The 61,640-nt window shown below is 33.1% G+C and overlaps 6 protein-coding genes across 7 annotated transcripts; 2 read left to right on the top strand and 4 right to left on the bottom strand.

Annotated features, from left to right (window-relative positions):
* The first annotated feature begins 24,798 nt into the window (after window positions 1-24,798).
* Window positions 24,799-26,063, top strand: LOC116129313 (pseudo histidine-containing phosphotransfer protein 6). Its single transcript, XM_031415067.1, has 5 exons — window positions 24,799-24,961; window positions 25,080-25,210; window positions 25,350-25,493; window positions 25,743-25,815; window positions 25,939-26,063. Exons 1-5 carry the CDS (start codon window positions 24,893-24,895, stop codon window positions 25,990-25,992), a joined length of 471 nt encoding a protein of 156 aa, XP_031270927.1. The 5' UTR covers window positions 24,799-24,892; the 3' UTR covers window positions 25,993-26,063.
* A 4,765-nt stretch (window positions 26,064-30,828) lies between these two features.
* LOC116129461 (palmitoyl-monogalactosyldiacylglycerol delta-7 desaturase, chloroplastic-like) lies at window positions 30,829-33,579 on the bottom strand. Its single transcript, XM_031415203.1, has 5 exons — window positions 33,016-33,579; window positions 32,784-32,924; window positions 32,568-32,708; window positions 31,349-31,455; window positions 30,829-31,276 (listed from the first exon to the last, which is right to left on the bottom strand). The coding sequence occupies exons 1-5, from the start codon at window positions 33,577-33,579 to the stop codon at window positions 31,078-31,080; spliced, it is 1,152 nt and encodes a 383-aa protein (XP_031271063.1). The 3' UTR covers window positions 30,829-31,077.
* Window positions 33,580-33,945: 366 nt separating this feature from the next.
* LOC116129369 lies at window positions 33,946-38,841 on the top strand. 2 transcript variants are annotated; one of them, XM_031415123.1, is made up of 8 exons: window positions 33,946-34,149; window positions 34,840-34,963; window positions 35,115-35,199; window positions 37,167-37,245; window positions 37,978-38,091; window positions 38,175-38,287; window positions 38,403-38,513; window positions 38,588-38,841. In XM_031415123.1, the coding sequence occupies exons 1-8, from the start codon at window positions 34,041-34,043 to the stop codon at window positions 38,705-38,707; spliced, it is 855 nt and encodes a 284-aa protein (XP_031270983.1). In that variant the 5' UTR covers window positions 33,946-34,040; the 3' UTR covers window positions 38,708-38,841. The 2 variants fall into 2 exon arrangements, with proteins under 2 accessions (XP_031270983.1, XP_031270976.1); XM_031415116.1 differs by lacking the exons at window positions 33,946-34,149; window positions 34,840-34,963; window positions 35,115-35,199 and adding exons at window positions 35,802-36,029; window positions 36,720-36,843; window positions 36,995-37,079.
* Window positions 38,842-39,897: 1,056 nt separating this feature from the next.
* Window positions 39,898-41,799, bottom strand: LOC116130330 (phosphatidylcholine:diacylglycerol cholinephosphotransferase 1-like). Its single transcript, XM_031416080.1, has 2 exons — window positions 41,663-41,799; window positions 39,898-40,274 (listed from the first exon to the last, which is right to left on the bottom strand). Exons 1-2 carry the CDS (start codon window positions 41,786-41,788, stop codon window positions 39,966-39,968), a joined length of 435 nt encoding a protein of 144 aa, XP_031271940.1. The 5' UTR covers window positions 41,789-41,799; the 3' UTR covers window positions 39,898-39,965.
* An 810-nt stretch (window positions 41,800-42,609) lies between these two features.
* LOC116130066 (phosphatidylcholine:diacylglycerol cholinephosphotransferase 1-like) lies at window positions 42,610-47,174 on the bottom strand. Its single transcript, XM_031415816.1, has 4 exons — window positions 46,683-47,174; window positions 45,685-45,799; window positions 44,363-44,385; window positions 42,610-42,975 (listed from the first exon to the last, which is right to left on the bottom strand). Exons 1-4 carry the CDS (start codon window positions 47,091-47,093, stop codon window positions 42,667-42,669), a joined length of 858 nt encoding a protein of 285 aa, XP_031271676.1. The 5' UTR covers window positions 47,094-47,174; the 3' UTR covers window positions 42,610-42,666.
* A 2,092-nt stretch (window positions 47,175-49,266) lies between these two features.
* On the bottom strand, window positions 49,267-60,611 carry LOC116129469 (topless-related protein 4-like). The gene is made up of 17 exons (XM_031415215.1): window positions 60,526-60,611; window positions 59,742-59,921; window positions 59,543-59,653; window positions 58,636-58,770; window positions 58,402-58,543; window positions 58,213-58,308; window positions 57,982-58,125; window positions 56,861-56,983; window positions 56,582-56,773; window positions 56,393-56,509; window positions 56,193-56,288; window positions 55,257-55,445; window positions 54,841-55,006; window positions 54,639-54,745; window positions 52,466-52,899; window positions 51,964-52,321; window positions 49,267-49,739 (listed from the first exon to the last, which is right to left on the bottom strand). The coding sequence occupies exons 1-17, from the start codon at window positions 60,609-60,611 to the stop codon at window positions 49,404-49,406; spliced, it is 3,012 nt and encodes a 1,003-aa protein (XP_031271075.1). The 3' UTR covers window positions 49,267-49,403.
* Between the last annotated feature and the right edge of the window lie 1,029 nt (window positions 60,612-61,640).

Raw genomic sequence — 61,640 nt, forward strand, 5'->3', positions numbered from 1 at the left:
ATTGAAAAAGATTCCCATGATTAGATTAGAGGGTTTATATAGATTTGTGTTGATATAGACCCTCTAATCTAACCAATAACTCTTAATTGAAGTTTTCTTGAATGTTTTTTTTTTTTTTGTAAGTTCTGAGAAGGCTTCACGTTCTTTTTCATATTTAGTATTTGACCTAGCATCTTTTTCTAAATTCCTAATTTATTGACCATATTCTAAATTAGATGCCGGAGTTTTACACTAATCAAACCTATCGTCTACTCCATCAGGTTTTGTATGTTTTCTAAGATTATGACCATATTGATATATACTATCCATTATTAATTCATTATTCACCTTCGAGTGAACGGGCTAAAATCTTTTAATAGGGATAAATTAAAATTAATAACTCCCATATAGAGTATTAAATCGGAAAAGTTCATTAAAACATGAACTATTGGTTCTAACGCATCTTTCAAGTAAATCAAAAATCAAAAATGTTTCTTGCGTATTCTGGATGAACCAAGTCTAAAAATGTTTTTTTTTTTTTTTTTTTAATAATCCCAATGAACTACATTTAGGTATATATATAGATATATATCTAAGTTCTGTCATTATCTTTCAATGTATAATTTAAGTCTTATCAAAGAATAAGCGATTAGCTAAGGCGCTTGTACCCATCCCCCTCTTTTGTTTGGAATCTGCATACTCTCTTTTGAGCAGTTGATCCATTCTTTGTTTTGTGTGTCTAAAAGATGGACACATTTGTTTGTCTCTTTTTTTTTAGGACCTCCTCTTGGGGTATGTCCCTTATTAGTTTCCTATATATCTCTATTCTTTTATAAAATTTACCTTATAAAAAGAATAATGATTAGTGAACATGAATATATTAATTAAGGTTACTGATCAACCTTAATTATAATATTATTCTTAAGTAGATATTTAACAAGCATATAATTACGTGTAAACAAAAGTATATTACAGAATTTGAAAAACGCCTTCAACCACGCTATATATGTAAGATCCTATGCTATTAGAGGTAAACATGATGGAAACAAGGTAAAATTTGTGTAATATGAGTAAGGTTCATATGCATGTATTTTACAAAATTAGGGTGGATTTGTGACCTTTTAAGCTTATAATTTTGTAACTTGAAAAAGAGTTCAAGATCTCGATAAATTTGATGAAAATCCTAAAGTGTATCCACCCCAAGATGAAGAAGAGAGACCTATCTTGAGCTTGAGAGTGAGATATTTTTCAATTGAAAAATTAGGTTAAATTCGGGATAAACACATATTTATATACAAGACCATTTTGCGATAATTTGAAATTGTTCTCAAGTCCTTGAATTAATATGAATTCTATATTTACACTTAATACAAATTCATATATTTCAAGTCCTTGAAATAATTTTAATTTAATATTAAATCATATTGATCATAGGTCCTTGAATTAATTTCAATTTAATATTAAATTCTTGATTTAAACAAATTTATAATCATGGCAATAAAATAATCTCATTTAATATTTAACCCATTATTGAATCCAATTCAATAATATATTTTAGTCCATTATTGATTATTCAATAATGCCAAATTACCTTATTACTCTTGATAAGTGCTAGCTTTCCATGAGTAATCATTTCTCATCAATACTAAATTTGGATGCACACGTTTAAATCTGAACACGTTAACCTTTACGATATGTATTACTCTCTCTTCTCATACTTGGTTTTTAGGTGTGACCACTTAGGTTCACTGTACCTAGTTGTGGGCCCAATATTGCAATCCGATATGTTTTGTCAACTCTTTATGATCGAAACTTCCACCGATCATGGTAGGCATCTAGCAGGCTCCATAACCCCTAAGCCACAATGAATTAACCTCCAATGAACCTTTCCCATCGTACATCTATGTAGTAAAATCGCTCCATCGTCTAATCTCGATTAAGTATAGGCTCATGGCATGTGAAAACCCTTAACTTAATCTTTATCCATTATCAATCAATAATGGAACATGTCATCGTAAAACTCCTTTTCATATGACTGTTTTGTACTCTAGCAAGATTTATTTTTTCCAATGTTTATTGACTCATCTAGGAACTCGGGATCAAACTATTTCAAGTCAACGGATCCCATCTTGACTAACACCATATAAATCTATGCATCTATGTCGAATCCAATCATGATGTCTTAGTCATAGGATCGTGGTACACTAGTACGATCCTACAATGTATCGTTGACCACATTCAATGTCCATGTGATTCCGTAACGATCATATTCAGTAAACAATTTACCAACCGTTTATCCATGCTAATACTTTATGATATAACTCTTATAATAACCCACACTAATACCATCTCATGATATTCAATGGAGACATCAGCATGCCTACTTGCAATGTTATTGCCCAATTAGCATTACTTATGTAGAGAATGCTTCGATGATTTGATCTTCTAAAGATCTGTATTATCTGGACATCCTCATGCATTATAAATACTATAAATGAAGCTGTACATGTGAAATCAAAACTCTTTCTTCCTTTCTTAAAAGAACATTCAAGATTAATGCCCTGAAACCGACAACACAATTGATTCCTAGGCATACACTAACAATATACTGCACAAAACTTTGATATTTAATATTATCCCCTTGTTTTTTCACTCTTTTCAATCATTTTTCTGTTATCCTATTTGGATTAAAAAATATAATATGTGTTTGTTTACTTATTGTACATTATTTTGAAAATCATCCGAATCAAAATAAATTTTTTTCTATTAAAAATGAAAATGGGTGGGACTTGTTTTCTATTATCCTATTCTAATATTTTTTCAACTCAATTCAACTAAAACAATTATCTTTCACATAAACATTTATAATTAACAAAAACACCACCACTACCACCCAAGTCATTGGCGACCCCACAACCATCGCTGGTCACCACCAACTACGGCCAGATTTGGCTATCATGACGGCTTCATTTTTGGGGGTTTTTTTTTTTTTTTTTTTTGTTAATTTCTAAAAATGTATTGTGGGTTCTTTTGTTAATTTCTAAGTTTTATTTGGGGGTGTTTTTGTTCATTTTTAAAGTTTTATTATGGGGGTGTTTAGTAAATTAACAAATGTGGAGGTAAAAAATCTAAATATTTTCAAAAAAAAAGTTTTTAAAGTGTACCAAACAACTTTCAGCATTTTATATTACTTTGATATAATTTTTCAATATTAATCAAACACATTCTCAGAATCCTATCATATTCATTTCATCAACTCAACCACTTAAAATTGCTTTTTTAGAATATTAGGCTATGTTCGTACACTTTTAATTGGCATTTCTAAAATCTTTTTCTGAATAGGATATGATGAAATTCTAAAAAAGTGTTTGGCACATTATTGGAAAATAGTTAGATTTTTTAACCCCCCTACATTTGTTAATTAGCTAAACAGTCCCAATAAAAATTTATAAATTACCAAAAGCACCCCACCCACCCAATCAACTATTGGTAGCCACCACGACTGCCGAATAATGGCCATAAATTAACAAAATGGTGCACGATCAGCCAGATCTGGCCAGTTGTGCGTTGATCTTACCTTTTCCAGCCAGAATCTGTTCGTTATCAATGGCCAATATATTTGGCTGAAAAAGGCAAGATCAGCACATGACCATCCAACTGGTCGTGCATCGTTCCGTGCCAATGGGCGGCAATGGGTGACGGCGAATGATAGTGACTTGGGTGGGTGGGTGTTTTTGTTCATTTATAAACTTTATTGTGAAAGGTAATTGTTAAATGTTTTGAGTTAAATAGAATATTATTGGATTTTGAATTAAATAGTCATATTAAAACAAACACGTTTTTTTATTGGATTGATAGGATAAAATAGAGTATGAAAGTGTACCAAACACATATATATTTCAAATAATCTATCAAATAGGCCCTGTCAATGTTTGATTTAGAATTCTTAAGTTACTTTCTTGGTTGTGTTATTTTTTTATTTTATTACTTTGAATGGATTAATAAGGGGAAAACCTTTATTTGATATGTTTATGAATTCAGACGATTTATTTTATTTATTCATGAATTGAATTATATTCTTGTACCTTAGAAATTGTTTTTATTATGTTTAAAATGATAGTTTGATAATAATCACAATCAACTTCCACTGTCGTTGTTCCAATGGCCTACACCAACCAGTCAATCCAATTTTTTATTTTTATTAAAAAAAAAATAATTATTATATAATGAATTAATTAAGTTTTAATATAAATTTCTTTTGTGATTGGAATAATATATGGGTACATTCTACACATCAAAATCACTTTAAAAATAATATGATTTTTATAAATATTTCAAATTAACAATTACAAATGAATATATTATATTATTATATTTATTTAATAATTCATCTTGGTTTCATGGGGAGTTGGTTTAACCCCCATTACAAAGATTGTAAATGTGAATTAATCTATTTGGCGGCTGCTTCTTTTTTTTTTTTTTTTTTTTTTAAACCTAAAGACTCAGAATGCAGCACAAAATGAAAATTTTTGACAATGCTGGCTACCAGCCCTCAGTTGACTCGGTGGTGTCCATGCTTTGGATATCATGTTGTTGGTCCCAGGTTCGATCCTGGAGGGCTGGTACATAGAGTAAACGACTTTTTCCCACCCAAGGTTTGCTTAATGACACTTTCCCACCCAAACAAATGAGGTATTTTAAAATACCTTTCTTTTTCTTCAAATTTTTCTAACTTTTTATCTTTCTCTTAAATTTATGACATAAAATGTAAACCAAATTAGGCATTGGCATTTAAGTTGATTTTGCATTTTAAATCCATTGAATGTTCATGTTTCATTTGCAGTTGACATACAATTCTTTGTATTTGATAATATGCAAATATTATTTCTCTGTATAAAAAAAAAAAAAAAAAACAAATGTATTTGGAATCATTACCATCTATGGACATTATGAGAAACTGAAATAATATATAATATGAAATAGATATTGAAATGAAAGGAGATGTTTGAGTACAAAAGAATTCTCTATTAGCTGCAAATTCAACTCATTTGGTGTAGTTAACATATTGCTAGAGAAGCCAAACCAACAACCCTAAATAAATACAACGTTTTTTTTTAACCTAAACTATTTTTATTTTTATTTTTCTGCTAATAAAGAGCTAATGACACTTTCGCCCGCTCAAAGGCTCAAACAAAAACAACTATAACAAGGTACCGCCACCAACTCTGGAATTAGCCACTTGGAACCCGTACCATCAATTCTTTTGTGTTAAAGTTAACTGAAAAGAGGGCAAAATTGACCTTTCATGTTGAAATACAAATTATAATATGAAATATTTCAAAATAAAAAAAAAAAAAAATCCAGACCTACACTATAAGATCATGATTGCGATCTGAAATGTAAAATTATTCTTTCTTTTTTTCTCAAATACCAAAGAATCAGAATTTACGAACAAAAAAAAAAAAGATATGAAAATACTGGTTACCACTTACCAGCCATCTGCATAAAATTTTTAATTCATTTGTATCCAAGTTTTTATTTTTCACTTAATATACTTTGGGTTATATTTTTCTTAGATGGTATTAAGGTCAATGATGTATTATTTTTAAAAATTATGCCATCAGCATTATCTCCTAGCGTGACAACAATTAATTTCTAGTTGATTGGCATTAGCATTATTTACTTTGGATTAACATTTCTTTTCCTACCTTTTTCGTGCTTTTAGGAGGTGTCCCTGGATGAAAAGCCTGCAAATAAATAAAGACAAATAAAACTTTTCTTGTCAACATACCTTGCCACCTTTGCGGTTCACAACTTGTGGTTGGGCCTTGAGGTCCCAGGTTCAAGTGTTGGCACACCACAAAATTAATATATAAAACAAATGGAAGAGATGAAAAAGAAGAAGAAAAATTTTTAAAAATAGAGGTATTCCAAAATACCTTTTTCTTTTTTTTTTCTTTTTTAATCTTTTCTGTTTCAACATCATATATTTTTCCTTTTTTTTTTTTTTGAATGAATAGTGATGATGAGGATTGATATACCTTTTTTGCAACCTTTTGTGTCTCAACATTAATATGTATTTCCATTTTTTTTCAAATGTATGAATAGTGATGGTGGGGATTGATATGCATTGGTGAAAAGTTAGTTGTAATTTCCTTTACTTTTATTTTTTTTAAGAAAAATAATAATTATAATAGTTAATTACAGAAATATGTTTTTGGAAAACCTCTCTATAGTCATAATAGTGAGACCAAACTAATTTTATTAATATAAGAAGGTTATAACTTAATAAATGTGTAGTTATAAAATCTTCACAATTTTATTTTCTAAAATTTTTCTAATTCCCTTTTTGATCATTTTAATTTTGTTTCATGTTTGTAGTGTAAGATTAATAGCATAAATTTAAACATAAATTTAATTTATGCAATCTCAATCATTGAACCACAAAACCAATTTATAGTTTCAATTCAATGACAATCCAAGATACACATATTAGTTTATGAAGAACTGAATAATAAATTAGGGATAAGGCAAACTTGATTGCGCCATAATCCGATGTAAAAAGCTTTTTCTGAAATCTAGAATTGATTGATTGTCAATCGTATGAACTTGTCTTCCTTTCCAGTAACGCGCAAAATGATGATATTTTGGAATGAGGTTAATCTGTCGTGCGTTTGGAAATGGGACCTAGCATTTTTAATAATAATTTATTGGACCCTCCCATTACGGGGTCAATAAATTATGTAACCCACACTTACATCGTTATAACCCATATCAATTAAATATGAAGCATATAAAACTTTCAAAATAAACAATCACAAAGCCCATTAGAATGTCTCATTAGACTATGTGTTTATCCAGGTTGATTAAATCAAAATATAATTCATGTTAAACCATAATTATGAAATTTTCCAACATGTAGGCTAGGCAAGCCATCAAAACATTAAGGCATCGAAAAGGTTGGTTACCAGCCATCTGCATAAAAATTTTAGTTCATTTTTCTCCAAGTTTTTATTTTTCAGTTAATATACTTTGGGTTATCTTTTTGTTTGATGGTATTATTTTTAAACAAATTTATGCCATTAAATGAGAGCCAAATTATGGCATTAGCATTATCTCCTAGCGTGACAACAATTAATTTCTAGTTGATTGGCATTAGCGTTATTTACTTTGGATTAACATTTTTTTTTTTTATAATTGGTCGCTACATAATGTCATAGAAATGTGTTTATTTATGATAAATGAAATGTCACAGAAATGTGCTACATAATTTTTCAGAGCATGAAATCATGTAATAAACGAAATAATTTAGTTAACAAATTTGTGAGAGAAACCAAAACAACAATAATGATACAAAAAATTTCTCTTTTGAATTAGTGATATAACATGATACTTGCCTTAATTAATACTGTACTATTGAATATTGATGTCAAAAACTCTCGAGGTCGGTTTAAAAGGAAGCCAAATGAGAAAGTTCTCGTCGAGCTTCTTTGTTACCTTGGTGGCTTCTTGCCTTGTGCGGTTTGGCATCAAGCACCATGGTTCAAGGTGTATGACACCCTAAAAAAAGGGAAAAAAATATACATGGAGGGGAAGATGATGAAGCTAACTGGATCAAAAAGAGGTATTTTAAAATACCTCCTTTTTTTTATTATTATGACATTTTAAGAGAATCTATGTTAATTATATCTTTTAACATTTTTTGTTTCGGCATTAATATTTTTCCTTTTTTTTTTTTTTTGGCAATTTATGATGGTAAGGGTGAGGATTGATATACATTATTGACAACCTAGCTGTAACTTCCCTTTTTTTTCTAATAATTAAGGAAAAATAATAATGATAATACTTAATTAAAGAAATATGTTTTTGGCTTTACAAATATGCTACATTATCATAAATGAGATAAGAATCCGAAATAATTTCTCAGATTTCATTTAAATCAAATGTATTAATATACTAAACAACCATTCCTAATTAGCTTTACATGCCAATGAATTTGAACAAATACTGTATTTTGCTATATAAACAGTCCATTTCATCATCTTTTTTTATATTAAAAGTTCTATTCATCTTATAATTTTCTTATATATATTGGAATTATTCTTTTTTTATTTCAAGATGTTTCTTATCATAGAACACTTTTTGCACCCTTCTCTATTTTAATTTTCAAAAATCTTCATTCATTTTTTTCTTTTTTTCTAGATTGGTGTTACAGTAATTCATGTTTTTCTAGTTTAGAAAAAATATTAAGTGAAAAAATGAGATATTAGATCAATGCATTATTGTATATCATTTTATAGGCTAGCAAGCAGTCAAAATAATAAGCTCCTTTGATATGATTGCTCAAGGATCAAAGTCGATAGTCATAAAGTATTATCGATCATATTAAGAGAGGATCTGAATTTCACAAGGATTGCAATTAGAAAATTGTGATATAATTTGTACACGGGCCATCGTTAGCAAACTAAAGTTAAGAGAATTATGAAAAATGGTTTTAGCTAATATTGTCGATGACAAGAAGGGGGTTTTTACTTTATTTAGAAATAAGATTGGTTGCGAAGTAGGTTTTGGATGAATTAGGATTTAGCTAAATACTTGAGAATAAATGATCTGATTAGGGAGGTGGAATTTTTAGTAAAATGTATTAGTTTTCTAAAATTTTCTCTTCAATGTATTATTTCACTGTAAAAAGTGGACATAAATGTACTTTTGGAGATTATTCAATATATAAGTAGACTTTAGTTTCACGTTTTATCTAAAAATACTAATTTTGAAATTATAGTTGAAATTTTCATAAAATTTGTGTTATTTTCACACTCAAGTTTCACTTACTCTCTACATTCGAATATTATTTAAACCTTAAAATTGCTTCCATGTTTTCCATCAATATATAAAAAATCTTAATTACGTCAAAGCAATAATTGGGATTTAATATGGAAATAAAATGAGAATCAATATATTAAAAGAGTCGAGGTTTGGCCTAAGTAAATAAAGACCAAAAGAGTCTTTAACAAGATCTAACCTATAGACATCTAACATAAACATTCTATCTTTTAAATTTCAAGGAATGTTAAAATTGAAAATTTGTAATAAGAATGAATATAAACGAAAGACAATTGGATGATATTAGATGGGCCATTTTACATTATAAAAGTTGCTTTTTCATTATTCACATATAACTAATATGCATTTAGAAATGTTTTTACTTGAAGCATTTTAATTTATTAACCATTGGAAACATATTCATGATATGTATTTGTAGATGGTAAAAATCTATGGTTACGAGAGGGACGGATCCTGTGAGATTGAGGTCATTGACAATCTTCTAGAGTTGCACACATAAAGAAGTAAGTGTCAAGCTCACGAGGGACACCAGTGTGATGTCTGTCGCAGGCACTCTAATGCTCAAGTCAGCGAGGCTTGAAGGGTAATTTAGTTTCCTTAATTGTCATCTTCCTCTGAAATAAGATTGTTGCGCCATAGGGAGCTTTGGGGGGTCTGATAAACCCTTTATCTAATAGTTTCCTCAAATATCGTCCTACTTTCGCTAGCTCTGGTGGTGCCATGTGGTAAGGATCCCTAGCAGGTGGTTTGGCACCGAGTTCTAGCTCAATTTGGTGGTCTACTTCCGTCCTAAGTGATAGTTCCTTCAACAGTTCATCAGGTGAGACATCTACGAATTCTTCGAGTACTTATGCTGCCTCCTGTGGCACTGCCTCTTGCGGGCTTGGCTCCTTGTCATCGTACTGCTTGAGGATGGTCAGGTAGCTTTCCTCTTTCTTTTTGATGTCTTTCTTGAATTGCATAGCTGAGAGTATCGTCGTTTCTAGCTTGGTAGAATGGCTGGTAGGCAACACATAAGCCTGCTCCCCATCCATGATGCACATGGTGTTGGCGGAAGGCATTGGAAATGCTTTGACTTGATCCATGAACTCCAACTCGAAGACAACCTGGTAGTCATTCATTGGTGTGACTAAGAAATCTATGTGGTTGGATCAAGCTCCCACAATAGTTTTAACCCTTCGAGCTACTCCATGGATTGGATGTGCCGCTGAATTGACTACCTTGATGATGCCCCCTCCTTTTGAGGCTTTAAGGCCTAACCAGCGTGCTTCTCTCACTAAGACAAAGTTGTGTGAAGCCCTCGTATCTATGATGGCTTTTGTGGCATTTCCATTAATAGTTATGTCAACGTAAAGCAACCTTTTGGCTTGGGTTTTTGGTGTGGATTGGATCTCATTGAGCAGTTGCATCGATCCCATGTGTGCCCCATCGTTGCTTTTTTCGACTTGGTTGTCTTCTTAATGTTTGGCTATGAGGGAAGTAAGAGCTTTCTTCTCTAGACAGTTTTTCACACAGTGAAGTCCATTGCAAATGAAGCAATTGTTGTAGAGTTTGTTAGAGCTTTTGTCCTAACGTTTGGCTTTGTCTTTGCCCTTGGACAAGGTAGTATCTCAGTGGGTATCCCAACAGTTTTCTTTCTATTTCCCTCTGTCTAGAAAAGCTACCTTTCTTATCTTTGGGTTTGTTGGTAGACTTTCTTTGGCTATTGTAATCTATCAAGCTTTCCACAACTGTTATAGTTGTGGCAAGATCCTGTACTCCTTGGTGCTTTAGCTCTGTCTTCATCCAAGATTGCAGTCCATCTATAAAGTTGAAAAGCGAGTCTTTGTCAAACATCTTAGGGATCTCCAATGTCAAGTTGGTGAAGTCCGAGATGTAATCACGCATTGTCCATGTTTGCTTGAGCCTTCACAAGCGAGTTTTCACCTCATCCTTGATGTTTTCAAGATAGAACTATCTTTTAAGCTCTTTCTTAAAGTCATCAAAGTTCGAAATAGTGCACAAACCTCTCTCAATGTCTCATTCTCTTCTCCTCCATCATAACCGGGCAATGTTGATGAGATAAAGGATTGTGGTTTCTATCTTGGAGGTCTCCTTCATGACGCCTGCAGCTTGAAAGTACTTGTCTAGTCCCTACAAGAAGTTGTCAACTTCTTGCGCCTTACGTGAACCACCAAAGCTTTTAGGCTTTGGCACGTCAATCCTCTAGCTTTTAATGGCATTGTTGCCATGTTTTACTATAATGGCAGACTTGCATCGCGTTAAATCAGCTTACACCTCCTCCAAGCGAGCGAGAGTGCTGCTAATTTCTTTCTAGAACATGACTTGTTTTGGTGAGTTCGCCCATGAACTCATCGTGAATTTCCCCCATTTTAGTCCTCAGTGACTCCTCCAGTTGGACCATCATGGTCTTCACAACAGTATGGATTTTGATAACCTCCGTCTCTAGATCGTCCACCCGATGATCTAGCTCATCCGACTATGCGCTCACCCTTTCTTCCGCACGAGACAGGCATGAGTTAAAACTGAAAATAAAGTCTTTGGACTTACCTTGCGACTTCAAGATGTTGGGGTCGACTATCTCCTGGCGACCACATACTTCGATAATCTCAATTTCAAACGACTTGGATCCTTTGATCCGCTGGCATTATCATTTTCCATTGTGTATCGACCGAGGCTCTGATATCAATTATCACATACTTAGTTTTTTGTCTAAGATGCATACGGCCTTAACACTATGGAATGGTGTTGAGTAGCCTTAAATTCACACAAACTCAAGGACTGGTAGTAATAGGAAATAAGTAGGAAGAAAGTATAAAGAAAATTATAAACACTATTGTTTGAATTGTTGGATCCTACAAATTCATTTACACAAAGTGTGGTGCCCTCTTTATAGGCCTGAACCTCCCAATTGAAATGTCTATATACAATGAATCTTTCACACCTAAGTTTCTTGCAACTTGCATGCTAGTTAACAATGAGTAGGTGTTGGAGTGACTATAGCACGAGGTGACTGCATCTTGGTAAGAGGTGGCTGCAACTTCCTTAATAATGAAGTTTGACAAGAGCTTGAAAATACAAATTAACTTAGTGGTTTATGGGGATTATTTGTGAGAAATTAGGCTTAAATTGGTATATTAGCTTAATATTTGCATAATTATCTTTTATGGGATCACGGGTGTGTTTGAGTATTTTTAGGTTATTAATGCTTAATGTCACCCTCAGATAATCATGTTAGCAACAGAATGAGTGATGAGTAGAAACAAACAGATCGAGAATCAGAGTTGAATTGAAGAAGTTATGGAGTTTTGAAGTTAAAAAGAAGATACTAGCTTACACTCCAGTTTGAACATATTTCGGGATTTCAACAATAACTCGAGCTATAGACCATGGATTGGGACAATTCTTGGATCATTAGAAGGATGATTCGAAGGGCTACATTTCATATGTTTATCACTTGGCCAAATTCAGACGTTATCATGCTAAAAAATCACCATCTCTGAAGTGCTGAAGAATGATGCAAGGTTTGAACCGAAAAAGAGGATTTGGAAACCATGCCACAGCACAACAATTTCCAAAATCAACCATGCGCAACATAGTGCTATGGCACACTCACGATAGCTAGAAATTTTCTTTTCGTGTTTGACTTGGAATTTTATGTTTTAGCAGTCCTAAACTTAGTAGAATAAGGGGAAACAAAACGCTAACCTTTCTTAGATATAAATACAAGTCTTTAGCATTATTTTAGGGGATTTTCTTGGAAAGAATAAGAGAAGAAAAACCTGTAGATAAGAAAAGTGACGGAATTTCTAGAGCTTTGATTCGTAATATAGAGATGTTCTTCTTGTTTCCTTTCTTATAAACCTATGTTGATTATTTTAATAAAGATGATTGTTTCTTTCATGTTTATTATGAACTAAATTTATTTCTAAGGCTAAGATGTAGCCAAATCTCTTGATGTATTGAATGACTTGTGTTAATTGCTATTGAGATTGCTTCCGAAGTTTTATTATTATGCTTAATGCTTTTGATTCTTAAGGGCTCCAGAATTGGATGAATTAATGGACTAAGTTGAGATCGAGAGATGATGCTTAGCTGGTCTAAGGTAGTAAAACCATAGGTTGAGCGAACGTTAGAGATAGGTTATCGCGACTTGTGAGGTTTTGGTAAATTTTATAGAGTGTAATGATCTCCGATTGCCTAAATCTAATTAGAGATAATTCGGGTTAGTAATTAGGAGTTAATTTGGTAATTGTTCAAGAGAAAATTATTAGAAATTTAGGGAGTTTGACCTTTAAAAAGAGCTTAATGAGATTAGTATAAGTTGTCAATACATATGAATAAGAGTTCGTGTGAAATCTATGCCCTAGGTTTGTCATCTTGAGATAAAACCAAAGAATTATTGAGTTTGTCTTCGTTTCAGTTTTGTTTTTAAATTTCAATTGTTTATTTTAATTTAGGGTTTTCTTGATAAAATTTGGATTAATCAAATAGTAATAGGATAGTTTATTTTGGTAACTGATAGTAGTAATTCCTTTGGGTTCGACATTCGTATTCGTGTACTTTACTACTTACATGATTTTGTACACTCGCGAAAATCACAACAAAGTTTCCTTAGTAATGAAAAAACAAGTAACCTCCTTCAAGCTTTCTTACTAACAAAGAAACTGCTAATAGCTTCTAGAAAGTTGTTGTGCAAGTTGCCCATGACATTGTGTAGGCTGCTCATGACAACACGCTATTATTGTAAACAAATAAAATGCTATGTTTTTTAGGCTGAAGAGGTATGGGAGAAGATGGATTGTCTTCAAGAATTGCCCACAAAGTAAAATGCTTGATTTAGATATCTTAAGGTCACTTTCTTGGTTTTTTTTTTTTTTTTTTGAATGGATTAATAAGGGGAAATTTTTATTTGATATGTTTATGAATTCAGATGATTTATTTTATTTATTCATGAGTTGAATAGTATTACTTGTACGTTAGAAATTTGTTTTTATTTATGTTTAAAATGATATTTTGATAATAATCACTTTTATGATCACATAAATATCCTTGAAGTTAGTTCATGTGATGATATTATAATTTATAGTTGATGATTTTAACTTGGAAGTGAAATTTATATATATATATATATAATCTTTTGTGCATCATTTCTAAGCATTCTAATCTTTGCCCATCACACTATTACGTAAAATAACAAAATAAAATTCCAATGGTATCCATAACAAAATAGAATTCAAAGGCACAGCATTTTATGCTTACTAGTACTTATCCTTACAGGTTATCATTTTTAATTTTCTTTTTTTATAATTATTATTAAAGTCATAGAGTTATTCAAATTACTTTTGTAAAATAATCTAATTAAGTTAGGATGAAAGCAAATGGTTATTATACAATCAAACCTAATAAAATCTACACAATAAGACCACAACAACAACTACCACTACGTACAAGAGGCAATATTAATTAGGGTAAAAAATCGGCCACTTTCTGTGGTTAAACGACTTGTCAAAATCTGGTAATTGCACAAGATTCTGACTGATTGGCTCATGTTAGTATTTTTAGGACCGACTATGACGCTAATAACAGTCGTTGGCCATTGTCAACTTCCATTGTCGTTGTTCCAATGGCCTACACCAATCAATCAATCCAATTTTAGTTATTTTTATAACAAAAAAATATATTAAATTATTTATATAATGAATTAAATTTTAATATAAATTAAAATATATATATATATATATATATTTTTTTTTTTTTTCAAATACCAAAGACTCTAAATACATCAGAAAATAAAAAGATTTGACGATGGTGGCTACCAGCCCTCTGTTGACTCGGTGGTGTCCATGCTTTGGATATCATGTTGTTAATCCCAGGTTCGATCCTGGAGGGCTGGTACAGAGTACGACTTTTTCCCACCCATGGTTTGCTTAATGACACTTTCTCTCCCAAACAAATAAGGTATTTTAAAATACCTTTCATTTTCTTCAAATTTTTCTAACTTTTTTATTTTTATCTTAAATGTATTTGAGAATATGCAAATATCATTTCTCTGTATAAAAACAAAAAAATGTTTTTGGAATTATTACAATCTATGCACATTGTGAGAAACTGAAGTAATATACAATATGAAATAGATATTGAAATAAAGGAAGATGTTTGAGTACAAAAGAATTCCCTATTACTTGCAAATTCAACTCATTTGAGAATCTGAAGCCTGAAACCGAACTTGGATTGAAATAGATGTATACAAATCCCAGTAAACTCGAAAGAAAAAAAAGTTACACTAAATTAAAAAAAAAAAAAAAAAAAAAAGACAAGAGAAAAGGGGAAAGTTACAGTGAACTTCAAAGCAAACCATTTAATTGATAATTGATATTCATATTTCTTACCTGAATTTCATACTGAAGCTTTACTATATGACATTAGTGTCAATGTTATTTCATTGCTAGATTAAAGCTGGAAATTATAAATATATATAGATATCAGAATCACAGCTACCAAATTAACCTCCATTAGGTCAGTAAAATTCATGATTTTGTATTCAAACTTACAATCACGCTTGTTCAAATTATTAAAAAAAAATAAATAAATAACTCTACAATACTATTAATAATTTGCCAGAATAACGTAGTCAAAATATATTTAAATTGTTAAATTAGGAAATTATGGTATAAAAGGATAATTGAGTGTTGGTGTAGTTAACAAATTTATGAGAGAATTAAGCCAAACCAACAATAATAAATAAATACAACGATTTTTTTTTAACCTAAACTATTACTATTTTTATTTTTCTACTAATAAAGAGCTAATGACACTTTTGCCCCCTCAAAAAAAAAAAAAAAAAAAAATCTAACAGAGTACCACCACCAACTCGGGAATTAGGCACTTAGACCCCTACCATCAATTTTTTGTGTTAAAGTTAATTGAAAGAAGGGCAAATTTGACCTTTCATGTTGAATTACAATTTGTAATATGAAATATTCCAAAATAAAAAATTCAAAAAAATTCAGACCTACAACATAGGATCATGATTGTGATTTGAATTATAACCATGACCCGATATCGCTATGGTGATCTGGGATCGCAATTGCGAACCAAGATCATAGTTGCAATATGAGTTCACAACATCGATCTCAAATGGTTGCTGCAATTAATCTTTCAGATCTCAATGCCAATTCGATCGCCGTAGCAATCCCTTTTTTTTTAAAAAAAAAAAATCCAATTATTTAAAATTTTTTATTTTTCAATTTGTGAGAAAAAAGTAATATTAAAAATATTTATTTCTTTCAGTTTTTTCATTGTAAACTTAAAAAATATTCTGATTTTGATTATATATAATTTACTCTTTTTTTTTTTTTTTAAAGTAAAATTTGAAAATAAATACAACAAATACTCTTAATAAATTCTTTTAATTTTTTTATAAATTCTTTGTTTTTTCAAAGAAACACATTAAAATTTTCAAATGAAACTTTGGGGTAGAATAGTTAAATTATAAAATATTATGGGCATATAGTAATTGCACAATGTAGAGGAATCATCGAGGGTATTTTTGCTGGTCAACTCTGGTCTTCCATCCAAACGAACGGCAAAAACTCATGGCACGGGGTCTAAGTGGCTAATTTCGGAGTTGGTTTTTTGTGTTTTAGGGGGGTATCCGTGGGGGAGAAGCCCGCTAATATATGAAGGCAAATGAAATTTTTGTTGTCAATTTCCCTTCGCAACCTTTGTGGTTCATGCCTTGTGGTTTGGGCCTTGAGGGCCAAGGTTGAGGACCGAGGTTCAAGCGAAATTCAAAACAAAACCACCATCATCGCCATATATCTCATACCCACAAATAAAATAACAGAAAAAATAACAATAACAATGGATTCAATGTGAAGTTTTTGATTGAGAAGGTAATGAGATTGACTTGGAAAAAACAGAACCCGGAGATTGTGAAAAAAATAATGGGCCATTACCAGCAACATCGCGACCTCGGCGATGGCAATTAGGATGCTATCTATCTAATCACAGCCTGAGCGATACTGCTTGGGTCTCGATCCGACTAGATTGAGGTTGAGAAATGTAGCTGTGGTTTGTCTTGGCCTCGCAGAAGTTGTCATGGTCTCTCGACAACCGCCATAGCTTGCTGCATTTTTTATTTTATTTTTATTTTTTTATGTGAGGGTTTTAGGTTTGAGAAAGATTAGCCGCAAGTCGACTATGGTCATGGTTTATGTAGTTGAAAATTTTGTTTAACTACTCTCAACCTACCAAGAAGATTGAAGACAATGAATGATACAAACGTCTACTTGGAAGGAATTACTCATTTTTTGGGAAAATTATCATTTCGCATTAATTATTAGTTATAAGTAAATTGTTGATTAGCAAAACTAGGGTTGTATGCGAGCCAATCTCGAGCTCGAACAGCTCGATTATCCATCAAGTCGAGCCTCGAGCCATTGAGCACTCGGCTCAATAGGCTCGTAAACTGCTCGAAAGGGCATAAGTGCAATGTTTTAGGGGGGATATATGTTATTTAACATTTACTATATAAATTATTCCAAATTGCAAAAACCCTAGAGTCTTGTACTTCAACAGCCGACACTTCTCCTTCTCTTCTATTTTCCTTCTTCTTCTTGTCTTCTCTTTTCCGTCTTTTTCTTGTCTTCTCTCTTCTCTTTCCTGTCTCGCTCCTTCCGTTTCCAAGCTGCCTTTTCTTCTCAAAATGCTTCACATGTTGAAGTGATTGAAAGTAGCAATTCCACAAATGGGCTCAATTTGTTAAATTATTTTATGGTGGATTTGAGTTCATCTTTTGTCCAGGGAAGAGAGAGGATGTGATCTATTTGTTTGTGATTCATTTATAATTATAAATGTAATTTTGATGTGAAAATTTGGTTGGGTATTTTGGTAGATGGGTGTATTGTAATTTTGATGGCACAAGTACAATGGATTGATTTTGAATACTATAATTTTGTTCAAGAGGAAGAGGAAGAAATATACGAGCCAAGCTCAAGCCGAACTCAAGCTTAACAAAACATCTCGAGCCGAGCTTAGAGCCTGGTTTCCAGAGCTCGGTGAACCCAAGCTTGAGCTTGAGCTTGCTAAATTTTCACGAGCTGGGTTTCGAGCACCGTCGTGTTCGGCTCAGCTCTTATGTAGCCCTAAGCATAGCCAATGAAAATGAAAATCAGGAAATTTTTTGGGAATATTTAGCAATTTTTGTTTAGTTAAAACACACAATGCTCAACTCATACATATCGCTCATATGCCTTATTGTATGATCCATTAATTATCTTTAATTTTTACATTTGTTCATGTTGAACTTGGATTTATATATGTGGTAAATAATGGGTTCACGTTATGTTCCATAAAAAACATATCAACTAGAGATACCTAGTCGACCAAGACGAGACTGAGTAGGATGTTTGCGTGATTAAGGATAATTAGCTAAGAAGAGATTAATATATAGATGATAAAAGAATAGAGAATGGTTTTTAAAAGTGGTTTAGCCAATTGGAAATCAAGCATTGTCCACTGTTATATTATTATTTTGTATTTAGTTTACACACAAGGTGATTACAGGAAGAAGACACGTAAAAATGAGCTAAAACTCTCTCAAAGTAGTTTCTTGTACTTGTGTGAATAATCCCTCCTCCAAAATGAAGGTGGTGTCTTTTTTTTATACATACCGTCTGACAGTGGTTGGGAGTTGTTGTCACTGGATGGATTATGCGCATAATATCCCCTAATCTGGATCTGAGTTAGCCCCTCTCATGCTTAAGTCTGAACACCCATGTTTAACACTGATTGGGCTTATTGGTGAAGTCATCTGATGTGGGAGCGACACGTGGGGTGAGCTTATTCTTAGATCCCCATATAGTGTATGGACAAGTGACACAAATCTGATCGTCGAAAAGCCTGCACAACATATGTTTAATTAATCTCTCATTTCTTTCCCATAGTAGGAAGGATTCAAAAAAATGAAATCAACCTTTCTCAAAAAGCATGGGATGGGCATGGTTAAATTTAGGTGTTCAAAACTTAAAATGGAGTGTCCTACTGTCCTTAGGAATTGAGCTGAGGTCTAATAACTTAACTACGGTTGTGGGATTTGATGCAACCCCTGAACTAATGGTGAATTAATTAATTATTTTTTCACTTCAACTATTAGAACGGGGATAGAGAATCACCTTATGTACGAATTAATGTTTTTGAATTCCTAGAAACTGGATGGTGTAAATTACCGAGGATGTTGGAAGGTTTCTGGGTGTAACAATTAATTTTTTTTAATCATATATATTATATATATATATATATATATATTATATATATATATAATATCCAAATAATTTATATTATATAATAACGTTTTCGTAATATTTTCCGTACATAAAATCGATCTGCCTCAAAAAAACAATGATAATAATCTTCAGGTTCTATTAATCTAACATTTCAATACACTTATTATATATTATCATGATAATTAAGCTTCGATCAAACTGATTATGAGAGTGTTTGTCTAAGCTTATAAGCTGATCAAACTAATTTATAAGTTCTAAAATTAAGCTGACATGTTTGTTTATGACTTTTTTTAGCTTATAAGTTGAACTTATAAGTAAAAAAAAAATAAGTTGGGGGGAGGTATTTTTTTTTTGGCTTATAAACACTCTACTTATAAGTTAGTTTGACCAAGTATATTACTATATTATCCTTATTTAATTTTAAAATTCCATAATATATCCTTGTTTAATGTAGTACCTTTTTTAGTCATTTTATAATAAAATGTACTTATAAGCCACATTTTACCAAACACGTCAACTACTTATCAGTCACTTATAAGTAATTTAACCAAACACGTAAATGCTTAAAATTTCAAATGCTTATAAGCTAAAATTAGTTTATAAGTACTTGTTGCTTATAAGTTAATTTTCATAAGCTCAGACAAACATCCTCTATATTGTTTAAGTTGATAATGTAGATAACTGTTATCAAATTTGAATTTCAATAGCAGATAATTCAAATTAATTAATGTCACTATCTCGAGCAACGAGTCCTTATTCCCTCTATTATCGTGTCACAAAACCTTCCCTAATGACCTCATTACTTTTTAATACAATCAATTGAAAATTAATTAATATGATTAAACAAGTTTATGTGACATAATTAAACATAACACATTATTGCAGCTTTAGAGTCTGTGTAAGAAGGGAACTCTTTCCCACTATTTGGAATTTCTAGACAAATAATTTAATTAATTAATATTATTAGAAGGACAAAAAAGAATGGTTTGTTTTCATCAAATGGATAAAAATATGATGGCTATAGTAAGTAACCACGGGAGCAGAAAGCATGATTATGGTGTCTAACTTAAATATAATTAAGCACTTTTTACATGGGTTTAATCGCCTTCAAAAGTGCTTTTTTTTTTTTTTTTTAATAAACAAAATTAAACACATTTCCAGGTTCATTACTCAATAATTAATCTTTGCTTACGTCGATCCTAAGCATGCTTCCTCTATTCAGTTAATTTTATAAAACATTTCGAGGTTCATTACTCCATAATTTGTTCTATATCGACTGTTTCTTGAAGACAGTTCAAATATACAAACATAGTATATTTACATGCCGCATTTCTATTTAATGATTGTTGTTACGAAAATCTATAATAACCAGAGGTACCCAATCGACCAAGACAGAATTGCACAAGATGTGTGAGTGATTTTAAATAATCAGTTCAGAGTGGGTTAAAAAATCCACAACAAGTTAGATAAGAGGTTTTTCAAGTGGTTTGACAGGGTGAAACTAAGCCTATGTCCACTGTTATTTTATTATTTGAACCTGAATTACTTACAAATTGAGTTTAAGAGGAGAACCGAAATAGCGAGCTTTCTTTGCTTCACTAAGTAAGTTATTTGCTTTAAGTGTATTTTTCCCGGGCTTTTACAAGGTTGTGTTGTCTAAAATAAGGTTGATGCCTCCCTTTTATACATGTTGTCTATTAGTAGTAATTAAGAGTTGATAGATTACAGTTGAGACTATTTGCATAATTCTCAATAATGATTAGCTTAGGGACTGATAAGCTTATTAGTTAAGTCATCTGTTGTGGGATCGACACGTGGGCGATCCTAGTCGGTCGATCTTAGAGTAATCTATAGACAGATGGCACAAATCTGACTATAGGAAAAGCATGTACAGCAACGATCAATAATATGTTTTTGTTATTAATACATAGTAACTTCAATATTGTTTCATTTATTATATTTGGAATCGTAAAATAGTATTTTACACATGATGTAGATGCCTTTTCGTCTGTAGAAATTTAGAAGCATGCTTTGGAGTGAGGATGTCGAGAATTTTATAAACAAATTACCATGCTTCTGAGAGAGATAAATTAAATTAACTTTAACCCATCACCCCCTATTCGAGTATGTTTAGAGCAGGCTCTGTACGGTTTCTATTAAAAAATTAATTAATATCATATATGGACACAAATGAAGCATAAAGCCATAAACTAATGCTCAGCATCATCCTCCCCTTTAGCACCTGTGTATTATGCTCAATTAAATTAATAAATATATATTTATCTATGGAAAATCCAACTCAATTAAATATTGCGATTAACCAATTCAAATGGTATTAAGTTGAATTATATATATATATATATATTTTTTTTTTTTTTTTGACTAGATTGTCCGGGCCAACTTACACGCACCTCAACTAATCTCTAGAGCTATTGAACACCCTACAAACCCAGTGTTCCAAGGTAAGTCACAAATGTGTCCAATATGGTTTGAATCCAAAAAGTCAATGAAATGAACAAATTTTCTTGTCCGTCAAGCCAACCCTTAACCCCAAGTTGAAATTTCATGACACCACTTCATGGTTTTGAATCAACAAACACTTTATTATTAGAGTTAGCTACTATTTCCCATCCAAATAATGGTTTAATGACACTTTCTTACCTACATACTTTTAAAATATCATTTTACTATTCAAATTTATTTGTCGACGGCCAACAGAGAGTAAACTCGGTCTAAGTCATTGGGGTTTTTGAAAAGGAGATGCTGATGAGTTGTTTGATGGTTGAAAATTGGATTTTGGTGGTTGAGATTAATCGAAATTTGACTTAGGAGGGCTGCCTGCGCAAACCCTAATTGCTCAACTGTTGGCAATTAACGAGGCCGACAGGAGTAGGATTTGAAGAGTTTTGGTGAGTGATGATTAGAGAAAAGAATAGTGATGGTGTGTGGTCACAACGATGCCATAATTGAAAACAAAATATAAATTTGAATAATAAAATGATATTTTAAAAACTTGTAGGTGAAAAAGTGTCATTAAGCCATTATTTAGGTGGAAAAAAGTCGTTTACTCTTCTTATTATTGCTCTTTTGTTTTAATCCTTTATATGTTTTTTTTTTTCTTTTAAGGATCTAGATAGGAATAGCATTGTTTCTAATTAGGTATATGTGCAACTTAATTCTATGTGTAATTGATCTCATCAAAATGAATGATTGTATTAATTAATATAAACTTTCTAAAGATCATTATAACCTTAATTCGAGGTATGATAAGATGAAAAAGGAGAAGCATACGTCTCTAAATTATCAAAACCCTAATTGATGATGGTCCAATAATATATAAATCGTGAGTGAAAACACAATGACACACCTATATTTTTGTGCTTCAAAACCCTGACGGATTCAGTTTCAGTCTCCAAATAAACCATCATAAACCCTTTTCAAAAGTCTCTTATTACCACCACCATCATCATAAAAAAATAAAAAAATAAAAATTCCAGTAAAACAGTCTCACTCCATTCATCACTCAACAACAAGACAAACCATTTCGCCAGGTGGTCTACACACGTCCTAAATTTTCACCATCACCATCTGTCACTCACTCTTTTGCCTTGTTTACCGGGCGCTTCTCTGTTTTACTTTCTTCCCCATACTTCAATGCAGGCTCACCCTACTCCCATTTTCCCGAGAAAGAGAGAGAGAAAAACTGAAAAAGTCAGAGTAAAAAAACAGCAAAAGGAGTGTTACTGTTACTGTTTGGAAGCATGTAAGACAAAGACAAAGCAAAGGTGGAAAATTTTATATTCCATAGAAGCTAGTAAAAAAGTGGGCATATTTTGTCTAGAAAGGTGACGGGAAAATAAATATTTGGTCCCTAAAGTTTGGCTTATTACCTTTAGTCTCATAAAATGTTTTTGTAAAAGTTTTAGTCCTTGTCATAATGTCATTAGGGAAATTTAGGGACTAAAAGGTTGATTATAGATTCTACAAGACTAAAAATTAGACTAAAACTTCAGGGACCAAATTGTTATTATCTCAGTGAGGGGGGTGAGGTTACTGACAAGTTACCGGCTGCAGGCAGGTGTCGGGTGGGAGTGAGGTGAGAACGCCGCACTAGACTGCCAAGGCAGAATGCACGCGAGGTGACCGGTTACGGGGACAACAGGTGAAGACAAAAAAGCGTTGCCATTTTCTTGCTCTATTGACTGTTTTTGTGGGCTGGTCTGGTTGATACCACACATTCACCTCGATTTGGGCCCACACTGCACGCCCTCTCCTTAAAAGAAAACCCTAACTCACTCTCCTTTGTGGAATGTGAATTTCAATTTTTTTCTGTTTTTTTTTTAAATTTGTTGCAATTACCAAAAACCCCAACTCTTTTTGACTTGTACTTTTGATTATAGTAATTAATTAGTTTTAGATGATTTTGATGGATGGTTTTGAAAAGGAAAGCATGTTTTTTTCGATATTTACTATTAGTGGACAAAAATGCTTCTTTCTTCTTGTTCTTCCCAACTTCCAAGTTTTTTTCTTTTCCCTATGTATGTATTATTCTACATATTATAATTGTTTATACTTGATAAAACTTTTCATATACTTGACAATGTCATAATTTATAGATAAATATAGAGTTTATGTGCAAGATATTGTATTTTTTTACACAAGTTTTGATGCTATTTTCAACCCTTCATTTAAGTGTTTGAATAGTTGAAATCATATGTTTATGTATTAATGCATATTAAGTGTGTAATTGTGTTATCTCAATTATTTAAATTGTTTTTTTATCAATTAAAATGTCTTAATATGTATTAATAATAATATTTTTTTTTTTATGACCAAGGGTGTTCAGACCAGCTTACATGCATCTCAACTAATCTTCAGGGCAACTAATCCCCCAAAAATGTCTTAATAATTACAATAATAAAGTTTTTTATATATATAAATGGGGGTGTCCAAACCAGTTTACGTGTACCTTAACTAATCATTCGGAACCTTGAAACTATCTGTCTGATAAGAACTCCGGTGGCTACCCTTATTAGCAACCGAGTAGGGATTCGAATTTAAGACCTTTTGAATAATACACCTAAGAGTTTTTATCAAACCACTCGGTCATCTAGAGATAGTTAATCACATTAATCCATATTACAAAGTTTAATTAACTCTATCATTTACTAATCTCATTAATCCATTTTGTAATTCACAAATTGTATCAATCGTTAGAAGAGAAAATATCAAATTATTTAATTAGGTCAAATGAAGTATGGCTTAAGTAAATTAATTCCTGATATCAATTAAGTGCTAAATAAGATTAAAATTGTGTATTTATCTCATAGAAAACACTTAATGCATATTTATATATTGCACCAAACATTATCGAGAATAAATTGACTTAAACTAAATAAATTACTAAATAATTAATTTTGTAAAATTCATAGCTATCATACCACTTTACAAAAATATTAACCTAAAAAATTAATTAAAATTGGTTTTTAAAATCTGATAGGGTTTTAGAATAGATAACAAATTCCTTCTGTACATTTCTCACGCGCGCTGAGAGAGTACAGTATTAATCTTAATTATGATTTTATTATTATTGAAAGCGGGTTGGTCCAAGCCACCGGCATCCTTTAAATAGTCGTTACCACAAGTTTCTTCTCCCGCTACAAACGAACACTTCCCAGAACCCTAAACCCCGAAACCAGTGAAACTATCCACCAAAATCTTCTAAGTCTTAACCCTTTGATCGAACCAATTGACCAGCCAAAACGGGTCTACCGTTGTGGATGCTCGGGTTGGGTGCGGATCGGTTACGAGCCGATATGAATCGTTTGCTAGCATTACTCTTCCATCAGGTTATCATCCATCTTGTTCAATTTCTTCGTTAAAGATATAATGTATAGTTTGTTTTTTTTTTTTTTTTTACGATACTGATAATGTTTATTCTGTTTTATGATTTTTTTTTTTTCTTAGGGAGTGTTAGACGAGCAATTCTTGCAACTCCAGCAACTTCAAGATGAGAGCTCCCCAAACTTTGTATCTGAAGTTGTCAACATTTACTTTCATGAGTCTGAAAAGCTCTTGAGAAATCTCAGATCAATATTGTAAATATCTTCTTCTTCTACTCTTGCGTAAACTGTAATGATATGAACAGTTGTTGAATGGTTAACTTTTGATAAGCACTTTTTCAAGTGTGTGTTTGGTTTAATGATAAAGAATTAATGCGATGGTGGGATGGGACAGGATGGATAAAGAGTTCTCGGACTACAAGAAAATGGGAATTCATTTGAATCAGATGATGGGTAGCAGCTCTAGCATAGGTGCAAAAAGAGTCAGAAACGTTTGTGTTGCGTTTCGAGCCGCTTCTGAACACAACAACCGTGCTGGGTATTTCCCCCTTTCCTTCTCTATTCTCGCGCTCTTTCTCACACATGCACTCTCCTTCCTTCCTTTTTCTGTTTATAAAAAACATTTTTAACTGGAGACCACAGAGCACAAATGGAGTTTAATTTAATAAATTAAAGTGGCAAGCCTTTTCTTAATTGATAATCCACGTGAAACATCAGATTGCTGCATTATTTTTCTTTTCAAGAAGTAATTTGAATGTTGAGATGATAGAAATTTTCGGATATTCAGGTGTCTGAGAGCATTGGAGCTGCTGGAACACGAGTACTGTTACTTAAAGAACAAATTACACGAACTGTTTCAGGTATATACCCAGAAGCTTTATGCATTTCTTTTTGAACTTTTTGTCTTTAAAAAAGTATACTGTATATATATAAATTAATGAACACTAACAGTATAGTTGGTAATTACTTTATGTCACACACAGATAGAGCAACAGAGAATACTGGCAGCTGGAGTTAGATATCCAATGCATTTGTAAAACAACAAAGCCATAAATGGGTTATTGGGTTCCACTTTCTTCCAGGTTTTTGCAAGTCATTGGCATGGCAGCTGGAGTGTCTTTATTAATAATAATATTGTAGAGTTATTTTTTTTTTCTTTTTTCTTTTTTAAGATTTGAACAAGGTTGGTTGGTTGTAACATTAAATGCAAAATCATGAATTCTACTGATTCTAATGGAGGTTAATTTGGTAGCTCTGAATCCTCTGATTATGATATATTCAGCTTTAATTTATCCATGAAATAACACTGACGATACTGTAACATTGAAACAAAGCATCAATATCAATCAGTCAAGTAATTAAAGCTGATCAAGAGGGAAAAAACAAAAAAGTTTTGATGGTGATTGACAGGATGGATTGCTCAAATTCAAACACTTTAAATGGATTTACTATCTCAAATTTCTGTGACACCTGAGTTTCACTGTAACTTTCACCCTTTTTACTGTCTTTTAATTAACTCTCAGTTTCACTTTTCTTTCTTCTGAGAGTTTACTGTTTCTGGAATTTGTACACATTTTTTCCGCTTGTTTTCAGTCCAAGATCAGTTTCAGTGTCAAAGATATACTCAAATAGAGTTGAACTTTGGGGCTAAAAGAGAATTCTTTGGTACTGAATGAAACATTTCCCTTTATTTCAGTATCTATCGTATATTACTTCAGCTTCTCATTATGTACACAGTACATAGATGGTAATTAATGGTTCCAATTATATTTTCTTATTTCGTTCGAAGAGTTGACATTTTCATATTCTCATAAACTAAGAATTTTATGTCGATTGCAAATGAAACAGGACCCTACAGTGAATTTAAAACGCCAAAAGTTATAAACAATTGAATCAAAAATTTTATGTAACATTTTTTGAGTAAAAACAGAAAAAAGAACAGAAGAAAAAGAAAGGTATTTTGGAATACCTCATTTGGATCACCACAACAGGCAATGTGAAGGGTGTGATTATATATATATATATGTACCAGCCCTCGAGTGTTGAACCCGGGACCGACCAACCTGATGCTAAAAGCATTCACACCACCGAGTCAACAGAAGGCTGGTAGCCAGAGTCTTCATAACTTTTTGTTTTGATCGTGCATTCTGTTTATTTGGTATTTAATTGGTACAGTTAATACAAATATTGCCCAACCATTCAATCTTATTTATTATAAATCTATTAAATTGGCTTTTTATAATAATTTATCCATTTATTTGATGACACGTTGCTTTGTATAAATGTTTTGTATTCGCACTTTACACGTGTAATATTATTTTTATATATAATTAGTGTCTTGAGATGTAAGAGCCACAGACAAATATATGAGTTTAATTGAACCCACTCAACTTGTTAAAAAAATTAAAAAAATCTTTATGTTTTATGAAATTTTGGCCGGATTTAAATTCATGTTGACCCCACAAAAATGAATTATTAATTAACTTTTTTCTCTTCTTCGTTTCCTCTCATATCCTCTCATATTATCTTTTTAATTTGGTTGGATACTCAAGAAATACTACTCATTTTGATTATAAGGTAAGATGATTTTTTTTTTTTTTAACTTAAAATTCTTTTCTTTTAGTTTTGTTAATTAACGAAAGATCATGAGTTATGAGTTTTTATTAAGTTTAATTAATGAGTTTGAAATTTGAAGATTAAATTTCTAGATTTTGATTTCTTTTGCTTGTTGATATATGAGTTAATTAATTGTTGTTTTAAGTTGGGTTTGATAAATTTTGGTTAATTTTGAATGGTTTAAACTTTAAAGAATTGATGAAATCTTAACGTTATAGAGATTTGGTTTAATTTTGACATATTGATTAATTGCTTAATAATTAAAGTTGGATTTGATGAGTTTCATTTCATAGGTTTATAAGTTGAATTTTATTGGGTTAATATAAATTATTTGAAAAGCCTAAGTTATAAGACTTGAAGCTTTGATACATGTTTTGACCCTATTGACTAAAAATCTTGACTACGTCGATGTATTTTAATAAGTAGAATTATGAAAATGTTACTGCTCATCAAATCCGAGAAACCCAACTCCAATGATCCAATCCATTACTTCAAAAATAGGTTATCAAGTGATTTGCAGGCCTAATAATTTGCCTGATGTTTTGTTCCAAGTAATTTAATAATACCTAATTTTAACCATAAAGGATTGACATTTCGATCAAGAAGATTTGCTTACTTAATTGAGTTTTTAGATTCAAATCTTGAGGTTTTTTATCATTTTGTGACTTACTTGGTTTTTTAGACTTGTAGCATGTTCAATAAACTCTAGAGATTAGTTAAGATGCATACAAACTAGCCGGTACACTTCAGTTACCAAAAAAAATACCTAATTTTAATTTAGTAAAAAATTATTACGACCAATATTAAACTGGTTGGGCCTCTTCGTAACAACTAAACTGGCCCATGGAGCATGGCCCGATTGTCCGCATAAATCTGTATTCCCATCCTCTCCCTATTCTGTTCATGAATAAAAATTAAATGGATAGGTCCCAAATTATTATTTCTTGAATTAGTAACTAAAAAGTGCTTCGTGAAATTATTTTAAAAATTATTAATTTTTAAGATATTACGAGATAATATTATATTTCAAATAGATTTTAACAAGTGACTTGGGCCAAATTTGGGATTATCCAGCTCTTTTGATAATAGCTTATAGTACTGTTATTAAAAATAATCAAACTTTAAATTAGAAATTATAACATAATAATTAAAAAATAAATGGCAGGCAAAGGTATGTACCGACAATCTAGAGTAATACNGTTTTGTATTCGCACTTTACACGTGTAATATTATTTTTATATATAATTAGTGTCTTGAGATGTAAGAGTCAAAGACAAATATACGAGTTTAATTGAACCCACTCAACCTGTTAAAAAAATTAAAAAAATCTTTATGTTTTATGAAATTTTGACCGGATTTAAATTCATGTTGACCCCACAAAAATGAATTATTAATTAACTTTTTTCTCTTCTTCGTTTCCTCTCATATCCTCTCATATTATCTTTTTTATTTGGTTGGATATTCAAGAAAGAATACTCATTTTGATTATAAGGTAAGATGATTTTTTTTTTTTTTACTTAAAATTCTTTTCTTTTAGCTTTGTTAATTAACGAAAGATCATGAGTTATGAGTTTTTATTAAGATTAATTAATGAGTTTGAAATTTGAAGATTAAATTTCTAGATTTTGATTTGTTTTGATTGTTGATATATGAGTTAATTAATTGTTTTTTTAAGTTGGGTGATAAATTTTGGTTAATTTTAAATGGTTTAAACTTTAAAGAATTGATGAAATCCTAAAGTTATAGAGATTTGGAGATTTGGTTTAATTTTGACATATTGATTAATTGTTTAATAATTAAAGTTGGATTTGATGAGTTTCATTTCATGGGTTTATAAGTTAAATTCTATTGGGTTAGTATAAATTGTTTGAAAAACCTAAGTTATAAGACTTAAAGCTTTGATAGATGTTTTGACCCTATTGACTAAAAATCTTGACTACCTCAAGATTACTCGATATATTTTAATAAGTAGAATTATGAAAATGTTACTGCCTATCAAATCTGAGAAACTCAACTCCAATGATCCAATCCATTACTTCAAAAATAAGTTTGACGATAATTAATAATAATAATTAATCTACTTATCACTCGTCTTATTATTTAAACAGAAGGAGGAGTTGAGAGCGAGGGTGTTTGTTTTAGTGTTTTAAAAATTAAGAATGAATGAGGTTAAAAGTGAAATTAAAATAAATAAGGTATGATTAGGAGTAGAGGTTATCAAGTGATTTGCAGGCCTAATAATTTGCCTGATTTTTTGTTCCAAGTAACTTAATAATACACAATTTTAACCCTAAAAGGTTACCTTTCAGTCAAAGAGGTATGCTTATTTAATTGAGTTTTTAGATTCAAACCTTGAGGTCTCTTATCATTTTATAATTTACTTAGTTCTTTAGACTTGTAACGTGTTCAATAAACTTCAGAGATTAGTTGAGATGCATACAAACTAGCCCGGATACTCCGGTTATCAAAAAAATAAAAATAAAAACAAATAATACCTAATTTTAATTTAGTAAAATTTTATTACGACCAATATTAAACTGGTTAGGCCTCTTCGTAACAACTAAACTGGCCCATGGACCATGGCCCGATTGTCCTCATAAATCTGTATTCCCATCCTCTCCCTATTCTGTTCATGAATAAAAATTAAATGGATAGGTCCCAAATTATTATTTCTTGAATTAGTAACTAAAAAGTGCTTCGTAAAATTATTTTAAAAATTACTAATTTTTAAGATATTACGAGATAATATTATATTTCAAATAGATTTTAACAAGTGACTTGGGCCAAATTTGGGATTATCCAGCTCTTTTGACAATAGCTTATAGTACTGTTATTAAAAATAATCAAACTTTAAATTAGAAATTATAACATAATAATTAAAAAATAAATGGCAGGCAAAGGTATGTACCGACAATCTAGAGTAATACGAAACCAAACAAGTAAACAAACACAAATATCAAACTAGTAAAGAGAAAGAAAAACACGCGCGATTTACTTTAGTTTACCTAATTAACAGGTTACGTCCATCAGAATCAATATTATTAAAATATTTCCTCACCTCTTTCGTTACAATAAATGTATTTGCCCTATGATTTGTTATCATACTCATACAAAAGAAAAATAAGTTTATATACTAGATTTAAAGAGTGAAACCTAATATTACAAGGATCTACTTCCTTAAACTCAAACCCAATTAGGAATTAATTACTTAAAGAAATCTTATATCAAGACCCTCGAATGCATCTACCTCGCCTCTTATTGTTGAAGTGGTCGACAACTCCAACATCTGTTGTGCATCTCACATTACCGTATGCAACATTACATTACAATCTTACATGTGACAATTTTTTTGAGCTTCCAAAGTAAAATGATGCATCTAATGTTAAAATCAAAAAAGGATCATTCACTTCGCCTAACCAAGAATCTCTTTTCGAAGCTGAACAAGCACCTGTTAGAATCTGGCTGCTACAAATGGCAATGGCAACAACATATAATAATATATAGCTTCAATTTTTGAAAGCCATCCTTTGCTTCTGAAGCTCACTCGGCAACTTCACATCAGTCGCCAAACCAATGGCTTGCAGAAATCTCACCGCATACCAAGTCATATCCACTTGCCACCATTCCAGGCCATGTCGAGCTGAAAACTCAAACGCATGGTGGTTGTTGTGCCAGCCTTCTCCAAATGCAAGCAACGCCACCCACCTAAATAAACATATCAAAATAACTAGAGAATCACATAAGTGGGTTGCTGAGGAAAGTTGTATAAATTATTACCAGTTGTTCCTGGACAAATCTCCAGTGTTCCATGCTTGCTTTCCCCATACATGGCAAGCTGAGTTCACAAACCAAGTGATGTGGTACACCCACACAATCCTCACACCCTGCAAATGCCGACACATTGATGCATAAGCTTTCTACAAAACTCACTTTCAAATGAATTTCGCACTCTTGCCTCATGGTTCCATGTTATCTTGAGAACAAAGGGATACCCTTGTGCTCACGTTTAAAATGGATAAGACTTTCAACTAGTATTGGTTTCAAACTTCCATCTGATGACATGTGACTAGCTTAATATGTGGCTCTATTTTTTCTTCACTATTTTGTGAAAGAATGAAAACACCCATTTGACATACAAGAGGAAGGCCCTCTTCCTTGAATGTTAGCCATAGGGATGGGCACAGGCCAGGCCGGGCCGGGCACCCCTGTCTCCTGGCCCAGCCCGAGAGCCCAAGGGGATTCTCCGAGTTCTGAATCTCTTCCATTCTTTTCCCTGTTCATCTTTACCACTATTGGTAGATTAATTTTAAAAATATCTTAATTAAAATTGTAATAAGAAATACGAAATATTGAATATATAAACAAGTAAATATTTTCTAAATTAATATCAACTTTTCAAAGCTCTATCATTTCAGGAAAGGGAAAATAATTAATTATGGTGAATTAATTAAGCAATGGAGGCAAAACAAATATAGTTGTGGTGGAATACTTATTCTACGCAAGGAAAAAAATATTATTAAGGTGGAAAGAAAAAGTAATACAGTAAATAGTTTTAATAGATAGATTTAAAAATAATAATTAAGTAGGATGTTTTTAAAAGAATTAAGTAATATATATATATATATCCCGGCCCGTCCCCAAGGTCGGAGGATGTCATTGGGCCTGGGCCCATCCCGACCCCGGACAATTTCAGGGAATCCCCGCCCTGTTCGGGCCGGGTCCTCAACGGGGTGGGAAAAATGCCCATCCCTAGTAGCCAGTGAATTCAAGGGAGAAGGCCCACACAGTTGAATCACTGCTCACATTTTAGACTACTAAACCCAATTAACGTCACAACCATTTGATTTCTTCCCATTAATAACTATTGGAAGATGTAAGGTTAGGGAAGGGGTAACTTTATCTCCTAAAGCTTTACCAATTCTCTCATGGGACATAATGATGATTAAAAGATCAAATTGAGTATGAAACAGAGCCTGTAAAAGAGAAGCTTTCTTACCATTCCCCACACAATGAAGGGAAAGCCTCCCAATGCATATAGCAAAACTCCAACTGCAATTGGATGAAGAATATATGAGCTTCTCAGAAATCTGTAGAAAGGCTGCTTCTCTAAGTCCCCAACATTGCTTGGTCCTCCACACTGCAAATGCACCAGTTAAATAAACCACGAAAAAACAAAAAATGATTATTTAGTATGTGGGAGAATAATTCTTACTCTTTCCATCACAGAATTGGTATCAACCAGCCAACTCATGTGACTAAACCAAAACCCTTCAAGGGGGCTGTGAGGATCTCTTTCTGAATCACAAAACTGGTGATGATACCTATGTGTGCTCACCCAATCAATTGGGTTCCCCTGAAACCATCAAAAAGCATGCACTTTTAGGCCAAGAATCAATCACAAAACCAAATAAAAAATCCTTCTTTTTCTTTCAATAACCACCCACCTGAAGGGCTTGAACTCCACAATAAGCAAACAGGTACTCGAGCCATTTGGGTAACTTAAAACTTCTATGAGAAAGATTCCTATGAAATGAAAGAGTGATACCCAGAAGTCCAGTGACAACATAGAGTCCAAAAGCAACCCAAAAAGCACTCCAAGTAAAATGAAATGGTGCAAAAACACTCAGCAAATGCATTGCCAAAACAACACCAGCAGTGCTTATATCTAATGAGTTCCAATTCCTCCCAAAAAAGACTCTTCTTTTCCTCTTTACCACCACATCTGATAACAAAATTCTCCCCCAACTTCTCACTTCTGACTCTGGCTCTGGCTCTGGCTCTGGCTCTGGCTCTGTTGCTTCTACTGAAGCTGCATTGACAATTGCGAACAACTTCCTTTTGTTAGAACTATGAACACAAGGTACAGAACTGGTGTATATTTTCTTGCTTTTTAAATTAGAATGGCTTAAATTTAGTGCTTTAGTATTGTTCTGAGACTTTTTTCCAAGACAAAGAGGTGAAAAGATGAAAAATTTAGGCTTTGTAGATGACGTTGTGATCAAAGCCATGGAAAGAGAGAGAGGCTCCCCTTTCTCTGTGGGTATTTTTTATTAGGCAAAGAAGCGGTTTTTGGTGGGCTTTTTATATGCGTGTGATGAGGGGTTTGTGAAATATAAGAGAGTTTTGAATTTTGTGGTGTTGTCCAAGTGTCATATCTACGGTGTCAAAACTTGTGGATTATAGCGAGAGATAGATAAGGCGGCGTGGGGTTCTTTTCATTAGAAGTTATGTTCAGATTTCATGAATTAAAAATCCAGATATTTTTGCTTCAAAAGATAAGCTTTCTTTTGGCCTTTTTATAACCTTAATTTTGTATAGATATTTTTGCCACATTTTGTGTATGTGGTTGCTTATCCTTTTTATATAACCTCCTTCTACCTTTCTCCACTATAACCTTTTTTGCCCACTTCTTTCTTGTGCTGCAACTGTCTCTCTCTTGGAAGTTAAAGCAGCACTAAAAGTGTAATCAATGGCTGCAACAACTGGGTCAATCTTTACGTCTTCAACACAATTCTTTTCAAGCGCGAGGTCGGTTTCTTGTAGTAATGGAACTAGCCCATCTATTTCAAGCACACTTGGTGAGTCTCTTTAACACTTGTCTTTTTGATAGTTTCTTTAGTTTCTGGTTGTTTGTGGGGCTTCTGCTAATGGATAGACTAGTTGATTTTTTTATCCTGACTGATACTCTGTAAATTCTGTTATACAGGAGATTAAACATGTCTTCTGTTGTAATTTAACTTGAAATTTTGGGATTTCAGTTGTTGGGTTTTGATAAATTGGGTTCCTTATTACTCTAAATTTCTGGTAATAGGGACTTTCTTCTACCTGTGATAATAAGATTCAGGTGAATGATTTTCCAGTAATAATGATTTGTATTAAAGGATACAGACTAAATGGATTGTGGAAACACTTCGAGAATCTATGATTTTGATTAAAAGTCAAATTTCTATGGAAGACCCTTGTGGTTCTGAACTTTGGATAAGGTCATCAAATTTTGCTGATTGGAGTTTACACAATTGTCTGATGAGTAAATGTAATTATACATGCAATTTATCGTGTCGTGATGAGATTCAAGACCTAAGTCGTGAACGGTAATGAGTTAATCAAGTTTTCCAGCTAAGAAAATCTGATTTTGTGATGTTTAAGTCTTGTGCTATGGATGTAAAAGAAAGAAGGTTGTTCTTAATAGAAAGTATAATCTGAAAATAGTGACGACTTTATATCTGAAGACTTAAAATGCATAACAATTGAATTTTTTTCTGAAGCAGGTAGTAGTTTTACTGGTGCTTCTTTGCGGAGGAGTCCTTCAAAGAAGAAGAAATCAGTCAAGATTAGTGGAAAAGTGAGTGCTGCAGCAACCATTGCGACCGCTCCCTCTGAAGAAATTAAAGAGTATGAGTTCACCTTCAATGTTTAGTTTTTCATTATTTGATTTGATTAGTTGTTGCAGATCATCTCTGAAAATTTGTTTCATATCCTAAGATTCTATGTACACCATTGAACTTGATTGCTTTGCTTGTTATTTGTATACTTCTCGCTTTAGGTATACACGTCCTAGCTGGGCGATGTTTGAACTCGGGAGGGCTCCTGTATATTGGAAAACCATGAATGGCCTTCCTCCTATGGCTGTAAGTTTGGCAATGCTCCTGACTCTGAATTTTATNCTGGCTCTGTTGCTTCTACTGAAGCTGCATTGACAATTGCGAACAACTTCCTTTTGTTAGAACTATGAACACAAGGTACAGAACTGGTGTATATTTTCTTGCTTTTTAAATTAGAATGGCTTAAATTTACTGCTTTAGTATTGTTCTGAGACTTTTTTGCTAGACAAAGAGGTGAAAAGATGAAAGATTTAGGCTTTGTAGATGACGTTGTGATCAAAGCCATGGAAAGAGAGAGAGGCTCCCCTTTCTCTGTGGGTGTTTTTTATTAGGCAAAGAAAACGGTTTTTGGTGGGCTTTTTATATGCGTGTGATGAGGGGTTTGTGAAATATAAGAGAGTTTTGAATTTTGTGGTGTTGTCAAAGTGTCATATCTACGGTGTCAAAACTTGTGGATTATAGCGAGAGATAGATAAGGCGGCGTGGGGTTCTTTTCAATAGAAGTTGTGTTCAGATTTCATGAATTAAAAATCCAGATATTTTTGCTTCAAAAGATGAGCTTTCTTTTGGCCTTTTTCTTACCTTAATTTTGTATAGATATTTTTGCCACATTTTGTGTATGTGGTTGCTTATCCTTTTTATATAACCTCCTCCTACCTTTCTCCACTATAACCTTTTTTGCCCACTTCTTTCTTGTGCTGCAACTGTCTCTCTCTTGGAAGTTAAAGCAGCACTAAAAGTGTAATCAATGGCTGCAACAACTGGGTCAATCTTTACGTCTTCAACACAATTCTTTTCAAGCGCGAGGTCGGTTTCTTGTAGTAATGGAACTAGCCCATCTATTTCAAGCACACTTGGTGAGTCTCTTTAACACTTGTCTTTTTGATAGTTTCTTTAGTTTCTGGTTGTTTGTGGGGCTTCTGCTAATGGATAGACTAGTTGATTTTTTTATCCTGACTGATACTCTGTAAATTCTGTTATACAGGAGATTAAACATGTCTTCTGTTGTAATTTAACTTGAAATTTTGGGATTTCAGTTGTTGGGTTTTGATAAATTGGGTTCCTTATTACTCTAAATTTCTGGTAATAGGGACTTTCTTCTACCTGTGATAATAAGATTCAGGTGAATGATTTTCCAGTAATAATGATTTGTATTAAAGGATACAGACTAAATGGATTGTGGAAACACTTCGAGAATCTATGATTTTGATTAAAAGTCAAATTTCTATGGAAGACCCTTGTGGTTCTGAACTTTGGATAAGGTCATCAAATTTTGCTGATTGGAGTTTACACAATTGTCTGATGAGTAAATGTAATTATACATGCAATTTATCGTGTCGTGATGAGATTCAAGACCTAAGTCGTGAACGGTAATGAGTTAATCAAGTTTTCCAGCTAAGAAAATCTGATTTTGTGATGTTTAAGTCTTGTGCTATGGATGTAAAAGAAAGAAGGTTGTTCTTAATAGAAAGTATAATCTGAAAATAGTGACGACTTTATATCTGAAGACTTAAAATGCATAACAATTGAATTTTTTTCTGAAGCAGGTAGTAGTTTTACTGGTGCTTCTTTGCGGAGGAGTCCTTCAAAGAAGAAGAAATCAGTCAAGATTAGTGGAAAAGTGAGTGCTGCAGCAACCATTGCGACCGCTCCCTCTGAAGAAATTAAAGAGTATGAGTTCACCTTCAATGTTTAGTTTTTCATTATTTGATTTGATTAGTTGTTGCAGATCATCTCTGAAAATTTGTTTCATATCCTAAGATTCTATGTACACCATTGAACTTGATTGCTTTGCTTGTTATTTGTATACTTCTCGCTTTAGGTATACACGTCCTAGCTGGGCGATGTTTGAACTCGGGAGGGCTCCTGTATATTGGAAAACCATGAATGGCCTTCCTCCTATGGCTGTAAGTTTGGCAATGCTCCTGACTCTGAATTTTATTTTATTTTACATTTTGCTATTCAAATTATAATGCCTTCCAAACGTCTAACAGGGAGAGAAGTTGAAGCTTTTCTACAATCCCAAAGCAACTAAACTTACTCCAAATGAGGATTTCGGAATTGGTTTTAATGGTAATTTCTACACTGTGCTGTTAAATTAATCCAAATAATTTTGTTTTCTGCAGAATTTTGAGGTACAAATTTGGTCAATGCAAAATAGAAATAGTATTGTTGCTCAGAAATTCGCTCATTAGTTCACTAAAAATTTATACATTTTGTTCCATCACAATGAAAGCTCAACCTATGGCTCTCGCTTTTGAGCTGCCATCGGAATAGAATACCAGCTCCGGCTGTAGTATTTATTGTGTCATATAATATGTTTCAACCTTTACAATGGAATGATGCATTGAGCAAGGTGATTTCTCTGATAGCTGAGCTAATATTTTGGTAGCTCCATAGCTGAATGAGTTGGCTCATTTGGTATTTTAGACAGTCTTTTTCCTTTTTCTTTATTTAGGTAAGACGTTTTAGAGCATAATGTCTTCTGGTAAATGCCCTTTGTGATGAGAGTTGTTAATTTATATTTTTCAAAAACTTTCATATAAGTTTCACTCACACATACAACTACTGCAAACTGAGAAATATATGATCAGATGATGTGCAGTGCAATATAGATAGATAAGTTATTTATAATTTTCATCATCTTGTAAGTATTTGATTACCATTATTCTGGGTAGAGGCATGGTTTAAGTGGCAATTTTAGTGTTCTGACTCCATTACTTGCTACACAGTACACATTGCTTTGCAGAATACCATTCTGAGCTCATCCTTGTTGACTCAATTTGTTGTTTATACCTTTCCCAGGAGGTTTCAATCAGCCCATTATGTGCGGCGGTGAACCTAGGGCAATGCTTAGGAAAACTCGCGGCAAGAATGACTCCCCATTCTATACCATCCAAATATGCATACCAAAGCATGGTTGGTGCCACTCCACAAAATTCTTTTCCTTCCTTGCATGTTTTTGTTTCTCATGATTGATTTTTTTTTTTTCATTTTTGCAGCTATGAACGTGATCTTCTCATTCACGAACGGAGCTGATTGGGATGGTCCTTACAGAATACAATTTGAAGTTCCTAAAGCTTGGAGAAATAAACCAATTGATTTTTTCAATCAGGTAATAAGAAACACATGATGCTGTTTGAAGAAAGTAAAAGCAAATCAAGACATTCTAAACTAGCAGCTAGTATGGACAAGAAAAAATGAAATGAAATGGATCTTTTATGTGGCAGGGTCTGGCAGATGAGTTGAGTAAAGAAGGTGCCTGTGACAAAGCAATTTTTCCGGACACAGACATTGTGGTCGATAGATGTGCCATAATTGCTAATTTGAGTGTTGAAGGGGTAAGAGTATTTTCATCTCAACATCATTTATAGTGCATAATTTAGTAAATCTTATGACCGGAAAATCATTGCAGGGTGATCGATGCGATCTGAATCTCGTTCCAGGATGCATGGATACAAGCTCTCCCCTTTATGACCCACTTGCCAATGTAGATGATGGATCCTGCCTGATTGATAGCGATTTAGAGGACTAATTTCACCCTATCTATACCCTCTCAATTAGTTATATAGCAGCTTATACATTTACAAAGTCACAGATATCTTCACTAAAATTGCGGATTGCAGTTCAGGTATATATCCAAGCTTGGTTCAGCTCTGTTTTTGTAAATTCTTCAAATATATAATGGTTTAAGGTGTATTGAGCAAGAAACTATCCCTAGTTTAATAAAAAAGAAATAATCAGATATTTTGTATGAAAAAGGGAAATTCAAAATCCGACTTCATGCTTTCAATATTACATTGAACAGACTTTAATGGTAAAAAACATGAGGGTTCCACTTCTTAGTACTCATATTTAAGTCGTTTAAAATGACCCAGAGACAGAAATCAAATCAATTAAAGATGGTATTAAATGTGGCGTCAAATCTTTATTTCTGTGCCTAACAATTTTAGCTCTTTAATTCACATGGACCCCCAAAAATTGAGGCGTAGGTCAAGATGAATGAAGAAAATGACGTATTGGGTACTTTTGATTGTATTTATTCTATATTTTCATCTTTAAAATAATGTTATTTATTTTATTTTAACAAATTTTTAACTTTTTACTATAACGTGTATTGACACTTCTTTTAGTTGAATATAGGCACATGTTAGTAAAAAATAACTCACGTTAACAGTGTTTAAGTTGATGGTTTTTGGTTTTTTTTTACTGATTCGTAAATCCAAAATCACTTTTGAGATTACTGCTGAACTCCCTAAAACCTCTTCTATAAAACTCATACTTTCACTTATCAACTTCATTCACCGTTTTTAACCACTTCTAACTATCATTAATGATGCTAGTTTAAGAGTCATAATGTAGAATAAATGCTGATATGTATCAACTTGACTTTGAGATTATTGCTAAATAATTTAGGTGGGAATATGTCATTTACTCCAAAGAATAAAGATTTTATACGACATGGACCCATTAATGGCTGCAGACAGATCATAATAGAAGAAATTCTTGGTCTAAACAAACAATAATTGATATCATAAAAAGGGTCATGAAATTCAATGAAACAACAAAAGCAGATATATATAATAATTTAAAATTTTCATTCTCTGTTGTTTGGAAAGATATTCTGCATGGTATTTAAAATAAATATCTACAAGAACGGATATTAACAGCAAAGACAAGAACAAATTAATTTTAACAGCAAAGGTATCTTACAAAAAAAAAATCCCAACCCGTACTTGATCTCCATGGCCCCCATCTTTATAACTCCCTAGTGTTATTGACATTTGTTTTGTTTAATTTAGGGAAGCCTCTTTAGTAGCAATTAGTGATTTTCTTTTGGCGTCTTCATACTTTCCAGCAAGAGAATCGAATAAAATTCCGGCACCAACACCAACAGCCAAATCTATTGTATAATGGCCCCTTGTGCCCAGTAACCTTATAACTTGAAGAACATTTAGAATATCAAAAATCCATGCCAGTTCCCGTCGTTGCATTCGTCGCATATCTAATGATGCAATCACTGATCCGGCTACATGCCCTGAGAAAAATAGGAAAAATGATACATTCCCTACCGGAAAGTCCACGCCGGAGCCCAGAAATCCCTGAGATTGATGAACAACAACAAGTAGACTCAGTCAATAACATTAGTGGCATTGAATTTTCTACTCCATGCAAGTCTAATATGGAAAAAACAGTAGCTCCCACGTCTTAATGTGTTGGAAACTTTCCCCCAAGGACTATCTTTTCGTTGAATTTTCTTTTCAACCAAACAAGTTTATGATATTACACAGGAAATATTTTTATCCCACCTTCATTTTTTATGGGTTTTCATAATTTTTTCTAGGTATATTCGATTAAATTTCATTCACTTCCAAATAATAAACAAATAAAAAATGGAAAAAAAAATCAAGAAGGAATTGTTTTTGAACAAATTTGTTGTTTATTAATCATGATTAAATAAATGGGAAGTTAAAAGGATTATGGAAGAAAAAATAAATTAAAAAGGTCCGGAAAATAAAGAAGTTAAAAAAATTACGCAAAGGTTAATTTTGGAATTAAATAAAATATATTTAAATTTAATTAATTTTGGGCTTGAAAGGAGTTTAGGTTAGGGTTTAATAACACTACTCAATTTAAAAATATTTACAAACATGAAGTAAAATAGTTACGCGGACCCAAAATATATAATAAAGCCCATGGTATAATAATATTTTTGAGATTTGAAGCCTTAAAAAACATGTATATATTACATAAGATTAGTCAAACCCTAAAATCAAAAGCAAGCGACCGAATTTCCGTACATAAAGACAGGAGAACGACATCTTTCCACCCAAAGTTTGGCGAAACGACACTTATTCATCATTCGTTAGATTCAATTATGTTTTTCTTTAATATTTTATTAAAAATACAAGAATACCCTTAGATATTTAACATTATAAATTTTTTATTATTTTTTAATTAACCAAAAAGTCAAAAAAAATAAATAAATAATTAACCTCACCTAAAAAGTTACAAAATTGTTTAAAATTAAATTACCTAAATATTTATTTATTTATTTATTTATAATGTCATCAATATCCCATCATTATTATTCAATAATCTACTAAATTTATAATGTTTTTCATTTTCACTAATTAACATAGAAAATCAATATTTCTAATTAATTAAATAAATAAAGGGAAAAATACATCTTTACACTTCAACTTCAACTAATAAATAATCGAATAAAGATTTTAACTTAACTAAATTTTAATTTATAATAAACTAATTAATAAATAAACTATTTAAAAGTATTTTCGTTTTTTCAGTTAAATATTAATAGAAAACACTAACAGAACATGACAAAGGGTGGGAAAGAGTCATTTTAAAACTTGTTGGGTGGGAATGTGTCGTTTCACCAAACCTTGGGTGGGAAAATGTCGTTCTCCCCATGAAGATGAGTACAGCTATAGTTATAAGGATGAGTTAATGAGAAGGGAGAGAGAGTAACCTGCGGCAGAGGAAGCTGAGTTGAGTAACCAAGAATGCCACGGCAAGTGAACATGAATAGTGCTGATATCGTGGCCCTTGGTCTTCCTTCTATCAACCAACACCATAAAATATATGTCGTTTGCATCCCCACAAACACCTATTTATTTCACCCAATCAAAACGTCAGCCTAAGCCAATTATTTTTACATTAAAATCACAAAAAGAAAAAAGAAACTGACATTGCATGTGAGGTGCATGTATCGATGCCCTATTATTCAATTGCTTATTATGTTGCTTTCTCAATGCATGTGAAACTTCACCCCACCATTCCAAGCAAATAACATTCAAACACCAAAATATTAGTTGAATATGGGCATAGGTTAGCAAAAAATAACCCACGTTAACAGCGTCTAAGTTAATGATTTTTGGTTTTTTCTGATTGATTCGTAAATCCAAAATCACTTTCGAAATTATCGCTAAACTCCCTACAACCTCTTCTATAAAACTCATACTTTCACTTATCAAACTTCATTCACCGTTTCTAACAACTTTTAACTATCATTAATGATGCTAGTTTAAGAGTGATAATGTAGAATAAATGCTGATATGTATCAGCTTGACTTTGAGATTTTGGCTAAATAATTTAGGTGGGAATATGTCATTTACTCCAAAGAATAAAGATTTTATACGACATGGACCCGTTAATGGCTGCAGACAGATCATAACAGAAGAAATTCTTGGTCTAAACAAACAATAATTGATATCATAAAAAGGGTCATGAAATTCAATGAAACAACAAAAGCAGATATATATAATAATTTAAAATTTTCATTCTCTGTTGTTTGGAAAGATATTCTGCATGGTATTTAAAATAAATATCTACAAGAACGGATATTAACAGCAAAGACAAGAACAAATTAATTTTAACAGCAAAGGTATCTTACAAAAAAAAAATCCCAACCCGTACTTGATCTCCATGGCCCCCATCTTTATAACTCCCTAGTGTTATTGACATTTGTTTTGTTTAATTTAGGGAAGCCTCTTTAGTTGCAATTAGTGATTTTCTTTTGGCGTCTTCATACTTTCCAGCAAGAGAATCGAATAAAATTCCGGCACCAACACCAACAGCCAAATCTATTGTATAATGGCCCCTTGTGCCCAGTAACCTTATAACTTGAAGAACATTTAGCATATCAAAAATCCATGCCAGTTCCCGTCGTTGCATTCGTCGCATATCTAATGATGCAATCACTGATCCGGCTACATGCCCTGAGAAAAATAGGAAAAATGATACATTCCCTACCGGAAAGTCCACGCCGGAGCCCAGAAATCCCTGAGATTGATGAACAACAACAAGTAGACTCAGTCAATAACATTAGTGGCATTGAATTTTCTACTCCATGCAAGTCTAATATGGAAAAAACAGTAGCTCCCACGTCATAATGTGTTGGAAACGTTCCCCCAAGGACCATCTTTTCGTTGAATTTTCTTTTCAACCAAACAAGTTTATGATATTACACAGGAAATATTTTTATCCGACCTTCATTTTTTATGGGTTTTCATAATTTTTCTAGGTATATTCGATTAAATTTCATTCACTTCCAAATAATAAACAAATAAAAAAAGGAAAAAAAAATCAAGAAGGAATTGTTTTTGAACAAATTTGTCGTTTATTAATCATGATTAAATAAATGGGAAGTTAAAAGGATTATGGAAGAAAAAATAAATTAAAAAGGTCCGGAAAATAAAGAAGTTAAAAAAATTACGCAAAGGTTAATTTTGGAATTAAATAAAATATATTTAAATTTAATTAATTTTGGGCTTGAAAGGAGTTTAGGTTAGGGTTTAATAACACTACCCAATTTAAAAATATTTACTAACATTAAGTAAAATAGTTACGCGGACCCAAAAAATATAATAAAGCCCATGCTATAATATGATTTTTGAGATATGAAGCCTTAAAAAACATGTATATATTACATAAGATTAGTCAAACCCTAAAATCAAAAGCAAGCGACCGAATTTCCGTACATAAAGACAGGAGAACGACATCTTTCCACCCAAAGTTTGGCGAAACGACACTTATTCATCATTCGTTAGATTCAATTATGTTTTTCTTTAATATTTTATTAAAAATACAAGAATACCCTTAGATATTTAACATTATAAATTTTTTATTATTTTTTAATTAACCAAAAAGTCAAAAAAAATAAATAAATAATTAACCTCACCTAAAAAGTTACAAAATTGTTTAAAATTAAATTACCTAAATATTTATTTATTTATTTATTTATAATGTCATCAATATCCCATCATTATTATTCAATAATCTACTAAATTTATAATGTTTTTCATTTTCACTAATTAACATAGAAAATCAATATTTCTAATTAATTAAATAAATAAAGGGAAAAATACATCTTTACACTTCAACTTCAACTAATAAATAATCGAATAAAGATTTTAACTTAACTAAATTTTAATTTATAATAAACTAATTAATAAATAAACTATTTAAAAGTATTTTCGTTTTTTCAGTTAAATATTAATAGAAAACACTAACAGAACATGACAAAGGGTGGGAAAGAGTCATTTTAAAACTTGTTGGGTGGGAATGTGTCGTTTCACCAAACCTTGGGTGGGAAAATGTCGTTCTCCCCATGAAGATGAGTACAGCTATAGTTATAAGGATGAGTTAATGAGAAGGGAGAGAGAGTAACCTGCGGCAGAGGAAGCTGAGTTGCGTAACCAAGAATGCCACGGCAAGTGAACATGAATAGTGCTGATATCGTGGCCCTTGGTCTTCCTTCTATCAACCAACACCATAAAATATATGTCGTTTGCATCCCCACAAACACCTATTTATTTCACCCAATCAAAACGTCAGCCTAAGCCAATTATTTTTACATTGAACTCACAAAAATAAAAATAAAAAGAAACTGACATTGCATGTGAGGTGCATGTATCGATGCCCTATTATTCAATTGCTTATTATGTTGCTTTCTCAATGCATGTGAAACTTCACCCACCATTCCAAGCAAATAACATTCAAACACCAAAACCGATAAAATAAAATAAACGTGACTCTCTATAGTTTATTACTATGATAGTTTTTAGAATAATGATTTAAAAAAGGTTAAATTGGACAAGTATTACAATATAAAATTTAAAAATTAATAAAAATATTTTTTATGTTTGTTTATTTACTAAACACCCTTATAATAAAATATTAAAAGTTAACAAAAACACTTTTAACTTACCCATTAAGTACGAACAGCCAACCACCACTGCCAAAAGGTGACCAGAATGTTTTTATAATTTCTAAAAAAAATATTTAGGATTGTTTAATTAAATTAACAAATTTAAGAGGTTTAAAAAAAATTAAAAAATATAGAATAATATTTAAGAATAATGATATTTTACTGTTTAACTTTTTTGAGAATACTAATAATAATATTCCTAAAAACGAAACAAACGGAGCCCGTGTTTTTGTTGTATGTTTATCTAATTTTAAAAGGGAATATTTTTATTTTTTTTATTGAGAATGTTATGATCAGTTTACACACAACTTAATTAATTATTCGAGACTTTGGAACTACCTCTGATAGCTATCTCAATACAAAAGGTTATATATTTTTTTTTTAATTAAGAATTTTAATTTTCGGTTTAAGGAATAAATTGATTTAACAATAGACAAAAATGGCAATAAGAACCCTAAAGGATTGGCGTTGCATACAAGAAGGTTTCCCTCTTTTTTAGTTTTTAAGATGAAACCATCTACCACAATAACATTACGACTTAGTTGATCCTTTAGATTAATTAAATTACGTATAAATTAGTTCGACCAACCCGATTAAAAAAAAAAAAAAAAAAAAAAGGGAAACAAGTTCCAAACTACCACTTTAGAAAGATCAACCATTTAAACAGCAAACAAAAAATATTGTTATTAAATCACAACCGTTCAACTCTACCGTTACTTTCTTTGTTGTCTTTTCAAACATCTAACTTTAGTCTAAAAAATCAACTCAACTATAATGATGNGAGTAACCAAGAATGCCACGGCAAGTGAACATGAATAGTGCTGATATCGTGGCCCTTGGTCTTCCTTCTATCAACCAACACCATAAAATATATGTCGTTTGCATCCCCACAAACACCTATTTATTTCACCCAATCAAAACGTCAGCCTAAGCCAATTATTTTTACATTAAAATCACAAAAAGAAAAAAGAAACTGACATTGCATGTGAGGTGCATACATCAATGCCTTATTATTCCATTGCTTTCTCAATGCATGTGAAACTTCACCCCACCATTCCAAGCAAATAACATTCAAACACCAAAAGTGATAAAATAAAATAAAGGTATTTTTGTTGCATGTTTATCTAATTTTAAAAGGGAATATATTTTTTTTTTTAACCAAGAGTGTCCGGATCAGCTTACACGTACATCAACTGACATATACATCAACTAATCTTTTAAGATTATCACTGATGGCTATCTCTAAACAAAAGGTTATATTTTTTTTCTTTTAATTAAGAATTTTAATTTTCGATTTAAAGAATAAATTGATTTAACATTAGACAAAAATGGCAACAAGAACCCCGAAGGATCGGCGTTGCAAACAAGAAGGTTTGTTCTCTTTTTTTAGTGCTTAAGTTGAAACCTTGAAACCACCTACTACAATAATATTATGACTTGATTAATCTTTGGATTTATAAAATATTCAATGAATCTTAGGATTAATTGAAATACGCACAAATTAGTCCGATCAACCCCCTTTAAAAACAAAAAAATGGCAACAAGCTCCAAAGTACCACTCTAGAAAGATCAACCATTTAAACGGCAAACATCAAAACAATAATGTTATTAAATCACTACCGTTCAACTCTAACGTTACTTTCTTGGTTGTCTTTTCAAACATCCAACTTTAGTCTAAAAAATCAACTCAACTATAATGATAAAGGATGATTAAAGTAATACGCTTGATTTAGGACTGATTATACGTATTTGAACGATAATTAAGTTCCACGAAACGCACCGTATTAAGGGCCGCCAACAAAGTGTTAAGTTCAGGCCACGACGTCAGCAAGTTATGCAATGACTTAGTCGCCAAGAAACCGAGATCGAACGGCTGCGAGTAAGCCGGGATCATACGGAGCGTGTACTCCACGGCCATGAAGAACAGCAAACCGACTGCGAAAACACAAGGTATCCTATGATATCTGGCGACGTGGACCACATCCTTCATACTCCAGCTCATGAACGAAGCTTTTCTTAAAACCCCACCACCACTCGTAATGCTCATCATTTTCTTCTCCTTAACGACTTCGCGATCTCCGTCAGCGGTGTTAATAGGCTTGTTGGTATTAGTGTTAGTGCGACCGCGGCGGGTGAGCTTAGAAGAAGGGGTGTGAAGCGTGGTGGTGATGGTGGTGGGTGCAGCCATCATGAGCGGGAAAGGTGAGGAGGAGAGACATGATAGGAGGAATGGGGAGGTGATATAAAAGGTAGTGACAGCGGAGTTCACAAAGAGTCGGTGGGTGGGAAATTGATCAAAAAATGAATTTGTTTTTCCTTATGGAAGTATTGAAGTGCGCCAATCAAATTTATTTTGAGGGGTTTTGGGCGCTTTATGTGCTGAGCGCGTCCCTCAACACGCCTGCTTTTTTAACAAAATATCTAAAATATAAAATTCCAATTAAATCGGTTTTATATGCAGTTAAAAAGCGGGGGTGTACGGTACATTCGAGATTTTAGAATTATTAATTAGATAAGAATTTTAATAATTATATTTATTAACAATTAAGAAAAGATTTGAACTTACGATCTCTTGAATAATATATAGTTTATATATTCAATCATCTAAAGATAATTAATTAGCTTTTATTTTGATAAGTATGATATATAGATTAAGATATCATTGAAATATGGGTGCATCAAGGTTTATCTCTTTTAATATTTTTTATTTCATATAATTAGTTTATTATAAACATATCTAATCAATTTTAATAAAGATTGACTCACAACTCATTCTCACAATCTCAACGTGAAACTCGTAATTAGTCAAACAGAAAAATTCATCAAAAACTAATTACAAGTTTGTGAAATAAAGTTTGTGAGATTGAATTGTAACTATAATATTGTCCAATATATTTTTACTCAAAAGATCAATGATGTATTGTGTCGGTAAAAGATAAGATTTTATATTATTTTATGGCTTGAATTTAGGAATTATATGTGAAGAACATAGGTGGAAACAAAAAGCAATGCTCCATATAAACATATAAAACCATATTAGAATTGGGCAATCCAAGAGGTAGGTGGAGGTTGATGATCTAGACTTTTAACTTATTTAGACAAAAATTAAAAAAATATAAATTGGTAGAAATTAAGGTAACCAAATGGGATTAGAAATCTAATTAATTAGCAAATGTCCTAGAAATTAAGGTAAGATAAGCATCACTTAAATTAAGGGTATATTGGTAGTGGGTTAAAGCATGTGCATGAACTTTCTTGAAGAATTAAGGAGGTTGAATCCAAATATGACTCGGCCCTTCTTGTCCCTTGACCCAACCATAAGTTTGAGCAAAGTCTCCCATTGAGGCTGTGACAGAATCACTACTCACAAAACCAATGAAACACCCATTCCAATTAAAATCAAATGATTTTCCTTCAAATTCCTTTTCATGAATAGTCCATGTGCTAATAGAAATTGTAAGAAAACATGTTGTGTGAGAGTTTTTGACATGCTCGGAATTAGTGAAGCTCGATGCGGCGAGCTGAACTCATAGGAGCGAGCTGAATGAACAATTGTCTCACAGATTACTGATAAGTCTTATCCTCTAATATCAAAGAGAGTATCTCGGAACCTTATCATCCAGTTCTAGATTTGACATGATCACGTCAATCATATGATTAACTTCTCATGATTAAGCCATAATCTCTTCACTTATCATTGTCAAATTCTTATATAAATAACCCTAAAAAAAAACTCATTGTAAAGGGATAGCAATTTTAGAGAGATCATATTTATTTTTTTACTCAAAGCATCAATAGGATAACAACAAACGTAAGCTTGAAAATTTGTAACTTATCTAACCACTTTAAAAACTGTTTGATCTTTGTTGATTTTAATTAATCACGCTTACATCTAATCCGATTTTGTAAAGGTCAATCAAATTTCACTAATTGTTGCGTAAAATCTTAACAACAAAACAGAAATTGCCACAACACATAATTTCACACTCTGGAGAAGTTGGACTCGATGAGAATATTGCAAATTACAATCACAAATATTTATTTCATCTAAATTTAATTACCAATTAAATTCACATATATGTAACTCCAAAATTTTTTTTTTTTTTTAATGATCGGAGTGTCTGAATCAGCTTACGCATACCTCAACTAATATTTAGAACTCATTAAACACCCTACAAACCTAATATTCCAAAATAAACCACAAATATGATAAGTGACATTAGTTTGAACCTAGAAAATCAAAGAAGGAATCAAACCTTCTTGACCTGCTAGGCCAACCTTTGAAATTCAAAATCAGTATTTCACATACACTTTTTATTATTGAAACCAAATGTATACAGAGATTTTGTATAATAAAGCTATGTAACAACAACTGAAGTTAATTTTGTTTCTTTAAAAGCCAAGCTAAAAGAAACCACTTATCAAAATGGTATTTAACAGGAACAAAAAACCTTCAAAAATATTGCCAAAACATCACATCTCAAACTCTATTAAGATGACATTACTGAGAATTATTAGATAACAGCGAGGCTCTTAGCACTCTGATCATATCAGTGAGAGAAACAAGACCAACAAGCAAGCCCTGTTGATCCACCACCCAAACTCGGTGGACATGGTGCGTCACAGCCTTACCAATCACTTGGGCGAGCGGCGAATCCATGTGGCATGTTATGAGTTGTCTTGGTTCAGTTGTGTTGGAAGCTGTATTCAGAGGGCTTGTTGAGATCCTCTGGGTGAAGTCTTGAGCAGTTAGAGGCAACCATGTTTGAAGTGAAGCAAAATGGCAACCCCTTAAATCTGTTGCTGAAAATGTACCTATAAGCTGCCTCCCGTTCCCCTGAAAACAAAGGTGATCAAGAATTTTATCAAATGATAATTATTAAGTACATTGCATTTAATTGATGAACTTAATCTAATTCAGAACCTAGGCCTAATATGCATGGCTCCTTCTATAAGAAATTTCTTCTGTTCTCGACTAATTTAGTGAAGCTATATGAAGCCTGATATCGGTTTCTCTCTCTATTGTATTAACAAATGTGCTCAAAAATTTTCACCTCCATTTCTTGTCCACCACAGTTTAGTCATCGGACTGTTATCCTTGCCAGTTGTTGACTTCTTGGAGCTTGACAAGTCCGTTGAGAATAGAACTACTCGCTTATCAAAGAGCCATAGCCCATAGGTTCTATATATACTATGAATAAGTGTACGAGTTAATACAATAACCCAAGTGTCGTCCCACATCAAAACAACTGAGATAAACCATAGTTTAATTAATCAAGTCGCTATTGATGATGAGGCACTTATGGACAATTTAGGGGTGTGCAAAACCGGATATCCAATCCGGTTTTGCATTTTTTTAATCCAATCCAGAAATTCGGACAAGGATGAATCCTGATCTGAACCCGATCCGAATATTGTCTGATCCTGTTTTATCCAAATTTTCATGAAAAATATTATTTGCCCCCTAAAATTTTGCATAACTCTACCCCTGCCACATCAGCATTTGATTACTTTTGTCCCCCAAAGTTGTCATTCTATTGCGATAGTCCACATACTTTACCACTTTTTACCTAGGACCCCAAAAAAACTTATTAAAACTTGTAGTTATAGACAAAACCGGATCAGATCCAGCTATAGGATTTCTTTGCAGAGCCGATCCAAAAATCCGAATCATTTGAAAATTGATATCCGAATCTGATCCAAATTTTCGGATATCCAATTTTTTCGGATTGGATATCCCCTAGCACTTACACCAAACTAACTAGTATAACCTCTCTATCACATCATGCATGTGGCAGTTTCAAACCAAACGCACCCACCAAACTATAGATGACTTTGAATAGACGCATGTTTCATACCAAACTAATAAACATCTCCAAGGCAGTGCAATTTCCAACCAAGGTCTCCACTACTACACAATTTTTTCACCTACCATGTTCAGATCTTTTCAAGAAGAGTAAACGACATATTCCCACCCAAGGTTTGACGAAATCCCAGGTGAGTACCACAGGTTTCATTTATTCCAGATTCCCACCCTTAAAGTAACAGTGTTATGAATTTTTAGGGTTTAGGACGTGCAATTACCATAATGCCCCTAACCCTAAATTAATAAATTATGTTTTAACCCCTAATTTATTAGAATTATAAAACTTACCATTTTATTTTCAAATTATATCAAAAACACCCCCGATCATTACACACCCTCATCGGAAACAGCCCGATCTGGGCTGTTTCCGACGACGTCGAATGTCCTGGTCACTCCATCACCTTCCCCGTATTCCATCGTCCAAAACCCCTCTCATTCCCCACTCATTTGCCCCTCCAATCGTCGGCACCGTTAGACTTAGGGTTTTGATGTTCTTCACCGAATTCCGGCGGTGAAAATCCAATTGGACACCACCAATGAAACCACCGTATCCAGATCTATAAAAGCCCCATGTCCCCAGCAGCCGTCTCGTCGTCATTCGTCGGCCGAGAGTTCGTGTTCTTTGGCCGTTTTTCGATGAAGTGGTGGACAGCAAACGGTGAGCTGCCATGGCTGGAAACGTTAGGGGTTTTGTAGGCGAGGATTGGAGGAGTCAAATGGTGGTAACAAGGGTGATTTTGGGTGGAAAAATCGCCGGAAAAAGAGCAAAAAAGTTTATCGGCGGTGGTCTACTAACGTGCGCCGGAGGACTGTTGCAGGCGGTGGTCTGCTAACGTGCGCCGCCCATGTAAAATGACCAATTTACCCCTTTACCATTATATCAAACGTTTTTCCGTCACTTTAAGGGTGAGAATCTGGAATAAATTGAACTTGTGATACTCACTTGAGATTTCGTCAAACCTTGGGTGGCAACATGTCGTTTACTCTTTCAAGAATATCATTGACACCCATAATGAAATGTCTGTAACTGCTCTCTCTTTGTCATATTGATGGTTCTATCCCCACGGGACGTCGGCAGCCCAAGTACCTCTTCAATTTGACCCCAAAAAAACCTACCGTCCTTCTAATGGTCTTAGTCTAAGATATTATTGAATCAGTAAAATATGTTAAAAAATTAATAACATTGACTACTTACCTTTATAAGCTGCTTGGGATCTTCTTCAAGGGTTTCAGAGGCTTTAACTATGGGAACAGCATGAAACAAAGCAGCCTTCATGCACTTGATAGCATCGATAACTTTCGTACGTTCAGTAATGGCGAAAACAGTTTCATTCACCGCTCCCAATTCCCTCACAGACTGCGATATAATACCCTCGATTTCATAGGCATTGTGGTTGTTCATCAAAAATTCCAATAAATCCATCTGCGTCAGCATTCGATAGCTCGACGCAGATTCCACAAGTTCAACTCCTGAAACGTTCTCCATCTGGCTCTCCGCTGGAACCAGGGCCCGATGAATTCCCTTGCTCAACACTTCCATACAGTCTATAATGCTGCATTAATTTGTGACGAAATTAAGCAATTAATCAATAATGACAAATGATAGTTGAATGTCCATTATTGAAAGATTTTGAAACTTTTGTCCTAAAAATCTGGAAAAATAAACATTAATAAAATTGAGGTGCATACTGACTCACCTAGTATTGGGATTTAAAGTCCAGAGACTTAAACCCTCAAGGCAATGTCCTATGATGGACGAAACAGGGACGGACATCTTCTTATCAAGATCAGACCCATCATCACCACCGTTCACCTGATCATCACCGGCAATGTGGGCCAAAATATCAAGCATAGTAAGCATACCTATGTAGTGTTTCCGGACAGCTCCCGTCTGCTTATCCGACTCCAAGATCATGGACCCACCGGCACCGATCCAGTGCCCAGGCGGTGCAGCCACCGGCACCGCCACAACCTTGTTGGCCACTAAAGTGTTCATGGTGTGAGCTAAGGATGCAGTGTACGGCACCTCCACTAGCCGCCTCTTGTCTGCCGTTATATCCTTCACTTTCTTGTCTCTCAGCCGTTGATTTTCCACCTCATGATCGGGGCTACTGTCTTGCTCCGTTGTCTGCTGCATTTTGGTAAATGAAATGAGAGTAGAAAGAAACTAGATAAAAGCGTATCAGTGTTTTTCGTATTTGTATATCAAGTTATCAACTCAACAAAGATAAATACGTGCATGAAGAAGTACACGTGTCAGTGTAAGAATCTATAAGGTCGCATGGCTGCGTATGATCTTGACACGTCGAATGATTGTGAAAGAAACGATAAAGATTATAAAATAGCAAGTGCTTGGCTTGCGGGAGCACTGTCTCCTTTATCCTCAAATTTGTTTATAATAATATTATTAAATAAATTAACAATTAATTTTCATTAATAAACTGAAAAGGAATTTTTTTTTACTTTTTATTACTAAAATGGGTGTTTAGATCAATGTTTTAAAACCCAACCTAGAGTAAAACCAAGCAAATTGGCCGAGTCCCGGGTGGACCGGTTTGACCGATAGGTTAAACCGGTGTCCAAATATTTAAAATCTAACAAAAATACCCTTAAAAATTACATGTAAGTCTTTATAGGTTTGAAATCTTGTAAAAATACCCCAAACACCACTGTCGGCGTCAACAAATAGGGCATGTTTCCACTTTCTAGCGACAACAAAACTCCCCATTACCGAGAAAACACTCCCCTCAGCCTCCTGACCAAAACCCATCTCACCCCTCCCTCATTCACCTCCCTAATCGTCGATGACAATGAGATTTTTCCAACGACATTGCCACCATTACACTCACTAATAGTTTCTCTTCAAAAGCCCTAACAATTTAGCCAACAATTGTTAACGGATTGATACTCTAATTTATACGGTTTTGAATTAATAGGAAATTTTGTAACTGGACCTAGACGTGGCGGTGGAACAAAATTTTCACGACCCACCGTGCCATGGGTTGTGTTGTGCCATGTCAGACAACCAAAACTCAAGGCCCATAACACAGCCCATGGCCCTATGGGCCATGCAGTGCCTTCATGGGCCAGCCCACTTGCCACATAGGCTTTTCTCAAAAAATTTAAATTTTTTTATTTTTTTTAATTCATGGGCGGTGCCGTGTCGACCCACATGCCCACAGCATGGGCTATGGCATGACACGAAATTTTTATGTTGTGCCAAATAAATTGTGAGTCGTGTCAACCCACGTGCCGACACAATCCATTGCCACCTCTAACCCGACCCAATGACAGCTCTGAGTCCCAGTTGAAACGGCCGCACCAAGCCGGGTTTTAAAATTGTGGTTTGGATCATCAATTGTTTAATTTATCTTTAATACAAAATCATCCACTTACATTTAAACACATCAATTTGTATGGATGAATTTGTATGAAAATTTTATAAATGTAGTATTATTCATCAAGATAGATAATGGTGCTCATTGGGTAACCGGTAGTATTCAAATCAAGATCCTATTTCCTTTATACCTAAAACCCCGGTGTTTAATTTAGAGTATGAGAATGATAAGCGTAAAGCAGAATTCTGCCATCGTTAGTCATTATTTACATATACACCAACTTTACTAGCATATAATCTCCTACCCTCTTTTAACTCTTGTGTTATATGAACATTTTTTATGTATCTTTTCACTATTACTCCAGATCGTCAAAAGTTAAACTACTAGCTGTATTCATACGGTAACAACCTGTGCATTCTAAGGTAAGAAATGTAAACTTTGTAGCCCCTTTAAAATAAAAATGGGGAAGACCCGGTGAGGTACTCGCAGTATCATCGATGATCCTTCAGCAACATTTTCAGCTAGAGCTAGCCTCTGCTTCCATTAGCTCCAAAACGGTGACTCCACCATGAGAAAGTCCAAGGGCGAACTGATTGGGCTCAGATGGGTGGGCTGCAACAGCAACTGCGTATATCCGTGAGCTGCAGAGCAATTGTATCAGTGCACTAAGGGCAGGTATTGGTGGCAGGAAAAATATGTGCTATATGGCTCAGGAAGAAGATATGTATACCGGTGATTAGAAGGAACATATTCCCCGATGATGATCCGCTGCTTCAGCTTGAGGCTTGTGGCATTTAGAACAGCCACACTTCCATCTCCAAGGGCTGCATAGATTGACTGGCCTTCACATGAATACACAGCATCCATTATTATTGTACCAGTTGGTCCCGTGCGAAACGACTGTGATAGAGGGAACAAGGTATTACTTAAGCGAAAATTGCAAGGTCTAGACCCAGATATTTTAGCAAGAAAGTTACTGTTTGGGCATACAATACAATAGGTATTGGACACCAAAAAGAAGATCATCGTATGCATGATATATGCATGCAGTACTATAGTGGTTTGATAATTGGTTTACACTAATAAGACTATGGAAGAGCAGACTAAGATGAAGCCGAAGTATTAATAAACTGAAGAATTCCTGGCACACCTGTTCAAGACGCTCTAGTGTTGGTGCTTTATATACGGTTATTTGAGTTCTTTGCACAGCAAGCACGTGTATCTGATCTTGTTGAAAGTTAACATGGGTCGGTGACATAGTTCTTGGTACACACCCATTGGCAAGCTTTAGGAATCGACTAGCCTGCTTCTCCCATCCATCCAAGCTCCACACACACAGCTGCAAACAGCATAATTCAATTTATCCTGAGTTTAACATCTAGGTGGAATCAAGATATGCCAAACACAAGAACTGTCAATGTGATAATTGTGCATAATCAAGTCAAAATAATGATATTTATATAAAGAAAAATTTATTGTCTAACCACATAAATTTTAATAAAAGTGCTTTCATCAAAAAGTCATCATATTCAACATATTCTAGTATTCACAAATAAAAAAAATATTGATAAACAATTTGACAACGGTAAAGAAAAAAAGATTCCAGCTCATAAATCTACCATGACTTGTAGTCTAATTGTGAGATTGATATTTCCTTTAGAAAACCCAAGTATGTCATTAGGGAAAAAACAGAGTTGTAATAGACAATGACACATATTCTTTTCTAAGAGAAAATAAGATCTCCATAAGAGAAGAGCAGAAACAGCAATCCAGATAGTGGCATGAAGCCTTCCTATACCAGGAGGACCTTGATACAAACTAAGATAAAGTATTGAGACGTTAATTTCACAAGATTTAGCACCTTCTTTGACATTTTTTTTTTTAATTTTAACAGGCCCATTCCTCATCTTATAATAGCCCTTTTGCTTTATACTATACATACATATATGGAGTGCCATAAAAATGCATGCATTATCAAGACTAAAAGACGAGCGTGTATGTGTGTGTGAGATTCAGAGACAGACACAGAGACAGACAGACAGAGATACATTTGTAGCACTCTTGATCCTTTGTATATAAAGCATACCTGAGCATCAGCTCCAGATGATACAAGCACATTAAGAACAACAGAAAATGCAAGGCCAGTAACTTTATGTTGGTGATCGGTTAGCTTGTTTTTAACCTGTGCATACATTAACATCATATTTTCAAATGGTTAAATTTGAAAAATCTAATACAGACTTGAACATTAAATCTCAAAATTAGGCCTAAGTTAAGGAAAAACACCTTAGCAAACTTGATATCATAGACAAGAATTGAAGAGTCATCCATGCCGATTGCAATAATGTTATTGTCCTTTGGATGGAAGGCAAGACAAGTTGCTGCAGGAGGTGGGGGGCAGCACTTCACCACTAGCTGCACAAATAAAAACATTAACTTCCTACACAGACAGCAGGAAATTGCTGAGCAAATTACTGTATATTCTACCTTAAACGACTGCATCATGAATAAGGAAACCATCCCCCCTGATGCTGACAAAAGATGGGCATCATCTTTCGTAAGAGTAAAACATGGAAGGGCATTTTCTTTGTTTATCTTCTCGATGTCATTGCTCATCTTTATGCCATTAGATGGCAGCCATAATTGTGGTGGCACAGCACTAGTTGCCTGCACTAGGAAAAGCTCGGTGAAACAGAAGCTCAATGAAAATAACTAGGAGATGAAAAGCATGCCTTTTTAGTGAAGAATATATACCTTTCCACTTAGATTTTTCTCATTTTTCTGCCACTTCCATACTTTGTGCATGGCATTATTAGCCAATGCTATTATCGCAGATCCTGCATGTGTATACATCAACTTAACAACCTGCATCAAGTATAAAGACAACGAGAATTAGCAAGTGATGTATACAAACACAATTTAAGAGAATACTAGCGTTAATTTAAACTGATGATATAACAAAACAGACTCACAAATGCAAAGAACCATGATGAACCAGGTTCCTCATATTTAGCAGAAAAACTTGCTTACATGGACCAGAAAATTTCATGTGCTAGACTATGGTTTTACAAAATTCAATTTGGGAAAATCAATTCCACTTAAAACTTTGAACATGATGAAGAGAAAGCTAGACTGAATGATATGTTGGAAAAAAATTCTCATAACATTCTAATTTAGGTTGACCGGCCAAGACCCTGTTTAGTACAAATTAAACATTTGGACCTCTAACCAATGCTGGTTTAAGGAGAAACATACCTAAACTAGAATATTTCCAGAATCTTTTAGCAAATTCAGCAAAACACCAGGAAACTAGGATAAATCATTGATATGAAAATTTTAGTAAAATAGAGGGTGGAAGGTCAAATCATAATTAAAAACTAGAAATCATATATAAGCTCTTAATTTGGAAGTTAAACTTTAGAAGTTATTTTAGGACTTTACCCCAAGGTAACCCTCGCAGAAATCATAAAAAATCTAGAGCATACTTAGTTCTAAGAGCGGATCTAAAAGCATATCAACCAGGAATATATATATGGTTGAACAACACACAAACAAATGGTATAGGGTAGACAATTACATACATCCATTTTCTTTTTCTATTTGCATGTGTATACACTGCCAGTATGTTGCATGGAAGAGCAAGCATCACATGACAAAATCCTGTGATCAAATAGCACATGCATATAGTGCATTGCAGGATGCAATGGACCAAGAAAAAATTCCTATGTCATGACCCCAAACATGACTTGACCTAGGAAAAATAAAATGACCAATTGCTTGTCATAGTACCAACACTTTATTCCCTAAAGTTGACACCAAAACCAGCATCACCCAAGTTTAATTTCAGGAAGAGTTGTATAAGCTCATAAACACACCTTTTCTGGTGAAAGACTATCTTGAAGTCGCAAGGCACGAAGTCCAGACGATTGATTGATTACAATTGGCCGCCAGATCTTATATTTCTGTGACTCATCGATGACTCTTGATTTCACACATGGCAAAAATTGAGTATCTCCATTCTAAAATAATATAAAATTGTTAGACCCAAAAGCAATTACAACATTTCTAGCATCAAAATACCACAAGAAAACAGCTTCACTGCTCACCTGCCTGGCATCTGGAAAAAGTTGCACCCTTCCATCTGCAATCCCAACATTAATTCTAGTGTTTGAACTTGAAGCAGATGTGAATATCACAGGTTCCTGAATGGTAAGTAAGGGACATTCAGAATTTCTGTTGTGTTAATATTTAGGGTTGGTCACCTCACGTTACAAAGCCTAGGAGATCAAATTTACCTTGGTGAAAAACCCGATATTTTTAGTTACTGCAGAAGGATCACAATTGACATTAGGTGGCTCGCAACTATGGTCCATAAAGAGGGTTTTTATATCAGGGTAAGGCTTTGGACTAATGCACATATAATGCTGCCAATTTAAACTGCAGATCAACAATAACAACAGAATAAGCATTTCAGTTGGTAATACATCTTTCAAACAGAAGAACAAATTAATTCCTCGTCCAAGCTATACCTCTGATTGATTACTGTCGTCAGCCTTGAATCATCTAGATTAGGAAACTGAAGTTTGTCATGAAAGACTGGGTTTTTCAGCACCCAGTTATTTAACTTTTCAAGCATTACCTGTCTTGAATACTGCTTCGTGAGGCTTCAAAACATTAAGAAAGTAGAAAAATCTTCCATTAAACTTGTACGGACAGGAAGATGCATAAAATGCTACTTTTTAACTACATGCATGATTTAACACTTCTACCTCAAGCCTTTGTCTAATAGCATAACTATTGCACTTAAAGATGAAAAATAAGACCGTGGCATTAAGTGCTCATTCCAGTTCTTTCCTAGAATAACCATGAGTACAAAAAGAAAACATCTCCACTAACGTTAGAACAGTGAAATCATCCTACTTATGTTATGTTGGCAATTTCTTTTCTATGAAAAACCTACTTATTTAGATATTAAACATTCATTGACTAAACTTTCAATCATTAGTTCTTGCCAAAAATTAATAACTGCATAGCCATACCAAGCTGCCTAGGATTGCCCATTCCAGTTTTGACTGAGAGGGCACAACAATAAGTTAGAGCATCTAATGCCAGCACTGAATGTTTTTTATTTTTTATTTTTGGTAATTGTCATTTTTGGAGTTTTTGATATACAACAAGTATAGCTTTTAATCGTGAGAAGTCAATCATCAATCGTGACCAGCATATTAACTATGAAATTCTTCGAGAAACCCCACTGTTATCTTACAGCTAAGTAAAGTAGCTGACACAAACCATTTGCAATATTCAAGCATAGTAGTCCATGTCCATTTCCATGCAATTTTTTCACCACACACTGTACTAGGCCATAAATTGTATAAGACACCCAAAAGCATTGAACAGATCAATTTGAAAAGTTTGAAAGAAATTTTTGCATACCTAAAGTTTTCCAAAGTCAAAAGATACGTAAGATCCTTGACAGTTGTGTCATCAAATTCGGAGAAGCGTTTCAATTCCTTAAGAATTTCCACAGCCTTCGCTATATCGCCTCTACAAATAAATCAAGATCAATGCATTCATATTATACTTCAATTTAAACAAATATGCCCAAGTAAGGACTAGATAAACATGAAGGTACCGATCTAGTGCTTCAAGGTACTTCTGCTTACGAATCTCAAAGAACATGAGTCTTGAGTATTCATTGTCATCGGATTTTGTAAAGCCAGGCAAATACTTCACAACCTCATCCAATTCACCATTTGCCGCAATGTCCTTAAAGTAGGTCATATTGAAGAAAACTCCTGACTCCTTTTCCAATCTTCAATCAATCAAAAATTAAAAATAAAAATAAAAATAAAAAAAGATCACAAAAAATTAGAGAAAAAATAATCCCATACAAAGAATTATAGATTTAACAAGTGACCCAGTTTGGTAGCATAGAAAATTTTTGAAAAGTAAATCATATTCTTGAACTATAAAAAATATAACACTAGCAAGTAGCTAAGCTCAATCATCCATTTTTTTCTTTCTCTTGAAAATAACTGAATGAAGCATAATATTAAAACTTTTAAAAACAAATAAATCACACTTCTTGAATTATTTATTATTTGGCATTAAAGGTTCATAAAAAAAAATAAATAAATAACAATAGAATATTACCTTCAAATTTCGAAAAGATTTCCCTTCTTCATTCTTCCTTTCTTTCTTAGGTCATTGCATTACATCACATCAAAAGCTAAAGACAAAACGACGTAGTACAACATACAATTGAAGATAACATTTTCTTTTATTTTTATGTTTTTTTTTCATTTCCCTCATTTTTTTTCTAAGCAACCAAACACAAAGAAACCACAACCAAATGTCCAAGAAAAGAAGCAATTAAAACTAAAAGGATCAAATTGCAAGAAAAAGAACAAAGTTACGTGTGAATAGTGTCATTGTAGTTGTGTTCACGCAAGAACTGAAGTATCAAACAAACAATTTCTCTTCTCATCAGCGACGACGACATTCTCTTGTTTCAGCGTGAAGTTCACTCAAACGTTTGATAGGCCTTCAATTCAAAGCAGCAAACAAGAATTACAGAAGCCATTTCAAATTTTGATTTAATAATTAGGGTTATAAGTATTACCTGTAGAATAATGTTGAGTTCTGAAACTGCAGAGTGTTTTTTGTGAGGGAAGATGGCTTGTCTGGTAAGCAATCACACGAATTAGATTTAGCGCGCTCTTTTTTAACTCATTACAAAATGGAGAAAATATCCTATGTTGCGCGCTTATGTTTGGAAACGGTACACCGTAAATTAAACGACTTTGATTTAATAATGTTATTTTCTATGTATTAAATTTTTATTTACTCTTTTTATGTTTGTTAGTTTGAATCTTTCATTAAGGAATTATCCCTTTTTGTTCAAGAGGAGTAGAGGACCGACCTTTTTTTTTTTTTTAATGACCAAAGGTTTTAGGGCCGACTTACGTATACCTAAATTAATCTTTCAGGACCCTGAAATTATAGGATGGGTAAGAACTTCAATGTCTCAATGGCTATTCCTATTAAAAACTAAGGAAGAATCGAACTTAGGGATTGTTGAGTAATACACTCAAAAGTCTCGATCGAACCACTTGATCACCCATAAATAATTTATAAGACTAACTTTTTTTTGCTTGGGTCATTGTATCTCCTATTAGTTAATAGTAAAAACTAAAAACCGTTGTGCTTGACCTTTTTCAGTGAGTAGTAAGCACATGTTAGTCTTATAAATGTGAGCCTAACCCTTATTTTTTAAGGGCTGTTAGGTTTTTCTATTTAAGTCTGGAAGGAAATGACGTTTTCCATTAGACTAAACGACATTTCCCACCTAAGGTTTAGCGAAATTGCAAGTACACATCCCTGGTTTCATAAATTCCAGATAACCACCCTTAAGTTAACAAAAAAATCTTTTAATGTAATGGTTCAAAGGTAAAATTGTCATCTGAACTACATTAAGGGTGCGTTTGGTTTATTATTTTGGATAGGATTTTGGGAATAGTATTGGATAGTT

Source organism: Pistacia vera, unplaced genomic scaffold (genome assembly GCF_008641045.1).
Source record: "Pistacia vera cultivar Batoury unplaced genomic scaffold, PisVer_v2 Contig106, whole genome shotgun sequence".
In the NCBI taxonomy this organism is placed as follows: Eukaryota; Viridiplantae; Streptophyta; class Magnoliopsida; order Sapindales; family Anacardiaceae; genus Pistacia; species Pistacia vera.

Excerpts from the sequence above, each read along its gene's own strand:
- LOC116129313 (XM_031415067.1), top strand. The coding sequence starts at position 24,893 with ATGCTCGGGTTGGGTGCGGATCGGTTACGAGCCGATATGAATCGTTTG. Across the intron at positions 24,962-25,079 it reads TAGCATTACTCTTCCATCAG|GGAGTGTTAGACGAGCAATT; the intron begins GTTATCATCCAT and ends TTTTTTTCTTAG. Across the intron at positions 25,494-25,742 it reads GAACACAACAACCGTGCTGG|GTGTCTGAGAGCATTGGAGC; the intron begins GTATTTCCCCCT and ends TCGGATATTCAG.
- LOC116129461 (XM_031415203.1), bottom strand. The coding sequence starts at position 33,579 with ATGGCTTTGATCACAACGTCATCTACAAAGCCTAAATTTTTCATCTTT. Across the intron at positions 32,925-33,015 it reads GTGGAGTTCAAGCCCTTCAG|GGGAACCCAATTGATTGGGT; the intron begins GTGGGTGGTTAT and ends TGATGGTTTCAG. Across the intron at positions 31,456-32,567 it reads CCTTCATTGTGTGGGGAATG|GGTGTGAGGATTGTGTGGGT; the intron begins GTAAGAAAGCTT and ends CGGCATTTGCAG.
- LOC116129369 (XM_031415123.1), top strand. The coding sequence starts at position 34,041 with ATGGCTGCAACAACTGGGTCAATCTTTACGTCTTCAACACAATTCTTT. Across the intron at positions 34,964-35,114 it reads CCCTCTGAAGAAATTAAAGA|GTATACACGTCCTAGCTGGG; the intron begins GTATGAGTTCAC and ends TTCTCGCTTTAG. Across the intron at positions 38,092-38,174 it reads AATATGCATACCAAAGCATG|CTATGAACGTGATCTTCTCA; the intron begins GTTGGTGCCACT and ends TCATTTTTGCAG.
- LOC116130330 (XM_031416080.1), bottom strand. The coding sequence starts at position 41,788 with ATGCAAACGACATATATTTTATGGTGTTGGTTGATAGAAGGAAGACCA. Across the intron at positions 40,275-41,662 it reads CTCAGCTTCCTCTGCCGCAG|GGATTTCTGGGCTCCGGCGT; the intron begins GTTACTCTCTCT and ends CATCAATCTCAG.
- LOC116130066 (XM_031415816.1), bottom strand. The coding sequence starts at position 47,093 with ATGATGGCTGCACCCACCACCATCACCACCACGCTTCACACCCCTTCT. Across the intron at positions 45,800-46,682 it reads TGTTGGCGGCCCTTAATACG|GTGTTTGTGGGGATGCAAAC; the intron begins GTGCGTTTCGTG and ends TGAAATAAATAG. Across the intron at positions 42,976-44,362 it reads CTCAGCTTCCTCTGCCGCAG|GGATTTCTGGGCTCCGGCGT; the intron begins GTTACTCTCTCT and ends CATCAATCTCAG.
- LOC116129469 (XM_031415215.1), bottom strand. The coding sequence starts at position 60,611 with ATGTCGTCGTCGCTGATGAGAAGAGAAATTGTTTGTTTGATACTTCAG. Across the intron at positions 56,984-57,981 it reads ATAGTCTTTCACCAGAAAAG|TACTTGATGCAGGTTGTTAA; the intron begins GTGTGTTTATGA and ends TCGTTGTCTTTA. Across the intron at positions 52,900-54,638 it reads TGGAGCTAATGGAAGCAGAG|CAGACAACGGAGCAAGACAG; the intron begins GCTAGCTCTAGC and ends ACCAAAATGCAG.